Source organism: Pelodiscus sinensis, chromosome 14 (genome assembly GCF_049634645.1).
Source record: "Pelodiscus sinensis isolate JC-2024 chromosome 14, ASM4963464v1, whole genome shotgun sequence".
Lineage (NCBI taxonomy): Eukaryota > Metazoa > Chordata > Testudines > Trionychidae > Pelodiscus > Pelodiscus sinensis.
This window is the reverse complement of record NC_134724.1, coordinates 8,608,962-8,680,879: the sequence shown is the minus strand read 5'-3', so window position 1 is coordinate 8,680,879 and position 71,918 is coordinate 8,608,962. Positions and strand designations below refer to the sequence as shown.

The 71,918-nt window shown below is 44.8% G+C and overlaps 1 protein-coding gene and 1 non-coding gene across 2 annotated transcripts; both read left to right on the top strand.

The window, feature by feature from the left end:
* The first annotated feature begins 20,844 nt into the window (after positions 1–20,844).
* TRNAV-CAC (transfer RNA valine (anticodon CAC)) lies at positions 20,845–20,917 on the top strand. The gene has a single exon. It is a non-coding gene; the product is annotated as a tRNA-Val (tRNA).
* Positions 20,918–30,150: 9,233 nt separating this feature from the next.
* SYNM (synemin) lies at positions 30,151–71,156 on the top strand. Its single transcript, XM_075896970.1, has 4 exons — positions 30,151–31,253; positions 40,850–40,974; positions 52,040–52,113; positions 53,774–71,156. The coding sequence occupies exons 1-4, from the start codon at positions 30,471–30,473 to the stop codon at positions 57,892–57,894; spliced, it is 5,103 nt and encodes a 1,700-aa protein (XP_075753085.1). The 5' UTR covers positions 30,151–30,470; the 3' UTR covers positions 57,895–71,156.
* Positions 71,157–71,918: the final 762 nt, after the last annotated feature.

The window sequence follows — 71,918 nt, the reverse complement described above, 5'->3', positions numbered from 1 at the left end:
CATGCTGAACTTCAAAGACAGCTTGACCGTGTGAATGATGTGAATGGCAGGAAAGTGGAACTCAAAGGGGGAGAAGTAATGGAATGCATAACTATGTTACACTCTTCAGCCACTGGTACGTGTGGAACAGACCTTATGTACCTGGCTGTACATTCAAGAGTCTTAACATAAACACATCTCTGGTATATCACCCGGAGAAGGAAGTTCTGTAGCCAGGCCATACCCAGTACAGGGCCCTGACCTGTCAGTAGGAGCCCTGCAACCTACTGCATATAATGTGTACATGCCACTCCCCTTTCCTCTGCCTGGAGTTGAGCATGAGAGCCAGAGGGTGGCAATGAAATATTACCCCCCCCCCCATTGGGCAACTGCGGAATTGCACTGCCCTAGTGTGAAGAATTACACTGCGCCTCAAGGGAGCTTGCTCATGGGGGGACAATGCAGCAGCTGTCAGAAGGGGAGAGCATCCACTCCCCTCTGCTGCTGGTCTGTCCTACCATTGCGCCGATTCCCCGGCACTTCTTTTGCAGGGAGCAGTCCCGCTACTTAGGACAACACTAGGACTGCACTTATGCCCAGCTCTGTGCAAGATGTGCACAGAGTGGACCATGCCCTGCACACTCACTCCAGAGCCCGCCACAATCCAGCCATGAGAAAACAAGACCAAGTCCCGATTCTGATCTCACTTGTACCAGTTTTCACTCTACTGCCTCCAGTGCCTTTGCACCTGATTTACATGGAGCAGAATTTGACCCTCAGTGGGTGATTTTAATTTCAAGTCATTGGGACATTTCGGCCTAAATTCCATCTTGTGCACTGGTGTAAATTCAGGGAAATGTCACTAAAGCCCATGATTTACTCCAGATTTACACCATTGTAATGGAGAGCAGGATCTGACTCGCTCCAAACCGTGCCACTTGTACAGAGTTGCAGCTCACGGTAAAACTGCCCTTTTAAGTGCTGCTGTTTTGCTAGTAATCACATTGACTGTAGAACCATCACCAAGTGGTGGTGAGCTCCCATTTACAAAACATTTCATCACAACTGACCTGAATCCTGCCTCCAGAGTTTTTTTAAACATTCACAAGTGACCCTCCTTCTCAGAGAATTTGGTCTCCCACAGCATAATCCCCATCCGGCAGCCTGTTTTCCAGCTAATCCTTGTCATGCAGAAATTCTTGTTGGGAGTGGTCAACCTGCGTGGTTACAGGCTGCCTGCCAAGGAATGAGTCGTGTATAACTTAGGGCAAGGACCTACAAGCCCACGGGAGCCCAGAACAGGTGTTTGGAGTCTGTCATTGGTGGAGGCCTTGCAGAGCGTGGGACGGCGCAGGGGACACTGTAATTATCACTTGCAAATGTAAATCCCACAAATTGCAGGAGCGCTGGGACTTTTTCACACTAATTCTTGTTTTCACTGACACGGGGCTGGCAGGCCAGCTTGGGAGCTGTACTGGCAATGTGCAGAGCAGTAACACTTCGCCCTGCTGTACATTGCCACAGCAATGCACAGCCTTTAACGAACTAATCCTCTCAACACCTCTGCATGGCTATGATCCTCGTGTGACTGAAGGGAAAACTAAAAGAGGGAGGTGACTAAACTCGCTGGAGGCTACACACAGGGAATCAGCGGTAGAGCTGAGATTAGAATTCATTAGTTCTTGTAGCCCACGCTTGGGTTTATTCCTCTGGGACATGGGGCCTCTAAAAGACATGGAAGTAAATATGACAAAAACATTCAGATACTGTGGGTAGAGTTGCCAGATGGTTTAACCAAAAATACCAAACACCCACCCCCCCAAAAGAAAACCCACCAGGAAAAAAATTCTGTTGAGGGAAAAAAGGGGGGAACCCCTCCTCCCCCCAAAAAAGGCCCAAGAGTTATTAAGCAATAAATAAATAAATAAATAAATAAATAAATAAGTTAAAAAACAACAACAGCATGGTCCCTTTAAGAAATGCCTTTGGGGCTTTTTGGCCCTAACAGGCTGCTGGCAGCCATATGCCATCTTGTCTTCCTGCTCTGGGACAGACAGCTCCCCTGCAGAACCTGGTAAGCACCTGGGATTTTCACCGCCTGGCCGGGAAAAAAAAATCAGAAAATACCAGACATTTTAGGTGTCCGGTATCTTCTGAATTTTTTTACCAGACAGGAGGTGAAAATACTGGACTGTCCGGGTCAATACCGGGTCAATACCGGACACCTGGCAACCCTAGCTGGAGACTTGGGTCTCTGACTTTGCCATTGAGCTAACGTTTTCCAGCGTCTACTATGTCCAAGTGCTGAGATCAGGCATCCAAAGCCAGAGATCGCTTTTGAAAATGTGGACCTTAACTCGTCTGAGCCTATTTCCCAAGCAGTACAATGAGGGTAATAACAAGACTGTCTGATTTAACTTTTTTTATGTATATAAAGCATTTTGTGAGACTCAAATTAACAATGCATTGGAAGTATAAAGTATTGTAATAAATATATAGTCCCTTAGCATTCTAGTAACATACAGTATTCGTGTTGCTTCCCTGTATTTGTGTATATGTGCGTTTGCGCGAGGGAAGTGGGGTTGTGTGCAAATACATCTGTCTGCTAGGGTTGCCAGATGGCTAAAGCAAAAATACCGCCCCCCCTCCCCCAAAAAAAACCACCGGGAAAAAATTTTGTTGAAGGGAAAAAAAGGAGGCGGGGGGGTGAGTTGTTGAGAAAAAAAAAAAAAAAGACTCCAAGAACCTGCTAGGGGTTACCAGGTAGTTATTTTTTAAGAAAACCCAAGAAACTGGACACGCTTACATGCTTCATGGGGGCGGGGGGGAAGACTGGCCAGGAAGGGAGCGGTGCTGGCCAGGAAGGGGGGGGGGGGCTGGAAACAGCTAATGGGGGGGGGGCAATGGGGCTGGCCAGAGGAGATGGGGGGCCCAATGGGAAGTAGGGCTGGTCGTGGCGGGGGGATTGGACGGAATGGGGCTGGCTGTGGGATATCAGGGGAGGGGGAACAGGCCGGGGAGGGGGGCTGGCCAGGAGTAAGGGGGGGCAGGAAGCACAGCTGGGGGGGGTCAGGGGCCGCGAGGGTGGCTGGGAGGAAGGGGGGGCCAGGAAGCAGAGCTGACGGGGGGGGGGGGGGTGCAGCGGCGCTGGCCGGGGAAGATCAGGAGGTGAAGTGGGGCAGAACCGGCTGGCCAGGAAGAGGGGGGGTGAGCAAATTGGCTGGTGGGGAGCGGGACTGACCTAGGCACTTGCTGCCTGTCCTGTGCAGGGTCCTGGTGACGCACGAGCGAGGAGGAAACTTCCCCTCCTCCTCACACTCAACCGACTGAGGGGTCCCGGTGGCAATCGTGGCCCCGCCTCCCAGATGGGATTCCTAGCCGCTCCCCTCCGCCTATGCCAGGCTTCCATCCGGTGCGCAGCCAGAAAAATCAGAAAATACCGGACATTGCACATGTCCAGTATTTTCTGATTTTTTTACCAGACAGAGCGAGCAAATACCAGACTGTCTGGTACAACACCAGACACCTGGCAACCCTACTGTCTGCAAATACTGTGGGTGCCTATTTACAAAGTTTACAGTTAAGTCAGCCAGCTCCTCCGTTACCTGGGCGTACACTGAGCCACACTTGGCTCCTTGCTCTTCCTTGCCCCTCTCCCGACTTCCTTCCTCTGCCTTCTATAGCCCTCTCCCAGTGAGGCCCACAGCAGCTTGTAACAGCCCTTCAGGCCTGGGCTTGCTCAGCTGTTTCTCCTCAGCCTCTTTAGCCGGGTTATGGGCTTAGCCAGCAGTCTGTCACAGTGCCTTAGCTTTGTCCAGTTGACAACTGGGTCCAAGGGAATACTCCCGAAATCTGATAGCAAATCAGCAGCTGAGCTGCGAAGAGAACCCAGGAGACTTTTGAGGGAAAAGACCCTTCTCTAAACCCTAGATGAAGTCTTCTATTATCAAGAGCAATAAATGTTTCCAAATTGGTTTGGGATTTTTCTTGTTTAAAAGGGAGAACATGTAATACTTCCACTTGCTACAGCACATTCTTCAAACAGCATAAATGGGACAGCTACTTGTTATTTTCCTCCAAGGAAGCGTAGCCAAAGATCCGGAGCAAGTAGGTCACTGCAAAATGACTGCTGCAGTCCAGCTTGGTTCACAGAGGGTCTTCCTGCCATGAAGTGTGGGAACTTTGCAGGAGTTAATTCCCACAGACTGTGTGACAGCATTACTGAGCTGAATTATACCTTTGGCTATCTCCATTTTCCTCACTGGGACCTCTAATATGCTGAGGCTCAGACTGACCGGGATTGGAAAGTCTGGCATTCACCTTCTTATCATAACATGTGGAGCCTGTGGGCTGTTTCCTGTGGAATAGTTAATACACCTTCTTCAATGAAGGTTAAAGCCAGACCACCAGGATCTTTAGTACCTCTGGGAAAGGCCTCTCTTTAGTGACGTTCAAAATTGTTCTTCTCTGGAACATTGCATGCACTCCCCTCTAGTTGCCTGGCCCCACCTCGGGGTGCAGATATTAGATCTGCTCCTTGCTGGTTGGTGGGTAAATGGCATTAAATCTGTCAAACAATATGGCTGAGCCAGGCTGGCAGATTCAGCGGTCAGGTAGTGGATTCAGCTGTGGTTCTCAACCGTGGGACTGGTTCATGCTTTTCACAGCCTGCCTGGGCTTGGCCTGGCAAGGTTCTGAGTAGGCTCATGAGGGGTGTGGTACAAGGACAAGGAAGCACTGAAGTCAGTTGGAGGTTTGCCACCCCCTTCCATTAGAGTTGGGTGGAACAGTCCCAAAATGCAGAGTTCGAGTTTCAGTGCTCAGCTGAATGACTCCAGGATAGCTTCTATTTCTCTGTGGTGCCATGCCACTGCCAAAGGCTCAGGAGCTGTGTTCCCTGTAAGCTGGGTGTTTGTGCCACTGCTCAAAACAGATTCAATTGCTGCCCAGCTGATTAGCAGAGCGCCCACAGCGAGGTTGTTTCTACTGGTGGTGCACATGTCATAGTGCACATAAAATTATTCCACACATATACATTAAAAATCCACATGTGGATGGGAAAAGATCAGAGGGAATATTGTTCAGGGCAGTGCCAGCTTCTTTCTAGTGTGGGATAGCTGAGGTGGGCTTTAGCCCCCCATCTCTACTTCTCTTCCCCGGAGATCCTGAATGTGGGGAAAATCAGCCTGGGCCTAAGGAGGGTCCAGGGTTCCCCTGAGCAGTTGTGACCATGACCCAGCTCTGGCTTCTGGCCTGGCCACGGAGGTAGGGCCTCAGGGGAAGAGGAGAAGCAGGAGGTGGGTTGAACGAGGGGGCAGGACTCCAACATGTGTCCCATTTCTGCCTTTTGAAAAGCTGATTGCCCTAACTTCAGTAGTATCAGGATTGGTTTTAAGGCCCTCACAGTCAGCAGAGGCCCTATAAGGCCAAGATCCTGAAGATACCGCCTTAGATTGCAAATGCTCAGCCGAGGAAGTGGGTTTTTCCCAGGAAAGCTCCTGTGTGTTTGACAACCCATTCCTTAGCTGCGATTTGAGAGATATCACACTCCAAAGCAGGCCGTTCTGTGTCCATTAAGGACTGATAGGAAGAGATAAATGCCTGAGGCTAAGCTTTGGGCACCTTCAGCACCAGATCTCAGAAAAAGGAAGGGAAGAAGAAATTTGCAGCTGAGTAATTTTGTCATACAAAGCTTTGCCTCAGGCACTTTCCTGTCCTTCCTGGTCCTTTTCTGAGGTGATAGGAAAGACAAGGGGCCCACCCACTTTTCCCATTAGAACAATTTGCAAGAGAGTTTTCTTTAGGAAACACTCCAGGGTTTTTTTTTTAAGTTCCTAAATGTCATTAATCAAGGTCGCCCATGCACAAGGCACCTATGAAGCCCATATGAGATATTTTTTAAAAGAACCAAGCAGCAAGCAGCCAGGTAGGTTACAACACAGGCTGTCAGATGCGGAATGAGAGCTGAGCTATTCAAAGGGACCTGAAAGGAGCCAACTGTCTTTGAAACTCAGTGGGAGGCAGGAGGTCAGTTCTCTTGTGGGCCTCTGCAAATCCCTACTTAGGAGGGCAACACCACACACCTAAGTGGGATCACTGGGCTAAGTTGTAGTTTGCTGTGCTAATAAGTATCCAAGAAACTGACAAATATACCTACATGTGTGCCTCTGACCATCGCTAAACTCTCTAGAGGAGATAGAGTGTTAAGGTTCTGGCTTCAGACTTCCCCAGGATTCCAGAGCCAATGTTTTGGTTTGGCCTCATTACAGAGAGAAGAGCCAATTGGGAAGTTTGGATGTGTTTTGAATTTGTTCAAAGTCCAGGATGTGTGTATCCAGGTCCACTCACAGACAGATAGATAGATAGATAGGATCAACTGTACTTGGCTCTGGACTCTTCTGCATCTGTGAGATAAGCACACTGGATCTAAACTTCCTCCTCTGGTTGCAGTAACTCCCCTGACTTGAGGGGAGTTTCTCCCGAGTCGCAGTGGGGTGAGTGAAAGGAGACTCGGACCTTTGCTGGGAGGAGCCCCTGTTCCAGTAGGTTTATCCTCCCTGTCCTACAGGGCTTTGACAGAGAGGAGGGCTCTTCCTCCCTCACTACAAGAGTGTTTGCAGTTGTCCTTTATTTTTGTTTAGCTCCGGTGATTAAACACTTGAGGCCCCTTCCTACTTTGAGTTCCCGCTGCTTTGCAGTATCCCAGTGGTGCTAATGCAAAGATCATTGGACAACAAAAATCACATGTCAAGTGAGTTTAGTTGGTCTTGAACCTGGTAGCAGCTTTCATTGTGCAAGACTTAATTATTCACTGAATACCGGTGGGAGGGGGACAGAAGAGTTAAGAGCTAATGCTGGAGAGAGCAAAGATACATATCATTAAATAAAAATGTGACCACCCATGATTACAAGTGTTGTAGTCCTCCTTTTAACAAGCACACACCGTACTTTCATTAACCCGGGCTTGCTTGAATAGCAGACTGTCTCCCCCAGTTCACAGTGATTTTGTAAAAAGCCGTCCCTAATGAAAAAGGCATGGCCACCTACCATGAACTTTTCTCTGTGCCTTTATTCTTCGGCAGTGCTCAAGTGTAAATAAGCTTGTTTATCCCCATCAGAATGGTAACAATAATGAAGCCTTATTTGTTTCTCCACAATGACAAAGTAATTTGCGCATTGCTAAACTGGAGAAGGGGGAAGAGAGAGAGAATGCAGTTACGCTTTTTAGGTTTTGTATAGCCATGGTTGCCGCAAGTCAGTATTTTCCTTAGCTTTTTAACATGCACTATTGCTTAGTAGAGAATAATTTTGTATCTCTGATTGGTCTGGTGCCCTGAATAAGATTGTGGAGGATGAATTAGAAAAGTGAATTGCACTTAAAAAAAAAAAAGTGTAACAATGGTCATCAGAGACTTTAGCAACGAGTTAAACTAACCTATCAGGGTAGGGTGCCTGACCAAATGAGAAAATCATTCGGAGGGTTTCAAGAGTCAGTGAAGAAATTGTACAATACAGAACAACTATGTTTGTTTAGTATCTTCCATAGAAACGTGAATCCCTGTACTTGTTTTCTGGCTGGAGGGAGGCCAAACTGTCTCACTACCCTGTGGGTTGACCAGTTAAAGGGCCTAGAAAGCCCTGCGCCAGCACCTGTCCACCAGTGGGTTAGGCAGGGCGGCTGGTCTACAGCCCAGCTGAACAGTACTCCTAAAGTCTGGGCCCTAGCTCAGGGCGCAGCTATACACGGTTCAGAGCCTCGGGCCTGGCTGCAGGCTGAGGGACAGTTTATAAAGCCACGCTCTTGTCAGGGTGGGGCCACAAGCAAACAGTTTAACCGTTTAAAGCCCAGACCTGGCTACAGGTCTCCTCGCAGGCAGAGAGCCGTGAAGCACAGGAGTTTTCTCCCTACAGGGGGAACCTGCCACCCAAGTTACGGGATGGCAGGAGGGGCACAGGACCACCCGCTCCACTGCGTTCCATCCCAGGGCCCTAACAGTGGCAGCGTGGACTGCCACAGGGTCAGCAGGGATCCCAACCACAACACACCAGCAAGGTAAGCAGGGATCCTGGACATTAAGCACTGCCTAGTTATCCTCCATATCCTCCGCCGACCCTGTGTTGGCTATCCCTGGGCCGCTTCCCAGTTCCCCCTGGGGGGCCTACGTGGCTCAGCCTCTGCTCCTTTGGGAGTGTCCAATGGCTCTTGCAGTGTGTCTGTGGGCTCCGGGTCCAGATCAATCAGTGGTCCAAATGGCACAGACCAATTTCCTGGGCCTGGCAGGGGTCTTGGCCATCCAGGCCGGTCTTCTCGGCCTTGCAGCAATCATGGCAGCTGAGACCAGTCTTCTGGGCTGGGCAATGGCTCAATCCAGTCTTCCCTCCTAAGATGGAGCAATCACCTTCCTTCTTGGGAGCGCTAGGATAACATCTGGCTTGCTCAGCTGCTAAGCTCCAACTAAGCGCTCAGCCCCTGTATATATACTCCCGGCCCCACCTTTCTGCTTCCTGTGGGCGGGGCTGGGTTTCTCTGGCACCGCCCACCAAGGGTGCTTAGGGAGCCCTTCCCCCTCCCAGTCAGAGGGAGCCTATGTTGATTCATGACAATCCCGTAACATTTTGATTTCTGCAGAGAGAGAGAGAGTGAATTTGTGAAAATTGGGCCTGGAAGGAATTTGAAAAGGGAAAGAGAGGACAGAATGCAAAAGCAGTCAAGTCCCCATTATATCTCTCAAGGTGGGCAGCCTGGGACGTCGCACAGACATTGGTGTAGCTGGAGGAGAATGGGAGCATAGTTCATCTTTCCAGGAACACCTATTGAGCGCTACATCTAATATGAAATACTAATATCTAATAGAACCATAGGGATTCCTCAGACCTTAGTATGTTACTTGAGGGAACAAAACAATTCTATCATAGAAAGTGTATGTGTGTGTTTTATGCTGAAAAGATACCGTCCTGATTTATGGTCTTGGCTACACCAGTAGTCTGTGCAGCACATCTGGATTTATACCAATTAAACTGGGAGCAGAATTTGGCCACGCAGGGTCCAATTTTAATTTTAGCTGTTGTGTACAATGCATGCAGTAGGCCAGATTCTTAAATGATGCAAGTGGCGTTGAACTCACTAGAGTTGCACCTGTTGCTTCTAGTGCTGAATTTGTCCCAGCAAATCTGGACCTCCCCGTGGATGACTCTGGAAAACAGTAGCAGTTGCGGTTTGGAAGTACAGCATGTTCTTTCATTCCTGATCAAGCGGAGCTCGAGCATAGGCAAATAAAAGGGTTTTGGTTTTCAGCTCTAAGGTCCATGTGCAACTGTGTATTGATTTTGCATGGAGCATGTTTGCATTTGGGCACCAATTTTTGCATGCCCGTCCTCCCTCAGATGTACTCACGGCTAGATGCATGTCTGGGCTGGCGTATGTACGTGACAAGAAGAAATAAGTTGGAGGTTGTGGAATCTCCATCTCTGGAGATATTTAAGAGCACGTTAGATAGACATCTAATCAGGGATGATAGACCGAAGCCACTCAACACATGGCCTGTGGGCCGCATGTGGCCCGCGGCCTGTTTGTTTGCAGCCTGCGGTACGGTTTGGGTTTACACAGGGCTCAATATGCAACCTGTGGGTAGGATCCTTTGAACATGGCCTTCACTGGGAACACGCTCTACAACGGCGAGGCATCTCCCAGGCGGGGTGAGCACTGAAAGACACAAGTGGAGGGGCTGACTGGAACAGATGGGTACAAGGTGTCGGCGTTTCTAGTCTCCAGGGAGGAGGTGCCGGGAGCGCCTGGGCATTGTGGGAAGTGCTTTGTAGATGTGCCCGTCTGTGTGAAAGAAGCCATTGACATATAGATATAGTCGGGGCTGGACTAAGGGGTGGGCGAGCTGGGCAACTGCCCAGGGCGCCAACTGATGGGGGTGCCTGAGGCAGCTGTAAGGGGTGCGCGTCGTCCCTTATAGCTGCCATCAGGCGCCATGCGCCCGGCTCCCGCTGTGTCGGCCCCCCCCATTCCCACGGTGCCCTTCCCCCCGCAGCCGTGGGACCCTGCACGGCCAGGCGCGGCCTGTGCACCAGCAGCGGGGGCTGAGCCTGGCTGGGCAGCGCATGCGCCGTGCGCCCTGGGGGTGGGCCCTGGGCTGCACGCCAGCAGCCGTGGCTGGTCTGGTCTGAGCAGCGCATGCGCTGTGTGCCCTGGGAGCGGGCCCCAGGCCACGCGCCAGCAGCTGTAGCCAGGCCGGGCAGTGCATGTGCCATGCACTCCAGGGGCGGGCCCATGCACCCGGGGGGGGGGGGAGGCGGGTCCACCACGCGCCCAAACCCAGGGCGCCAAAATAGCTCGGGCCAGCCCTGTATATAGTTGCAGGTATATGCAACTACACTTAAGTTGCAGCTCTTGGCATGTGCTGTGAGTATCATTGTGGCCCCCAGGCCTTCCAAAGTGGAATAGCCCTGATCTAGACAGTACTGGGTCCTGCCATGAGGGCAGGGGACTGGACTTGAAGAACTCTTGAGGTTCCCTCCAGTTCTAGTGTTCTATGATTCTATGAAATCAAAGTATTCAAAAATGCAGATTCATTTGGACCTCAGGGTTAATAATACAGACCACGGCTTTATGGCTGACAATTGGTCCTCAATTCACCTTCTTGTGGCACGCCCTTAATGGCTCATGCTTCCTTGAGTCTTTGAATACCCTCTGTGTGGCTCTATGTACACACCAACATGGGTTAAGGGCGTACTGCCATCCTTCACTCTAAATTCTCTGGATTTTGTCAGACTAAATCAAACCCTTAAGCTTGCCTGAACATGCTTTGTCTGGCGCTTGTTTCTGAAGTTAGCATCAAACTTCTCTCCAGTGTCAAGCTGACTTTCTGGAGTCTCAAATGCATTTGCACAGTAACTCTGAAATCTCACTCCTTTCCACCAGGCCTCACAAGAAAAAGGAACTGTGAATACAGTGAGAAAAAGAAGCAGTTAATCAGAAGTCATAGCACTTCGCCCTTCTCAAGCATTTTTCTCCGGGACCTCAGTGTGCTTCTCCAACATTAGTGACTGAAGTCACACAACCACCTGGGATGGAGGGGGGGAGTGAAATACAAGGTGGAACACAGTAGCTGCCTTAAACATCATAGCAATGCTAAATAAGCCAGAAGCCTCTTCAAAATTGTTTCCATGGGGACTGGGCAGCAGCCCTTGCTAAACATGACAGATGTAGCATTCGCCTAGCCAAAGATATTGGGAAAGGGACGAAGATTGCAGAACCTGCCCACGTGCAGAAGACAGCAGGAAATGGGGGGAATGGGGATCTCGTGGGGAATGTGCTGAGTAATGCACGTGTACAACTGTCTGCTCTTGTTCTGAGACCAGCATGTTTCACCAGGTTCCCTGGAATTTTCCCAGTTCTTCTGACCCAGAAAACTCTAAGCAAAGGTTAGCTTCACAGCCTCTTTGTGACTCAGACCCCACAGTCCTGCTCTTGCAGGCAGGGACGTGGCAGCTGATATGACCTCACTTTCCCATCTCATCTGAGACAGCACATCGCTCCTAGGCACTGATTTAGTTGGGACTCAATGCTAACAGTGTCACCAGCCAAATCTGTGGCATCATTCCAAGCACTCCCTCTGGGACCCCCATCCCAGGACTGACCATTTCTAACCCTGCTCAGCAGAGAACTGGCTTGATTTACACCACAAGGAAGCATATGCAGCAGCCTTCTTTGTTACATGATGGAGGAGGACTGTGTTCTTCCCACATTAGAGCAGGTCCATTTATGTTGAAAAATCTTAATGCCTACATGGCAATGCACCCTCCAGTCCAGCCATCTGCCTGTCTGGGGATTTTCATGCATGCACATTATTTGAAAGTGCACATTATTTCTTTTGTTGATGTGGCACTCCATGAAGCTGAGCAGGAGAAGTAGGCTCAGACAGCATCAGAAGATGACATCCGAAAAACCATCTGTGGGTCACACTTTTGACTTCTAATGTGACCAACTCCGCTGCCTGCCCCCCCTACACATACCCATAACCATACCCATAACCATTCTAGAGACAATGATAAGGGAACACTGAGGCTAACTGGGGATTTTACACTTTTATGATGACTTGAACATGGGAGCCATGCGTTCCAGGTCATCAAATGGCAAACAGGATTAATTAATAGGTAGCAGGTTTAAAACAAACAGATGGAAGTACTGCTTCACGCAATGCACAGTCAACTTGTGGAACTCCTTGGCAAAGGATGTTGTCAAGGCTAGGACTTGAACAGGATTCAAAAAAGAACTAGATAAATTCATGAAGGATAGGCCCATGAATAGATATCAGCTAGGATGGGTAGGAATGGTGTGAGATCACTTGATGGTTATCTGTTCTGTTCATTCCTTCTGGGGCACCTGGCATTGGCTACTGTCAGAAGACAGGATACTGGTAGGGTTACTATATTTGAACTTTTGAAAATGAGGACACACCTGAGAGGGAGCATGTCTGTATCAGCAGGGCTCGAGAAACCGCTGTTTCTACTCGCCTGTGGCGAGTAGATTTCAGCCAGTCGCTCCGTGCACCCCATTCACGGGTGCTGTACGCATGCCGGTCTGGCGCATGCGCGGTGCGGGGCTGGCGAGTAGCTCTCGCCGCAATTTGTTGAGCCCTGTGTATCAGTATCGACTCACTCACATTATATATATGTCCTCTTTTTTGAAAGTTCAAATACGCCCTAGATACTGGGCTAGATGGACCTTTGGTCTGACCCCGTATGGCCATGCTTATGTTCTTAGGATTTGCATTGAAAACTGAGACATCAAAATCAGGGAAATTTTTTACTTTCCCTGAGAAGCAGAATCTTAGAGCCTATCACCGTGGGACAAACCTCAAGCTCTTTATTCAGGCTTTGGTTGACTCCAGCAGCATTAATGAAATCGTATTTAAAATTGACAAACTCACTTTTGCATCACAACAAGGCCCATCTTTCAATTACTGAAGCAGACCTAGACATAAAAAACAGGGCAGAGACATTCCTAGGAGTGAAGGTAAAACCCATCATGGGAACTGAATGAGATTGATAGAAGCAGCAGAACACAATTTAATTATTCTAGCCTATGAATTATTTGTAGTTTGGATTCTATTGCAATTAATAAAACACTGAGTAAGAAATAGCTATCTGGAAGATGTTCTCATTGCTAATTTTCCACTGAAGGCTTCTAGCAAGATAAATGTCTTAAACCCCTAATTCACATAAGAATCTTTATTCAGCTCTTCAACATTGCCATCAACTGAGTAATGCAGCATATAGCAGAAGACATGTCAAGGGGCCTTAAATGGACACTCTTCTCATCCCTTGAAGAACTTGACTTCACATACGATCTCACTTTTCGATCACATACTCAGCACCATATATTAGAAAAAACAGCTCAACTCAACATATCCAAGCCAGCAAACTGGACTGAAAATCAATCACAGTTAGATAGATATCATGACCTTTAATATTGCCTTTAATATTGACCTTTAATATCACCAGTATGGAAAGAGATTAGGTTCTTACCTATGTAGAAACATTCACACACGTAGGTGACGTCTACGCTGCAGGCTTCTTGAGCAAGCACTTTTTGTAGAAGAGATCTGCCACAAAAAATTCTTATGCAAGAGTGCGTCCACATTGCCATGTGCTTTTGCGCAAGAGATGTACTTTTGCACAAGAGAGCGTCCACACTGCCATGGACGCTCTTGTGCAAGAAAGCTCTGAATGGACATCAGAGCACCTGTGCTTCTTCTGATAGGGGTTTCTTGTGCAAGGGGTTTCTTGTACACATGGACTATGTTATTTCGAAATAATGCTAGTTATTTCGATATAATGTTCCTGAGTAGTCATAGCTTACCTGAAAAAACTCATAAAACAAGGAATGATCCTGCAGTAAGTACCTTATTATCACCCCTATGTCACTACCTCACAGTCACTAACCTTCCCCCCTCACCTCCACTCTGTTCTAAAATTTGATTTGTCAATTTCACATGCGTTCACTTTTTTTTTTGATTGTATCACTTTGGTATATATGGTTGTGCCGATTTTCTTCCACATATTGATCTGAGGAAGTGGGTCTGGCCCACGAAAGCTCATCACCTATTAAACCATCTTGTTAGTCTTTAAAGTGCTACATAGTCCGGTCTTTTGTTTCAGCTACACCAGATTAACACGGCTGCATCTCTATCACTATTTAGAACCATCTTACCCAGTTTCTTAGGCCATATGATTCAAGAATGTTTTTAAAGACTCAGTGTCACGGATGTGAAACCGTGGTTAGCAGCAATTTGGGGTGTGTTTTCAGTCACTGCCCATAACTCGGATCACTTGTTTACTCCCTCCCTGTACTAAACAGGTGTCGTTCTCCAGAGCTCTTAGCAGCCACTGCCACCTATTGGGTTAAACCTGAGCTGCTTGAGTGAGGAGGCTTTCTGCAGTAAACAATTTGGCTGTGCTTTCTCTGCTGGAGTGCCCTGGACAGCGGAGAGCAAAGGTTCTGCCTTGCTCCTGATTCCAGCCAGCAGACTCACACTCCTGGGATGAAAGCAGCCTATTGGGGAGTCTTGTCATGACTGCGGGGGATGAGGACTCATTTCACTTGGCAATATCAAGATAGTATCAAGGAGCAACTATTCTTTGTATCAGCGGTATGACAGCAGCTTTCAAAGGACAGGTCACGTGGTGGTAGACTGTCAGGCACTGGGTCTCATTGCTGCAGGGGGATCAGGTGACCAGGGGGGATGCTAAGGCAGACTACCGGCCTGTTCGTGCCCAGAAGCGGCCAGCAGAAGGTCCAGCTCCTAGGTGGGAGAAGAGAGAGTGTTGCCCTTGCCCCAAGCATTAGCTCTGCACTCCCATTAGCTGGGTGCTTCTCTGGCACCACATGGCCTGCCATGCCAGGAAAGGCAGAAAGCTGCCTTAGCACCCCCTCTGCACCACTGACCAAGAGCTGTTCAAGGGAAGCCCCTTCTGCTCCAGCCTGCCCCCCTCCTAAAGCTGGAGCCCTCATCCTGAGTCTTCTCTCCCCGGAGCCCAGACTCTGTTGAGGCCCACGACCTACTCATTTGACCAATTTTCTTCAACTGGGTCATGAAAAAAAAAAAAGCTTGAAAACTGCTGCGCTATGATACTCTGGAATAGCAACACCCCTAAGGAGGCATATCAGATCTCACAGCCTTAACAAGGAGGATCCATTAGAACAGTGGTCACCAACCAGTCGATCGGGATCTACCAGTAGATCTTGGAGCCTCTGACAGGTGATCCCGACTGGTTTGGCTGGGAGACTATCAAGCGCTGGCACTTCAGTTGCCTCTCCTACTGCTGCCCAGCTGCTCCTGACCAGAGCCTCAGAGCTGCCCCGGGAGTTTCCTGCTTGTTGTGCAGGGTGGTGGAAACAGAGGCAGGGGAGCACTGATGTCTCTCTGTCCCCCTCTCCTGTACCCCATATTCATGGAGTGAGGAGGGCAGGGCCTCAGCAAACGGGTGGAGCAGGGGTATTTGGGTTTGAGGTAGATCCTGGACTGACAAATTCAGAAAGTGATCTTGTGCTTAAAAAGGTAGGAGACCACTGCATTAGATTTAGCAATGCGGGAGCAATTCATGCCAGACAATTCCCGGTCAGAGGAGAGCAGCTCGACACAGAGGCTGCTGCATTTTAGGGATTCCATTCCATCGCCAGCACTGCACAGGTTCCTGCGTTGTAGGGTGACACTATTTCCCGGAGGAAAAACAGGACACTCCCAGCCACTTCCCTGAGGCCCCCTGTTCCTCTGTGCAAGGGTGTCGCCATTCACTGAAACCCTGCCCCCCACACAAGATGGTTGCCCATCACTGGAACAGGGCCTCCTCAGGAAGCTGTCACCCCGTGCCGGAATCCTGCCCCCCATGCTGGAATGCTGCCTCTCCCTAGCAATGCTGCCCCCTTGTGGGGAGCTGGCATCTTCTGCACCACACCACGCTTTTTTGACAAAAGTGGGTATTGGTCTCCTTGGGTCTTGCCAGCAGATCAAGTCAGCAAGAGGATAAATGCATCCTCCTGAAAACAAGTTGGGACGGCTGGGACAGGGCTTCTAAAAGGGCCTGTCCGTGCCAAAACGGGATCTAGGGTCACCCTCCTAAGTTGGTCCAGACCCAGGATTCTGAACTCTATGAACCCCCCAGCTGCATAAAGAGCAGGCTTGAGCCAATCTCATTTTTAACACACAGGTCCAGTGTGGGCTGCTTGGATCAAGACAGAACATTGCAAGCTAGGACCGGTCTCATCCACCTAGCAGGCAGAGCCGGAACACTGGTCAGGGATTTCCATGAGAAGAAGTGAGGTTCATGTCTCTTCCCTGATTCACCAGAACTGTGTTCTCTCTGTGAACCTTCCTACTGGCTTCTCACCTTATGCTCTCCTGGTGCATGAAACATCCATTGGTACCGGACTGGAGTTACGTACTGACTTTTTCAAACATCTGACTTTATACCCTGTTTGGAAAGGGCAGTGGTTTGGATGGTTTCTTGGGCCAGTAGAGATACATCTTTAAACCACGCCATGGCACATGCAGATGAAGCAGTGATAGTGCATGTCTCTAGAGTAAAATCACAATCCCACTAATCCAGGAAAACCTCACAGTAAAAGAGAATTCTGCTAACAACTACTGTGCTTAAACGTGGTTACAAGTGTCAGGCTTCTTAACAAACAGAGAGAAGGCCTTAGCTTGAAAGATGCCTGTATTTCTGAAAGGCAGCCTTTAAAGGGCCCCTTGATCTAGCTCTTAGCAATCAAGAATTAGAAAAAAAATCTAATAGTAGACAGCTAAATAAAAACCTCCTAGCAACACTCTGAGAAACCCACATGAAAGACTTTGTTACAGCAGAAATGGATTTGTACTGAACCTGGGACAGCAGTGTGAAATTTTACATTCCATAGAGAAACATTCCACCTTTCCATCATTCTTCTTTGTTTTTAAAAGCTGCTGCCAGAGAAACCAAGATGTTTAAGTACATATATCAAGGCTTTTATACAATTGGGAATTGTGACTGCAGCCATAGTGAATGATAACTTCATAATAGCCATGGAGTGGAAATAACCCCTATTTGTGCACAAGTTTCACTGCTAGCATTTGAGTTAAGATGTAAAATAAAAGGGACAGACAATGTTTATAATACCCTAGACATGCTGCTTTCATATAAGATCATTTTTACTTTTTTAAAGCTGCAGTCTCAGGTTAAAAATCATTTGCCCTTCTGAAATCAATGCAAGTAATTTCCTTACCCATGTTGCTAACAATATCTTAGATTTTTCAAAGCCCACTAGTTTTTAATAATCTAATTTATATTTTACCATTTATTCTATTTGATTACATTTCCTAGTATGCTCAGCTTGAACAGAGGAAACAGAAGTAAAACTCACCATTCTGTTTCCAGTTAATTTAACTGTAAAGTCCTCATGCAGTAGAACAATGATGAATGCTGTTTTCTTTCTTTCAATTTCCAGAAAGGAAAAAACAAAACTATTAATATGAAGTATCACTTATCTTTTTATTTCCTTTTCAGGTAACCCCAATGTTTGGTTTTAAACTGATACTGTTTTTTAAATGCAAAAGAAATATTGATATTAAAAGGGAAGGTGGAGTGCATTGTAAATTAAGTAATTAGATTTGGGTTTCCTTAATGAATGTTTATCTTTTATTTGAACACAAAGTTTCCAGGAGATTAGAGACTCAAAAACAGTAATATAACAAGCTTCCAGCCAGTTTACACTACTCTTTCTTCAAGCCACACCTCTGCCTAGCTCTGCCTCTGGACTAACTTAAACAAGAGAGCTGCAGAATAAAATATTAGTTGCAACAATATTTTAACTCTTCCTGGGCATTTCTAGATAATCTGACCACATCAGCACAAGCAGATTGCAGTTTATCCCCACATGCATTAACTGCAAGCTAATTAAACGAATTAAAACATTCTGAATCCAATGGCACTTATTGTAAGAGTATGGGTTTCTGTTCTGGAGTCTAACTTCCAATGTGAGGGAATTACAATCTATGTGTCTAAATAATTCCTTCTGTTTGAATTAGATACTGTATTTTTCTGCACTTCCTCCCCTAACTGTTATGCAGTAAAGAAGCTGTCATGTTCCACCCTAGAGAACAGTGAATTTCATTGGGGCATAAAGTGCTTCTTATGTATCCCTCCTCACAAAGCTGTTCTGAATCTTAATAGATTAATATTTGGAAAGAGGATTTTTTTAGAATCTTGGGTGAAATGCCCTGTGGGAATAATCTAACCACAGTCAGCAAACACCAATTCATATCCAAGCAGACTGGGGAGTTCTTTCTTTCTGGTTCATTTAAAAATAATTGGTTAGTGAATATCTTGTTTTGAGGAAACACACACTTACACAGCTAAAAATCCTGTAACCATTTTTCCTACAAATCTCTATACAGCTACCTCGGTTGCTAGACAAAGAACATTAGTATATAAATAGAAAGAGGATAAATACCATGCTCTTGGTTAGTCACACATTTCAGGGCTATAATATTTACTCATCTTTCCCTCCTCCTTTCAAGTCTGCTTCAACTTAAATTCAAGTAGAGTAGCAGAGGGTAAGATTGTTACTTAAGAGAATAAATGGATTTTGTTTCAGTTTAATGTAAAGAAAAGTATAGGAAAGAACAGATACATGTGGTTGGAAATGGGATTGGTTTAGCATGCAAATGAAAGTAAAATGTAGCTTATAACATGCTTAGACTTGGCAGAATTCGATTTAAAAAAATAATTTAAATTAATATTATGGATTCTTTTTTAAAAAATGTTCCCCTCCAAGTTTTATCTAGTTACATTTTCATGGTTGCTCAAAATCATGGGTTTTAAAGTTTTTTACTAACATTTTATTGCTTTAATGTTTACAGCTGCAAGAAAATGTGGAGGGGGCCAGACAATGGAAGGGTGTCAGACACTAATTATTTAAAGACAGTAGCTGCTAAGATTTAAAACAGTCAAGCTTTGTAGCCATTAATACACAAATTGTCACCACCACATGTCAGAGTTTACAAAGGAAATAGCCTGATATCAAAATCGAAGTTCTGGCGCAACTTTTTGGTATTGTTTTGATTTGTTTTTTAGTCTGCCTATCTGTAAAATTTTACAGTCATCAATGGAAATATTTTTTCATCAGTTTGTGTGTGTATCGTGAAATTGACGTTTACCAACATTTACCAATAAAACAACGAATCTTTCCAAATATAAATAAACTGTTTGGGAGGTAAGAAATATTCATATTTCCGCAGTGTGTTAATCTCAGATATCTTTTATTACAATTAGCAGAAAACCAAAATTTGTCTTGTCCAGTTTTCGCGTTTCAAACCTGCCTGAGGCTTTCACTCCGAACTTGTTTATGTAAACCCCCAAAACTAATGCTCTCCCGAGTAAAATGCACCATCTAGAGGCGGATAGAGAAATTGCAAATGGCTCTTTAAAGGGAGGAAAAGTTTGTTAGGAGAAAAAGTTAAGTAGCTGGTGGAGAAAACTAAATGAAATCTCTAATGGGTAAAATACCCTTAGCCACAGCTTGGCTCTTTGGAACAACCATTTTAAGCTGCTTTGTTAAAAAAGGATAATTTATCTATCTCAAGACATATGATCCCCACTTATTTTATAGTCCTCTTTAAGAAAAAGCTGTGTTAATCATCTGCAAAAGTATGTTTAATCTCATGGTTTCAGTGCCGAGAAGGAATACACAAATATCCCCTGCAGGAATACAATTTTGTCTAGAGAGAAAAGAGCAGTTTGTGATGTAGGCAGAAGATGGAGTCACATTACCTGCTCTTCCACTATTCCAAAATCTGATGCAGATGTTTTTCATGCCTTCTGTCTGAGCCTCTTAGGCTAAAGTTTTCAAAAGTGGCCTCTGATTTTGAATGTGTCAAATGTTAGGTGCCAGGCCTGGTGTTCAGAAATGCTGACCCTCCCCCTCAAACTTCAGACGAAGTCAATGGAAGAGTGGCAGCTTAGCCTATGTGAAAATGGTTATCTACACCTAAGCACCTAAAATCGAGACACTTGTAATTAAGAAGTCACTTAATCTCCTTTTTCATTAATGGGAATGTCTGATGAGGCTAATTTCAGTGGTGACTGCAAAGCGCACAGAGCACTGATTATACTCCCTCCTTGGAAGAAGGGGATACCATGCATTTCTGCAAAGGAGTTTTGAAATCCTGAAGAGGAAGGCACTAAAGAAGCAGCTACACCCACCCTGTGATATCTGAAAAACATTATCTCCAGTGCTCCAAGCCACTTGTCCTACCTGACAGGTTTCCTACAGCCAACCGAACTGTACTTGCTCATGAAGCATAAAACACAGTCTGGGTGGGGTTTAAGCTTTTTTAAAACAGCTTTCACTGGTTGAAACAGGCAGGGCATTTCCAAGAGCATCTCCGGAAACCTCTCAGTTGGTATAAACAGTGCTGTGCTGATTGGGATCTGCCTTGCACTTTAAAACACAAGCCAGGGTGACACGGTTTGTGCTCGCTCTCCCCCTGCCAGCGAAAGGGAAGCAGCTCTGGCTTGCTGGCTGGTGTAGGGTTGCCAGGTCTCTCTCCCCGCAGAGCTGCCAGCGAGGGGTCATTAAAAAACCAACTAAAAACTAATTCCCCCGCCCTGCTGTCTTTCCCCCTTGCACCCTGTCCCTAGGCTCAGGCGGCCTCACAAGAGGGAGGCTGCGGAGCTTCCCCTGCGGGCCTCTCAGACTGGCCCCTTCCCCGGGCTGCGTTGATCCACGCCTGCTGCAGCCCCCATGACCACTGGGGGAATAATCAGGCTGCATCTCACTGCAAAGAGGCCAGGCTAAGGGAAACCTACGAGAGGGTTTCCGTAGTGTAGTGGTTATCACGTTCGCCTCACACGCGAAAGGTCCCCGGTTCGATCCCGGGCGGAAACAAGTTAAACTTTTGCTGCTTTGCTTTTCTAGTGTTTGTTTTTAGAAATTGAAAGGTTGTGAATGGAGGAGGCGGGAAAACAAGGAGAGGGTTTGCAATGGGAGAACTAGTGCCTGTACACTGCACAGCCCTCCAGCCACACTGGCTTCTTTTCGCTTGCTTTTATTTTCTTTCCTTTGCTCACTAATAACCCTACAGCAGAAGTGGGCTGGTATTTTCAGGATGGAAGACCCCCATGGTGACACTGTGGTGCAAAACTGCCTCCCTGATTTCAGTGGACCCAGGATTTTATCTCTAGGGTATATTTCCCCTTGGGAGGTGGGGGTGCAACATTAAAAGGGAAAGAATTAAAACAATCTCTAATAAAATTGTTAAAAATAAGAAAGAAATGCACCATTGGTCTGAGGTTGCAGAGTCTCCATTGTGTTTCTGGTCAATGACAAAAAATGAAAAGTTGATCGTATCATACAACGGGGCTGTGCTCTGATTGCACAGCCTGGACTGGATTAAGCAGCTCGTATTTATTAAAATACTTTAAAAATCACAAGAAGAACAAGATCTGAAGAAGTGGGTTTTATCCAAGAAAGTTCATTTTATATATATATATTAGTCTCTAAAAACAGTGAGTACAGTGAACCCTCGTTTATCGCGGTAGATAGGTTCCAAACCCGACCGCGATAGCTGAAAATCCGCGAAGTAGGGACACCATATTTACGTATTTGGGGTCTTCATATATCGTGGCTATTTTCGAAATTTCCGGAAAATCCGCGATATATTTCTTTTATAATATATACATACAAAAAGTCCGCGAAGTCGTGAATCCGCGATGGTCGAACCGCGAAGTAGCGAGGGCTCACTGTAGTCCTGTGGCACTTTAAAGTTACAGACTAACATAGCCCTGTGATAGAGATGTAGCCGTGTTAGTCTGGGGTAGTTGAAGCAAAAAACATAGCCCTCTGAGACTCATTAAAAGACTTGTAACTGATGTGTGCTTTATTTGAATTGTTATGCAAATAGTACAGGGCCATCACAGCCCTTGGATGAAGAGCCAAAAATGAATGTGCCAGTCCTGCAAACTGCTCATGGCAAATGGACTTTTATCTGGGCTGGGGTGTGATTCCATAGATCTCATTTTAGGACTGGGGCCTTTGAGAAGGAATTGCAGATAGACTTCACTTTTAATGGGGGGGGGGGGGGATTGTCCAACAGCTATAGTATTTCCACAAACAATGCTTTTTTTTTTTGTTCTATTTACGTTTAAAATGTCAGGCTCCGAACATTTCCCCAGGATTACAGGCATATCCATTTCATGGAAACTTAACAGAAGAAGTATTAAGCAGAATCTATGTTGAAACAGAACTAAGGCTTAGCAGGGATATAAGGTTACCCTTTGTGAAATCATTTCAAGGGAAAGAACTGAGACTCAAAAAGGATGTGGTCTTCCTTCTTGCAGTATGACAGGGACATACTTACTGAAGTGGCAGACCAAGGGGGAGGGGGCGGGTTGTGAGTTGCCCTCCCTGCAGATTGCTGCTGGAATCTGCTGTCACTGATTTCACTGAAATTTACAACTGAGTTCAACAGAGGCAGGTTTGGGCCCCAGGAGCAGACTGTGCCTGGGATTTCTAAGTGTCTCACACTGCCTTGGAAAGGGTGAGACTCCAAGCGGTCCCTTGTCTCACTTGTGCTTTTGGTCCACCTCCTCATCTTCTTTGCTGTCAGACTCTGCATGTGCCATTGCAGCCATGTTCAAGATCAGGAGCTAGCAGGAAGGCAGCTAGCAGCTGCACCAAAGAATCCACAGCACAAGCTTTATTCTTGTTCCATAAAAAGTTGCAAAAAACTTTATCCCTCCAAAAAAGAGAAATAGTTGGGACATCACTAAGACATAGGAATGAATGAGTTTGTCCAATCACTGCTAAAGGGAGATGAGGCTACTTTTTCTGCATTGAAATTATTTCACTGCAGTGGCCAGAGAGTATCATTCTGATTGTGTGTGGTGGTTTGTGCTATTGTGGTGTTGTTTTGCAATTCAGATTAAGTACCAGGATTGGCTGGGGGAGGGACACAGATCTTTTCAAGATCACTAGTTTTTCAGGGCAGATACTACTGCATTTCAGCTATTGCCTTTGAAATGAACCTCTGATAATTTGTGCTCTGCTCTTATTTTACCTCCTGGTAGTTATAGCCAGTGATTTATTTGCAAAATTCCTACAAGTCACCAGAAAAGTCTTGCAGCTACAGACCAAGAAACATGTCATAATCTATTTAGCAAATGACCCAACAAAGTATAGGAAAATGAAAAGAGGAGAGGTGGAAAAATACATTCACTATGTATGGAAAGTTGCTTAACATTCAGAGTCAGGGAACAAATAGTTCTGGGGCGTGGGGGCAAAAAAGTCAGGAAACTGCTGTATAATAATTTCCTGCAGTACACTAATATTAATTGTTAAGTATAAATATAGATAAAGCAAATCAGTAGAAATACTGTCAATAAGAAAATACACTGAGAAATTGCTGGCATTGCATCTCACATTATCATTAAAATAAAATCCAGAAAGCTCATCTCTCTAATCCCCCCTCCTTCTGGCTAGTGCAGGGTTGCTCTCAAACGTATATTTGCTATGTATTAAATGTTTCGGGTAATTGGCATAACAGAAATTAGATATGGGAAAATCCTAGTAAACCATCCTCTTATAAATGAAGGATGGTTTCCCGATAGGTTTACTTGGTTTTGTCACAACACAGAATGCTGGCCTTGATGACGTCTCGAGGTACCTGCCAGCCCTCCATTTCTATGATTAGTACAGTCCAACTTCATTTTTGCTTATGCCAAAGCAAATCTGCAGAGCATGAATTTGTTAGCCTGTTTTGGTCAGGGCCAAATCCTGATGTCCTTACTCTCTGATTTTATTTATTTACTCGCAGGCCCTCTCAGGGCACAGGCACACAGCAGGGCTTAACTCGAAATAAGCTACACAAATTGAGCTATGTCTATTGCATAACTAATGTAAAAATAGCTTATTTTGAGTTTTGGTGCTGTCTACACAGCACTTATTTCAAAACAGAGCACTCTTCCTCCGACTTCCCTTACTCCTCATAAAATGAGGGTTACAGGAGCCAGAGTAAGAAGTCCTCCAACTTGACAGTATTTCGACATCATGTGGAAATAACTGCCGGCTGTATAGACGTGGACTATTTTATTTCGAAATAATGTTGCTGGATAGACATAGCCTCAGAGAATGACAGAGGCCCAGGCCTCTTTGAGTTTAGAGGCCCCAGCCCAGCCCCAGGCCCACGACGTATCTAATGTCTCATCCACAGGGTCATACTACAACTAAAAGAATATATGAAAATGAACACTTGAGCCATGTATTTATTAACAATTAAGTCACTATACCAATAGCAGTTAAAAATGTAACTTCAATTGTGAGTTTCCACTGCAAGCAAAATTCTTCATTTTAGGAATGCTTTTCTGGCTTTGTTGTGTGCAAACTCGTTTATAATTGAAGAAAAAAAATCTCATTTAGGTGCACCATCACTGTTAATGTAAAGCATTACCAGCCCGTTCAAATGCTCTTATCCCATTGTAAAACAATGGTAGTTCTTTACTTGTTTTAACACACTGAATGTGCATTCACCTGAAGCCACTGAAGCAGGGAGACTGACAAAGGTACGTAGTGCAACTGCGATGTTAGGCAATACAGTCGACAGGCCTTGATTGAATATTTCTTAAAGCAGTTCTTTTGGCTTGCAGTCCGATTTAAAATTGGTGGAATGTATACGTTTCAGGAAGGTGATCTTGTCACAGAAATCTCTTGAAATTTCGTTGTTGTACCTTTGTTGAAACTGTTCAGGGGCTGAATATAGATCTTCATCACTTAGTTCTCTGAACTCTCAAAGGAATCCAGAAAGGATACAAATTTGTCAGAGTGACTCAAATCAACATGTAAGACCAGATTTTATAGAGTCAATAATAACAAAAAACAAACAAACAAAAAAATTGACTTGATAGTGCCTTTCTGCATCAGATTGAGATGTTAGGTTGCGATTGGTGCAAAACTCAGATGAAATGTCAAAACCCAGTGCTACTGATTAGGACTCAGAAAGGATTGTCCCCCATTGGTCACAAATCTTTTGAATATCTTTAAGAAGTCATTCAATGTTATCCCTCTCAATATTTAATGTAGCATTGCGCGCTTCAATTACAAGATTCGTTTTGTGGATCATTTTTAGCAGCTTCAGTCACATGGATGCATTCAAAATTGGATGTATACTTATGATTTGTCTTAAGCTCAGGGCAAGCCTGTTCTTTATGAGAACAGTCTGGAGTTGTATCAATAATAATTGAAAAATACTTCATGTCATATCTCTGCAAGAATTATTGTTTGCACAAATGTCAAATGTCACACACAGCTCAATAAACTCTTTTTTATTCTGGTAGACAGGTAATGGGCTTGCATGCATTTTCTATTCTCTTGTGATTCGCGAACACGCTTAATATAGCCTGATAAAAGTAGGCTATACTTGCTAAGAAGATCAAGTATACTAAGAAAATTTCTGTGTACAGTTACTGATATGTTGGCTGGAACCAAACAAAGCTAATCCCTGTTCAGAAAGAAAAAGAATGACATTTTTGGGGAGTTTTTTCCAGTTATCAGTTTCTGTGTTTATTTCACTCAGGAATAAGTTTTCAGTTGAACTGTCAGCTAGTGCTGCTCTACTAGCTGATTTTCATGAACATAGCATCTTTATGAGATACTGAAGGTTCATTTGCAAGTATTTGGTCTTTCAACTTCCTCCAACATCTACTGATGCTCCAGCTGGATGGATCAGACAGTACTGATGCATTTGAAGTATTACTGTTCTCATTTGCTGCCTGCACAGTCTCTAAATTCAGCATAGATTCTGCATCTATCACTATGGTTGGCATTTCTGTGTCTTGATTAATAACCTCCTCATTTTGAGGCAGTGGCATTGAAATGTCATTTGTGGGTTCAAAATTTTCATAATCAGAACTGGAAGTGTCACTGTCAGTATGGTCACCGTTTAATACAGGGATTCTCAAACTTTGTGATACTGCGACTCCCCTCTAAGTTGCTGCAACCCTCCCTCTAAGTTGCTTGTGACCCCCTGGGGGGGGTCGGGACCCAGAGTTTGAGAAATGCAGGTCTAATGGTTGAGGCATCTTTTCTACGAGAAATGATGTTATTGACTTTAAACTCTTAACTGCTGCTTCACTGTTGCTTTTGCCATCTCTTACTTGCACCACTTTCAAATCTTCACTTCATTTTTATAAAGGGGTTCTTTTAAAACACAGTAACACACAATAAATTAATTTTCTAAGACTATTGATTTTACAAAATTTTAATTGTATGTACTTCGCAATGAATATTATATAACGGTTGGGGGGAGGGGGTTATTTACTACAGCCCTTATTGCCTTATTTCAAAGTTTTGAAATTTTGTCTGCTAATATGTTCCGGTTATTAAATTCCTCCAATAACTGGTGTGTTATTATGAATATGAACACTGGGTGATTGCCAGATTAGATATAAAGTTTATTAAACAACTAGAATTAAAAGTTTATGATCACAAAAAAGCCTTTAAAGGTGAACTGGATGAAGAGGTAGCTTACAGCTGAGCCCGATGTGGTTATTGTATACGAAGACACACAAGAAAAAACAGGAATATAAAAATCTTCTATGCAGAGATAAACATCTAATTTAAACTCACCCTCAGACCAAGCAAAATCACTTTACAGTAACAGAATTAATTACGACTTTCAAAACCTCTAAATTATGCAATGACTGTAAATAGCATAGAATCACTAATCACAGAAGCTACTCCAGTCATGAAGATGAAAACTTGGATGTGACCGAAAAGTTGGTGATTCAAATTATGATTTAAATCATTTTAAATTATTTAACATTTAAATCAATTTTTGCAGGTATATATAGCTGCTTTTGTTGTCTCTGTTATAAGATGTATAATAAATGGAAATGACTTGGTAGAAAAATGTCATAGTTTGAGCCCCTTTGTCTCCTGAGGCCTGTGCCAAATGGCCCTCCTGCGCACCCTCCATCACCAATAGGACCTGTTTATTCAGGGAAAAATACCGACGGAGAACTAAGCAAAAGGGCACGATTTGGCTCTGCTCGGTGGGACATGTGGAGGAGATGTATTGCTTACTAAACTCTTAGGAGGTGGGCAACAGAGAAGCATCTCTGCCATCCTAAAGACGGTATAGGGGTGTGTGCTTCCCGCCCCATGCTTCTGAAAAATTGTCCAAAAAGCAGTTAGTTCTTGCTAGCTTATCTTTTTCTGGGGCTGTGTGGGGTCTGTCATAGTTCAGGGCAACTGCACCATATTTCCCCTTTCTGTAAGGACACCTATTCTAGGCTCACAGTTCCTCAGCCATCACGTCTACCTTCTGACCAGTGATCTTCCAGGCTGCAGTTTCCTGCCCACTCTTGGATATTCCCAGCAAGCTAGGCTTCCTGAACAGATCCATCTCTGTGCTATGCTTTCCTCTCCAGAGTTTCTGAACAGCAGAATTGCCTGCCACTATAAGATAGTACAAAGCTCTCCAGAACCAACCACATTTATTCATAAGGTAAAAACATTACAGAGAAAAACATTAAAAATAATTAAAGAATTTACATGCATGCTAAAAAGCTTACCAGACATCAGAGCCTATTTGGGGCAGCTGCCATAAACCCCACGCATTGGGGGACCCAGGAAGGTTTAGGGGACAAGTGGAGGGCCTGGCACTGGCAGCAGGGGTTGGGCCTGCCTGTGCACTCACCAGCAGTGGCAGGAAGTGGAGCGACCCAGTCCCAGTAAACCTGTGGAACTCCTTGCCAGAGGATGTAGTGAGGACTAGGACTTTAATAGGGTTCAAAAAAGAGCTAGACAGATTCATGGAGGTTAGGTCCATCAATGACTATTAGCCAGGATGGATAGGAATGGTGTCCCTAGCCTCTGTTTGTCTGGAAATGGGTAACAGGAGAGGGATCACGTGAGGATTACCTGTTGTGTTCCCTCCCTCTGGGGCATCTGGTATTAGCCACTGTTACAAAACAGGATTCTAGGCTAGATGGACCTTTGGCCTGACCCAGTATGGCCGTTCTGCCTACTCCACTCCCAGCTGCATTGCTTTTCTTCACTGTGCTGCCGGGAAGTGGAATCACCTGGCTCCAGCCTTCTCTGCTCCCCAGAGCAATGCAACTGAGAACCAGGGAGTGAAGTAGGCTGGGGCCAGATCGCTCTGTTTCCTACTGCCTCAGTGAGTATGGCAGGCCCAACACCTGATGCTGTCTCCAGGCCCCTACCTGTTTTCCGGGCCGCGTCACTCAACGGAAGGGGGCTTAGAGGAAAGGGTACAATGCAGTCAAGGAGGGGGCAGAACAAAGATGGGAAGAGGTGGGATGGGGTGGAGCACAGGCCTAGGGACAGTCCTGCCAGAGGTAACCTCATCTCGAACTTCCGACACTGGAATGTATCAGTCCTCCAACCACCTCCCAATTGTATCAATAGTCCCAGATTCAGAACCTGAATTCAGTTCAGGCTTTCCTTTACACATTACAGGTCTTAGAGCATGGTCTCATGTACCAGGTGATCCACTGACAATGGCAGGGCATAGTTTCAAAAACTGGAGGTCTGTTTGGCTTGCATACTGTGACGGCGCGTTGGGGTTCCCCCGTCTCCTGCACCCCAAAATGGCACAAACAGACTGCACCAGCCGGTGGAATAGAGGAAGTTTATTGCCTCTCCAGGATACAGCACAGCACAGATGTAATCTGGTCACAGAGCTGGGCTAGGATGCCTCAGGCCCCCTTGAGATGGGTGAGACTGGGCCCCTAAACTCCAGCCCCTTTCCCTAGACTGTCTCCTCCATGCTCCCAGCCAGCAACTAACCAACACTCTTCCAGCCCTGCCCCCCAGCCAGGGCAGCATTCCACCTTTCTTTGTTCCTCTCGATGGGGGGTGTCTGGCCATACTGGTTTGCATAGTGACTCATCCTGTTTTGCTGGGTCATGGTACCTACGGCAGCCAGTAGGGGTTACCCCAGAGCCAGCAGCATAGAAACCAGCCAGGTACCCCCACTACGTCACACATACATCCCCCCTAGGTATTCTTCAGGAAAACCATTGAACAATTTTTGCTTCAAAAGTCCATTTTTGTCTGGAGCGTTGTTGAATATAGTCCTTTCAACCCCGGGTCTCACATCTGTCACTTCTCCCTACTCCAGAAGATAAATACGATCCCAGCTAACAGTAATTGTATGAATGTATAAATCATTGATTTAATACAATGGATCCCCCCTCCCCAATACTTACAATTAATTCAGTATCTTGCAAAGATATGGCAAGATATGTGTCCCATGGGCCAAAAAGATGCCTAATCAGGGGTGGGGAACCTATTCAGCCCCCAGCTTGCCTGGATCTGGCCTGCGAGGCCTGGGGCTCCCTCCCAACATTGGTGACCCCATGCTGGTGCACCAGCCCCCCGTTGTCCCCTCACGAGGCCAGAGCATACAAAATATTCTCAGTCAGGGGCCATGACAGAGGTTTGTTTTGTTTTTCACTTCTGTGTGGCCCCCGACTGATTTTTCTGTGGGTCAGCAGCCTCCAACCCAAAAAAGATCCCCCACCCCTGGCCTAAGTAGTTGACTGTAGCAGTGCAAGGTTAGATGGACTGTGAGGTATATGTGTGTACTATAGCGCAGCTACTGCCTGTAAAGAAAATTACAGTTCAGGCTCAAGCTTCCCTTTCTTGAGCCTCCACTGCCTGATCCAATCCTCCTGTTGATTTCAGCACACTCTGGACCAAGTCTCCCCACCTGTACAAAGTGCTGCAGCAGGTAAAGGAGAGCCAGACTCAGCAGAAACAATGGTGCCAGGTTAATTAAGGATACAAGCCAAGTCATTTGTTGCCCTGGCCCAGAGCTGTGCCTTTCCAGCTATTATTTCAAGAACCGGTTTTAAATTATTACTTATGTTTATTATTTACTTAAAACAAACCGACTACAGATGCAGGCACGGTAGCTGATCATAAACTAGGCAACTATCCAGCAGAAAGAGGGAATGAGAAGCCTATGGAAAAGCAAAAGAAAGAGGAGCCCCAGATGGGGAGGACTTTTGATGTCCTACCCAGAGCCTGACCCTTGGATTGCAGCTGATGAATTCCTCAGCTGCTTCCCTGTATGCTGGGACCTCTCCCACAGAGATCGCAGTTTTACCAGCTCGGCTCTTAACTCCACTTTCCTCAGCTTGAAAAACCAACTAGAATGGGGACAAACCACCTCTCTCCAAGGGCAGCCTGCTCCGGCAGGGGGTGCTGTTTTGCTGCCGCTCAGAGGACTCGGCTATTGGCTCCCTAGCCCCGGAGTCCACGCCAGCCCCAGCCCAGCCCGGGAGGAGCCGCCGCCGCCCAGCCATGAGTCCAGCACAGCCCCAAGCAGGGGGAAGAGCCGCGGGTGGGAGCTGCCGCCCGGAACCCGCAGTCCAGTGACACCGTCGCCAGGGCGAGCGCAGCCCCGACGCCCGGCACGATGCTGCGCTCCTGGGAGGAGTGGGACGAGAAGACCCAGCTGCGGGAACTCAATTCCCGGCTGCGGCTCTACATGTCCCGGGTGCGGGAGCTGGAGCAGGAGAACCGGCTGCTGGCCCAGGAGCTGGCCGAGCTGCAGCAGCAGGAGGTGGCCGGGCTGCGGGGCCCCCAGCAGGAGGTGGCCGAGCTGCGGCTGCACCTGGCCGAGCTGCGCCGGGCCAAGCAGGGAGCGGAGCAGGAGCGGGACGGGCTGCGGCGGGAGCTGGGGCAGCTGCAGCTGCTGGGCGCCGAGGTGCTGGAGCTGCGGCGCCGCCTGGCGCCCGAGCTGGCCGGGCAGCAGGCGCTGCTGGAGCGGCTGTGGGGCGAGTGCGCCGCCCTGGAGGAGCTGCTGCAGGGGCTGCGGGCCGAGCACGCCCGGCTGCTGGAGCGGCAGCGGCGGGAGGCGGGCGAGGTGCGGGCGCTGCGCCTGGACCTGGCCGCGCTGCCGCCGCCGCTGAGCGGGCTGAGCGTGGAGCAGCTGGAGGAGACCTACGAGCTGGTGCTGGGCCAGGCCTGCCGCGAGAGCCTGCTCCGCTACCAGAGCCAGCTGGGCGCGCTGCAGGAGCGGCAGGCGCGCCTCGGCCGGGAGGACCTGGAGCAGCTGCGGGCCGAGGGCGCGCGGTGCCGCCTGCAGCTGGAGGAGCTGCACCGCCAGGGCCAGCAGCTGGGCGGCCTGGGCCAGCGGCTGGAGCGGGAGCTGCTGGCCCTGCAGGAGGAGCACGGGGCCGAGGTGGCGGAGTTCCAGGTGGGTGGTGGCCGGGCGCACGGCTGGCGGGCACCGCCCACGCCCCCCAGGCCCAGCAGCTAGCGGGGGAGCCCCTGGCTCGCGTTCCCCTCTCCGGGCTGAGCTCCGGCCCGGCCCCGCGCACGTGGGGGGACGCGGCTCGGCAAACTCAAACTTTCTCTGCGGAGCGCGGCAGGGGCTGGGCGGGGCTGGGTTTCTTCCTCTCCTCGCTGCAGCCGGGAGAACGGTCCTGTCTCAGGGATCTGGGCGTGTGCCGCTTCTCTTCTACCCGCTGCAAGACCCCCCCCCCCCCCACCATTGCCCTCCACCCCCTTCCACCTCTCCCAGCTATTCCTTTTCCGAGGGTCCCTTTCCCCAGCCCCCTTTTCCCTCCTTCCTGGAGTCCCTCTCCACCCCTCTTCTGGGGACCATCCTCTTTCCCCTTCCTCCAACTCTTCCCTTTCCCCACTGCCTCAGGGGCCACTGTCTCCTTTTCTAGATCCTCCCGTCCTCACAGGGGTCTCAATGTTTGTGCCTTTCGCGCGGATTCCTGCTGGTGGAGTTTCTTCTCCCTGCATCCATCCTAATCCTTCACCTTCTTGCACCACTCTCTAGGGTCCTTCTCCCACCAGTTTTCCCTCTTGAGCCTGTCACTTCTCTCTAGGTCTGTCCCTCCCCACCCATATCCTGCCCACAGGATTTCTTCACCCAGCCTACCTCTGCTGGCGCACCCTGTAACCCCACTCCAGCTGCCACCCTCCCTGCCTCTGCCCAAATAACCTTGGCTGCCTCTGATCTTCCAGCCCCCACGTGCACTTGATCCTAAGACCCTTCCCCCCCGCCTTAGCTTGCCCTTGCTCTGCTCCCTCCCATTGGGTACCTGGCCTTTCCCCAGCACCACCTCTCTTGGGCCCCTTGTACTGGTTGGGTGAGGAGGCTAGGCAAGGAGCTTGCTGCATTAAAGGGCCAGAGGCAGAGTGGCTATTTCTGGCAGGAGGCCCCAAACTCAAGGATTCCCTTCAAAAACTTGGGTTGGTGCTGGGCGCTCTGGCTGGGGAGCCTGTGAGGTGTAAGCAGGGAGATGGTGATCCCTAGAGAGGGCAGGGGGCCCTGAAGGGGCACCCAGGGCTGCAGTCAGCCCCGGGAGGGAGACAAACCCTGCCAGCTAACCTGGCCCCATGGCCAACTTGCCATAGTTCCTGTGGACACGGAGCAAGCCCTGGGAATAGCAGAACTGAGCAGCAGCCTTGTCGGATGCGGTGTGAGTTCTGGGGACCTACACTCTGAGCTCATTCCAGTTCATGGCAGGCAGTGCTTAAAATGGTCTAAAAATATGAATGTGTGATTGGGGGTCGGAGTTGCCTGCCTCCCGTGAGCATGGTCGGGGACCCTGTTGGGAGGGGACAGACTGCTGCCTATGGCCTGGCATGGAAAGAAGCCAGGTGCAGGTGCTTTTCCCTAGGCAGAGCTGAAATCGCACCCCTCACAAACCAAAGGCTCCAGTTGTAGAAGTTTTATTTCGTGGGTCTGCCACCCAGAGTGGTTTAAGCACTGACACCAAGTAGCTTGTGATGAGAGCTGGCCCCTTGGGACAATGAAGCGTGTCTTACTCCATGCACCCGTTTTCTGACTAGCAAAGTAAGTGCTGATCTGTGCTCCCCTCTGGCTAGAACAGTTCTCTACTCGTGATCTTGAGCCTTGAGGGGTCAGACCCCAGCATGGTTAACTGAGCCCTTCATTTTTCTAAGGCAGATGAGAGACTGATGATCATGGTGCTGACTGGGCAGGAGGAATGAAAATGCCATGGTATTTTACAACAGCCGATTGCCCCAGTCTTTGTGGGCAAGAGTTCTGACAGCCACAGTAAGGCAGTATGTCAGTTACAAAGCACCCCATGTGCATGGATAGATCAGCATATGCTAGGAGAGCAAAATATCAAAGGTTACGGATGGAAAAGACACATTAGATCATCCAGTCCATCAATCCGCTATGCAGATCAGAAAATAGTTCTGCCCTGCGTTTCCTTAGGGCAGCATTTCTTTTGTACTTCATCAGACCTTTTATTAACACTCTGCTAGCTCTCTTTGTCTGTCTGCAGCCCTCGTGTTAATGATCCTATTGTGTGTAAGAGCATGTCTGACATGGGAGATTATGGAGATATTGCGCATTGTGCGGGAACTAGAGTGTGATTGCTCTGTCTGGATTTTAAATTGCTAGCTTGTTTGCAAGTTGCTGTGAACAGAGCCTGACCAGTTCAAAACAACAAAACACAGCAAACAGTGGAGCTTTTACACTTAACTTGAAATATTCTGGTCTTTGAGGGTTGAGTCGTTCTCTTTTTAAATATCATTTAAGTATTTTTCAAAGCAGCGGATGAAGATTTTATCTGTGAATCTCCCATTGATTTTAATAAATAATAGTCCTGCAACTAAAGCCAGGTGAAAGTGTAGAAAGTGACAAAAGTTTCCTGTAGGTTTATGTTTTTTATTTTGATGAGAGGAAAATTATATAAACTTATTTCCTCCACCAGATTGTAAAAATGATTTTATTCCTAAGATGCATTACCTTTACAGACCTGGTATAAAATGCTATTAGACATTCATAAAGGAAAACCGATTGATCGTGAACAATAATGGCTCAAATTGTTTCACTAAAGCAGCACAATATCTCAAGTGTCATCCACCCCCTTCCATACTTTTTATCATTTACTGTTCAATACCAAAAAATTTCCCCCTATGGCTGCAAGAATGGCTACTTCTTTCCCCTATCTCAGCCAGAAGAGATGTTTTTGTACCAGTGTCATCTCCATATGTGTTTTTATTTCATGGAGGATTTATGGGGAAAAATGCTGCAGGTATTTTGCAGAGTGAGTCAACTTTTAAAATATTACTGGACTGGCAGCAAGCATGAGAAACAGCAGGTAAAAAATGCCAGTTAGAAAAATCAAAATTACCATGTGGCTGCTAGTTGTTCTGTCCTTACACACAAATTTAATTCTGACTCTGTGTGTGTGTGTGTGTGTGTGTGTGTGTGTGTGTGTGTGTGTGTGTGTGTGTGTGTGTGTGTGTGTGTGTGTGTGTTTTTAATTATCATCCCAATTTGAGGTATTTTAAGCACAGTATTTACTGATATTTTAAAATGAGTTACGATAAGCATCTCGAACTGCTTCAAATGAAAACACATCAGCTGCCATTTTTGCATGTACCTTGATTATTATATTGAAGCTTCTGTAATATTGTTATCATGAGGGTTCGTGTTTATTGCTTCTCAGTGTGGGAGGGTGGACTCACCGCTGGCATGCCACCTTATGGCTGGGCATGGTAGCGGGCTTTCCTGCTGAAATGGCTCTAGCCCTGGAGTGGACTGCCTCTTCTCATACCTACGGTCCTCCATCAGTGTTGCCTGTAAGCTAAGCACTTGAACAGCCACCCAGGACACATTGAAATGCTGCCTCGCTGACATGTGTTTCCATTTATGGTGCACATCAACACATTGCTCGGTGCGTATAACAACATTTATTCCACACATGGATGGAATATTGTCCTCCATCCAAGCCATTTACTGCCCACCACCTTTTGTTGGTACCAACGGGTTCAACAAATAAAGGTCTAGTATCTTTATATCAGATATTGAATCCTCAGCTTGGAGCCCACGGTGCTTATCCTCTCATGACTTCAAAGAGTCCTTATCCCCTTATGTCAGGTTTCATGCCACCTTACTCAATGGCTGGTAGGGGAACTCAGACTCTTCCTCTCCTGTGGGTTCTACTTCAGGGACTCAGTAGTGAGCAGGCAAGCACCGTCTATTCAGACTTGCTCCTTTGTAACCTCGCTGGGTTTTTCCCTACCTCAGCCCCATCATCAGCAGGCATGTCCCATAGCTCCTTCGTGGGCCTACTGGGTACCTGTCTTGTCCTAGTCTTCACAGCCTCTGTCTTCACAAGCTGCACAAACTATTTTTGCCCCTCTCACAACTGAACTTTCATTCTTCTCAGCTTTCCTGTGCTCTGCTTTTCAGTTGAACAGCTCCTAGAACTTTCTCCCTGAGAGTCCAAATCATGTCAATTTATCACGGAGCACCACTCGCGTCCACCTCCCTGACGTCTCCTGGCCAGCTGCTAGAGTTCTTTGCTCAGAAGGATTCTGGGGCCAACTCTTCCCTTTAATCTCCTGGAGTCCTTACCTAGCTCTACTTTCAATATAGCACTATACTGCTGGATGAGAGGGGAAGAGGCTTTGTAGAGCTCTGTCTCTCCCTTGGCTTATCTGGGCATCTTCCCCATTAAGCATCTTTAATGGGACTGCCATGCCCTGTAGTTGCCACTAGATGCTATTACTAAATGCTCTAGCTTCCCATAACCCTTTCAGTGCCAGTGTGGGATCCACACTCGATCTGAATGATGTTAAAACTGCTCCGTTTACAACGAGAGAAGGTTTCTCTAGTGACCACCTAGGCAAACCCAAACTGGCTTTCCAGGCAGTCTGTGGGAAAGAGGTGATCTCTCCTTCCTATCTGTCGTGGGAAAATACAAGATGGGGGAAAGCAAGTGTTTTAGGTTTTCTGCTCTTGCTCAGTTTTTCCTGACCATTTCTTTTACAGAAGTGAAGATGTTTACGAAGGCTTTGGATGTCATGGCCCGAAAACGAGTTGCTAGATGTTTGTTTATTTAAAAGTGATGTCACTTAGATGCATATTTTTGACCAAAAATATGTGATGATGATGGTAGGAATTTCCTTGACAGCTGCTGTAGCAAGGGGACTGATTAATATTCTCCACTTTCCATATGGCCATCTCATTTCCAGTGCTCCCTATCCTCATAGCTTTCAGTGCTAATACAATTTTTATGCAGTAGAGTCTAATTTAGAGGTTCTTGACCTTTTTCTCTTTAGCCACTCCCTCCCCGAACATGCTATTAAAAACTCCCTGGCCAACTTCTACTACAGCACCCGTTTTTCTCCATACAAAAGCCAGGGTCACCTTAAGGAGTTGGAACCAGGGCCGTTCCCCAGAGCCCCGCACTATAAGGGGCACCATGAAGCTAAATTGCTCAGCCTTTGACTTCAGCCCTAGGTGCTGGAGCTCAGGGTCTTGGGCTGCTGTCCTGCATGGAGTGAGCTTCAGGTTTCTGCCCTGAGCCTTAGTGAGTCTGACGCCAGCTGTGCTTGTTGGACTCCCTGAAACCTGCTCATGCCCCCCCCTCCCAAGGGAACCTGGACCCCTGGGTGAGAATCACTGGTTTAACTGGACTGGACAGTCACGAGCACAGAGCCTGTAGGAAGAAATCCTGCATTTGTGCGAGTGGGCTAATGGATAGCTAGTAGGAGTCTCCTGTCTCGGGTATCTAGGCCCTGATAGCATGCTGTGACAGTATTTATGCTGAAACTCCTACTGACTTCCATGGCAGATTCACATACAGCAGGATAAACAGGAGAGGGCCTAATATTTTTAGAACACAGAAAAGACCCTGGCTTTCATCTTGCTCCACTGAAGCCAACTGGACATTTGCCACTGACTTCAATAGACTCAGGATTGGCTCCCGTATCTGTTCCATGATGCTGAGAGCTCCAAAGGAGAGGAAAACGGCCTCTTGTTGAATTAACATTTAACACAAATCTGTCACACTGAATTCCTGTGGCCATTTCCAGCCTGCCAAGTGCTGGGTTGCTTCTTTTTCTTTTTCTTCTATTAAGCTGCTAAGTGGCTTGGGAGTTGGTAAAAGATGCCAGATCAGGAGTGCCGGAGAGTCTGAAGTCCTTTATTCACAAAACCAGGACAGTTTGGGCATCCCGGGAGCAGTCTTTCTCCTACTGCTCTGCTCACGTTTCACATTCCTGACTAGAAGGGACCACTGTAAGAGTGTGAGATTGATAGGAGACCCTCGCGATTTGTAAAATTGCTCTTTGCAGTTCTGTGTATTGGTGGGTCTCTTGTGGGCTGGGTGGGACCTGGGAGCTGCGGGGAACTCACTGTGGCTCCTTGCCTCCGTGGTGAGTCCTCGCAGCTCCCAGCCTGCACAGCGAGGCCGGGAGCCACAGCAGCCTCACCCTAGTGGTGAATGGCAAGGGTTTCCTGTAGTCCCTTTCAGTGCTTTAGGGCAGCGGTTTTCAAACTTTTTTTTCTCATGACCCAGTTTAGTCAAATTTTGTGGGGTTGCGGCGTCAACAATTTTCTTTGAGTGTGGGCTCCAGGGTGGGGCTGAGGATAAGAGTGTTGAGCTGTAGGGGGGGAGGGAGGGACCAGGGCTGGGGCAGGAGTGGCCTTACTTGAGCAGCTCCCGGCCAGCGTTGCGACGTGGGTGCTAAGGCAGCTTCCCCCACTGGTCCCCTGATCACCTTGCACCAGTGCCTGACATTCCGTGACCTAGTACTGGGTTATGACCCATAGTTTGAAAACCACTGCTTTAGTGGACTCCTGTGATTTCCCCCCCCCCCTCCATTTCTTTACATGACTGAGTGGTGAACCTTGCCGAGTTAATCCCCTTGCTCAGACCTCTGAAAGGAGTCGGTATAGTGCCAGAACTTAGATTATCCACCTTCCAAGATATGGGTGCTGCTTCTTTAAAGGGATGTAAGCGACTAGTCGACTATCCGATAAGCAAAAGAGCCCACTGGCTTTTAATATGCTTAAAAGGCTGAAGCACAGCAGCAGCATCTCCCCCGCTTATTGACTGATTGACTAGTCGATGGAAAATGAACCTATATTTAACATCCCTACTTCTGTACAATGGTACCAAGAAAGACTTTTGAGACCATTAGTGAACCCACTTAGCTCAGCACGTACAAAGGTCAAGAAAGCATAAGGCCCCAAAACAATCCTTACATTGCCTAATAACTACCCTTCCTTAAGGCTTGGTGTACACGGGAGCTTACTTCTGTAAACTGAGAGCTCCAGGGTGTGACTAATCCCCACATAGGTTACAGTGACCTTAGCACCAGTGTGGACAGAGCTGAGTCAGTTGGAGAGCTACTGCCCTTCATGGAAGTGGATTTATTATACCCATGGGAGAACTCTCTCCCGTCTTGACCAGATGTGCTGTAATGGTGCGGCTGCAGCACTGCCAGTGTGGATTAGCTCTCAGTTTAACGTGCACATGTTCTAGCTGTCCTATGCTTGGCAGTCTCGGGGAGCTATAAGCATAATCATCATCGCTGTTGGGGAAGGATGTAATTCCAACAAGGGATTCCAGTGACAGAAGGTTTGTTTTTCTCCTGAATGTGCGCTGGTGTCCTTGGCTTGTTGCTTTTGATACAGTTCATGGCTGGCAGTTTCTCTGACCCCACTCTGAGTTAGTCTCATGGCATCTTCTCTGCGGCTTTAGGCCTCTAGCCTGCCTCTCCTGGGGTGGTATCTTGCAGTTCTCCCTGACTTAGACCTTGGCATGAGCCTATAGTCTCTTACATATCAACTGTGATTCAGCAACCGACTTGCCATAGACAGAGGCTGTTTTGCCACCTCTGGGGGCTGGTGGTACCATGGAGCCAGTGCTGGGGGAAGCTGGCTTTTAAGTTGTCTCCTTCCAGCACTGCTTCTGCTTCACCCCCCTCCCTCCCCCAGCTCCCGCCGCTGCTTCCTCTGATAAAGAGGCAGCAAGAGGGGGATGCGTATAGTTGACAAGATTAGTCGACTACACCTCAACACCCCATTTATATAGCTGGGAGGGGGCAGTGTGCACCCTATAGGATTACAAAGGTTCAGGTTTCCAAAAAAAGGACAGTGCTGCAGTTCGGGGGCGGGGCTGAGGGAGAACCTGCTGGGGGGGAACTCAGTGGAGGTGGGGAGGAGAGTCTTTCCCAGTCACAGCGGCAGGGTGGCAGTCCCAAACCCAGGAGGCAGTGACAGCCACCTGTCAGCACCTGCTGGGGTGGGATCTGGTAGGTGGGATCCAGGGGAATGGGCCCGTCATCGGTGGTTGCAGGGGAGGGACCAGTCTGGAAGCGGACCAGTCAGGGCTCTTTCTGAAGTGTAACATCTGCTCTGCAAGAATCCTGGACACAGCCTGCTATTGGAAAAGTCTTCCTGGATGGACCCTCAAAAAAGAAGCAATGTTTCGGAGAACCCAGACGTGTGATAACCCTAGTAGGGATGTTCATGGGTAACTAGACCCATACTGGGTAACAGTTAACCCGTACCTGGAGAGCCCCCATGGAAGATTGCCGTAGCACCGTCCGGCTCCCACATGGGCCAGCAACCCTGAAAGGGGCTGGGAACCGGCAGCCCCGGAAAGGGCTGGAAGTAGCTGGGCAGGAGCAGCCCTTGCCAGTGGCAGGGGCTGGAGTGGCCCCCCACCCATCCCCATTGAATCAGTTAGCCAGTTACACTTAACATTTAACCGGTTAACTAATTAAATGGTATTTTACCCCCTTAAATCCTAGTTTTCTTGCCATCCCATCTGTACCATGGTTTTCAAGGTTTGCCTTTTTATCCTCAAAAGTCCCATGTGTGTTCCCGGCCTCCTGACTCTGGCCGAAAAGGTTTATGCACCCTGCTCTGGGGTGTCAGGGAAAGACTTCACAAAAGTTACTCTCTTAATTCTTTCAGTTCTTGGTAAATGGGGGGGGAACGACTATCAGAGATTTTTGTCTGCTTTCCTGTTTGCATGCTGACTGCTCCTGGTGGAATGAATGCTTTTGCAATTGCTACAGTCCACTTTTGTGCAAGGTTGCTCCAATGCTGTATTGGAATTGCACAAGCTTCAGAGCCCACAAAGTCTGGGCATGCACTATCTCAAGTACACTCCTAGGGTGCAGATCCTCTTTCTGGAGCCCCTCGATGGGGAGATGGAACTCCTTAGTCTAGCTGCCTCAACTCCACAACCAGTGCTCGTCCTCGGTGAGCATTCAGAATGCTGCTCACTTCAGCTCCTCAAGATGAAAACGAGTGGTGGTCACTGGCCTATTTCCTAATGAAGGCGTAGGAGGATAGAACCCTGCTTGAAACATCACCCATAGGTCCAAACATCCCCAGACTCTGGAATTTCAAATCTCATAACTTGGGTCCATATGTCTGTGGTCTCCAAAATGGTTTGCAGACAGTTGTGACCAAGTCAGATTCTATTCAGGTTATCGTGCTGCATTGTTCACCATCATATTTGTGCATTTCAAATGTGTTTAAATAGAAGTCTGTGTGTGTGTGTGTGTGTGTGTGTGTGTGTGTGTGTGTGTTTGTCTTTTCAATGTTGAATTTGGCTTTTAATGTTCTACATACGACAATTATAAGAGGGTGCTTTTTGCTTCCCTGCATAAAGGGTAACCTTTGTGTGTGTGTGTGTGTGTGTACATGTGCAGGGAGCAAAATGGGGCAATAGGATGGGATTTTGTTTGTTATTTAAAGACAATTTAATTTAGCCAGATGTAACACACGCATCCTAGCATGAATAATTTATCCTGGTAATAGTATCTCATGAATTATACGCCAGTGAAGTCCAAGTGTAGGTTATATATATATTTCTGTATTTCCTCTTTGTTCCCCTTAAAACTGAGATACTAGTGCATGTTGCTTTAATACTTGTAAAGGTTTTTATCTTGGTGTTTGCAGTAAAACTGGTAAGTTTCCATAAGTGCAAATGTGAAAAAGTAAAATCAAATTGTTCAAAACTAATTGGAAGTGTTTCTCTTCAGAGGATAATTGACGCCCTAGAAGAAGAAAAACAGTTCCTGACTATGTCAATCATGGATTACCTAAAGGACTACAATGAACTAATGCAGGTGAAAGCAGGACTCAGCCTTGAAGTTGCAACTTACAGGTAAGGATTATAACTGTAATGGGTAGTAGCCTCAGGAGATGTCTTAGGTAACTTATTATAAATCAGACATGTGAACTACATTTTCCATCTTTTAGGGTGTAATTTGGCATCTACTTTTTAAAAGGATGACACTTGTTGTTAAACTCCTCAGGTTTCCTTTCCTTAGCACATCTATAATTCCCATTAGAGTGGGGGGTCTGGATTTCTGGGTTCAGTTTTCAGCTTGCTATTAGCTAGCTGTGTGACCTGGGTCAGGTCACTTAACCTCTCTGTGCCTGGGTTCTCCCATCTGAAAAGGAGAAGTAATATCTATGTGGCGGAAGTATTAAAGCATAATATTGTAAAGTCTGTCAATATCTTCAGACAGAAGATCATGTAAAGTGAATTATAACTATTGTTCATTAACAGTGTGAATAGGTATTACCTACATAAAAAGGGAAATTAGAACCTTTAGACATAGCATTTCACCATAGCCATTTAACTAATAGTAATTATGTCTATAATCTATGGAACAGGATGTTACTGAAGCCAAATAATCCTTTGAATCCTGGAATTCAAAACATTTGCTGCTACTTTTGCAGTAAAGTTCTTGATGCAAAAGCAGCCTGCTTGATTACTATGATGCTAAAAGCCAAGCTAGCTGTTAATTGTTTTTAGTGTGTTTGAATAGATACAAGTACTAGATGAAGGCTCAACATCTCTCAGGTTGTAATTGATAAGTCATAAGACAGGGTGGATCTTCCAACAGTCAAGTAATAGTGCCAGCATTCAGTGTTCAGTTTGTTACTGGACTTGAGTGTGCTGCTTACTGTACCTTTTTTGTTTTTCTGCTACACTGAGTTAAGTAGTGATATTCTTGGCTCAAAGGCATTGTTTCAATTACAAGTTCTGTTTCTGCCAAAGAAGGAAAAGCAATAAAGAAATTAAAATAAAATTCCATTATTTTAAATCCATGATACTCTGACTGAGATGTGGGAGTTGCTAGTAGTTCTTTTAATGTGTTTCTTGCAGCTTTTTGTCGCACATGATATTAAAACACGGTGTGATTTAATTAACAACCAGTCAGGATACTTTTACTGTGTTGTTTTAATGAATTGTAGAACACTTGGTCAGTCCTTTTGTTCGAAGAACAATATATGTAGTAAATGAAACAATGAATTCATGCTGCTGTAGCTCTTTGAATGATGTTGATCACCAATAAGGTTCCTGAACTACCGAGGTCTGAGTTTCACTGTTCTAAACCTTACTTTTCAGATCCTGAGCTTTGCTAAGGAACCACATGCTCGGGCCAAGTATGAGATGTAAAGAACCATTCTGCTAATAAATCCTCTTTACTTGTGAATATTTCTAGTCTGTTGAGCACTTGAAAAGCCAGAATAGTTCTGACATTTTAAAGTCATAAATGAATTGATGCATGGCACATACTGGTTCAGAAGGGGGAAAAAAGTTGATGAATAGAAGACAAATGCAATTTTTATGGTGAAGGTTCCAAATTTTTCCACTATTAACACTTTATTTTCAATAAAGTTGGCAGATGAAACTAGTTGTTTACAATTTGTATTGATTTTTAAAGTCACGAGACAACAATTCTAATGCAGTGAACCAAATAACCTTGTTTAATACGTGTGTGGCTGCTATCTTATCCTTAAGAATCCATAGATTTGTTTATATTGTGTATTAACATTTGACACACACAGAGCATAGTAGGATACATGCTTACAAAGCTGCTTGATGGTAAGTACTGCTACTGATGTCCTTAAATATTTTGCAATGTTACTGTGAGCAAATAAGCAGCTGAGTTTGTCCAGAAAGTAGTGGGTGAAGTGATCCATCCATGTTTGTTAATTCAGAGACCGTTATTAAGTGGAAAGAGCACAGAAGTCACTATTACTAAAAACACATAGAATTGCTAAATTCTAATCCCAATTCTGACACCTGCTTCATTTTGTTGCCTTAGGCTCATGATCTAATCTTTTTGCCTCAGTTTATGCATCTAATAAATGGAGCAATAATGCCTTGATCTCGGTAAAAAGGGCTTTGGTGCTGTGACTATTGATGTTTACACAGTGCTGTACATGATGCTGCCCAGATGGCTTGGTGCTTTGACATATGCTTAGTAAATGAGCAGACAGTAAGTTGCAGCTCTGTAAAAGTCAGCTGTGAGCCTACTAAATCTGGGAGCCTCTCCAGCAGTCATATCCCGATTATCTCTAGAGCAGTCCGCCTTAACGAGCGGGAGACAACTTGGCATTGTCTTGAGTTGGGATGTAAAATCCTGTTTTAATTAGTTAACCGGTTAAATGTGATGTTTAATCAGTTACCCAACCCCCCTTTTAATCGGTTAAGAGGAAGGGGGCTGCTCTGGATGGCCAGAGCGCCCCAGTTCATGGCAAGCCCCATGGGGCTGGAGCAGGCCCCGCCTGCGGTGGGTGGGGAGCTCCAGCCCCCACTGGTTAACTGGAACTGGTAAGCATCACCCATTATGAGTGATGCTAACGAGTTCACCTTTCACATCCCTAGCCTGGAATGTATGTTTGTTGTCCACTGAAGTTACTGTCTTAAGCCTGTAGAGACTCATGAAATGTTCTTTATTAGCTTGTGATTCTCTGTGCCTCTGTCCGTTGTTATCTCTGTCTCGCCAGGACAGACTTCAGCAGATACATTCACAGCTTCCTGTTGAAAGAAACTTTGGTTGAGGTCAGAGATAGGGGTTGTCCAGCTGATCAAAAAGCAGTTCCGTCCTGCCCCTGTGAAGAAAATTCCTTTAATGTCTTAGGAGGGGAAAAATTACTATTTTGGCTACTCCATGTTTCATCCAAACAAAACTACCACCCTTTACTGGGGATTTAATCCCCTGCCCTAGTAGATGATATTGCTTCACTTCATTGAGGAAGGAAGACATCATTTTGGTTCCATTGAACCAGCTGTTGAATTAAAGCTGCTCTGGATTCCTGGTCTTCTGTGTCTATTAAACCAGTTCCTGTAGTACCCTTTGTACCAGGATGCCTAGTATCCGCTTCTTATTCTCACAGAGGAAATCTACTCCTGTCCTTTATTAGGCACATCAAGGTCCAAAGGCTATAAGGAGCTATGCTCGTAATTCTGAGGCTTCTATTGTGAAGTTTCAGTGATTGCTGTGAAACAGTGTCCTCTTAATATGATGGACAAAGTACATAGTGTTTGTTTTATTTCCCTCTTCTTTGTCCCACACTAGAATGTCTCTATCTCCCACCCTGTGTGTTGTTTGCTTTGTTTGACAACTCCTCAAGCTAGCGTCACTAAGTAAGGGTGAAGGAGTGTTTCCACTGGAGCTAGTCATTGCCACTCCTGAATTGGCTGGTGAAAATGATAGTGCAGCAAGGAACTCCCTTCCCCCAGGACCAAGCATGCTTCCTTCCCAGTGCTGCCAACCCTTCCTGCTCTGATGAATGGGATCGGTGCTGGAAATGGAACTTCTCTTGCATAGCAATATAAAGTTCTATGCTTGGCCGTTTCCATTCTTGTGCTTTATTTGTAAAGGTTGAAATAAATATTTTCCTGTTGTTCCACAATGTGGTTTGGTGGCGCCGAGATGCTAAAAAAAACCCACACTAGTTTAGATTGTGTAATAGTCTCCAAGAAGAAATTGTGGAAGACCCATCACTTAAGACATTTAAAACTAGATTGAACAAAATACGGGAAGATTCGCCGTAGGGAACAATCTTGAATTGGCCTGTAAGGCATTGTAGCCTCATCTTGCCTGGATCCTCAGTTGGTGCACCATGTCTGTTTCACTTCATAGTCTCCTTCTAGTTGGCGACTATGTGCTCTGGACCTTCAGCCAAAGGAGAAATTCTCCACTTGCAGGGAGTTTCTGGGGGTACTGTTGAGAGGGTTAAATCGGGACAAATTGCTTAAGGACAGGGTTACTTACAGCCCAAGGCTGGGGGTTCTTTATTACAAGGTACAGCACAGCAGTGTCAAAGAGCACTTCTGTTTACCACACTGTTTAGCAAGAAGTCATACTGTCCCCTTAGACATTCCACCCTTCCTCTTCCACTACCACTAGCACTCCTTACACAGATGAGCGGTTATGAAAAGGAATCTCACCAAATCCAAACAGGTTTCTTGATCCCAAAGGACCAGACACATTCCCAAGTCAATTTATTCTTCAGATCTTACCCAAAAGAACATGCTGTGCCAATCCTTTAGAATCTAAAGGATTATTAATAAAAAGAAAGAAAAATAGGTTGAGAGTAATATTGTTAAAGGAATTAAATTACATATACCCGTTATGAAGTTCTTGTGGCAGGGATGGATTAATCTGCTGCTTTATAAGTCTCTGGAATACATCCTTTTTTAGGATGGGTCCTCAATCCTTTCGCGCTCAGTTCATAGCCAAGATGTTTCAGAAGTCATGAGCTGGGATGAAGACCAAATAGAGGAGTTCCCAGGGCCTTCTTTATACCCTTTCCCATGTGGCGGGAATTCCATTGTTCTTGCTGTGTGAAAGTATGCCCAAGACGGAGTTTGTCACATGAGCAATCATCTGTCCATGAATGGCTCGGTCCTTCTTTAGGTAACAGCCATGGCTTACATGCTGGTTTGACCCTTCACAGCAAAGCTCCTCAGATGTGGATTGGCATCACTTAAGGTGTAGTGTTAGTGAAGTACTGCTGTTCTCTGGGCTGGCAAACTTTTCACAATAGGTTGGCCAAACCCGTTGATACTTCCCAGAAGCAAACATTTGAAATACAAGTACATAGCCAACACTCATAGCTTCAAATACAAAAATGATACATGCATATGCATAGAATCAGCAAAGCATAAGCTTTCTGTTGACAACTCACTTGGCCCACTTTGTATAAGATTTGGTGCAAACATGTAACAGTGGTTGCAACAATGTTTTGTATGTTCATCCAAAAATCCAACAATGTCACACAGGGCAAATGGAAGGACAACTAAATAATATACAAGCCTTTTGCTGGCAGTTATTTTTGGGTTTCTTCTGCTAGCTGCCATCTTTCCTCAGCGCTGAAGAAAAAGTCCCTGGCATGTCTAGTGTTTTCTGTTACCACCAAACGTGTTGCTCCTGCCAGCTCCCTTATTCACTCAGGCTATGTCTACACTCGCGGCTTCTTGCGCGAGTAATATGCAAATGATGCTAAGCGTGGAATATTGCCGAGCCTCATTTGCATAGCTAATGAGCCTCCATTTTTTTCAGACGAGGCTCTTGCGCAAGAAGGAGCGTCTACACTGCCCCTTCTTGCGCAAGAAAAACCCTCTTGTGCAATGCTGTTACACCTAGTACTTGACAGGAAGAACAGCATTGCACAAGAGGGTTTTTCTTGCGCAAGAAGGGGCAGTATAGACGCTCCTTCTTGCGCAAGAGCCTCTTCTGAAAAAAATGGAGGCTCATTAGGTATGCAAATGAGGCTCGGCAATATTCCACGCTTAGCCTCATTTGCATATTACTCGCGCAAGAAGCCGTGAGTGTAGACATAGCCTCAGTGTTCTGCCTCATATACTGTATAGCCAGCCAAGCAGGCCTGGTGAGCGGTCAGTCACCTGCTCTTCTTCACATGATCCCTGTCCTCCAATCCCATTGATTTAGAAGGAAAACTTGGCTCAGTGGAATTGGGCCTGAATTCTCTTTAAAGGGCCTGCTCAACCTGTGACAGGCCTGGGTACGTCAGTGGTCCTCAGCCATTTCCAGATCGTCACCCGTGTTCCAATAGAAAAATATCCCTCTGTCCCCCCCGAAGCGCGGCAGTTTCAGGCCCCTCTCCCATCTAGCACTGAAGAAAGGGAGAGTGGCCAGGACCTCCTGGATCTGACTGTAACCCTCCCCTCCATGGGGTTCCTGATCCCAGGTTGAGACCACATGGAAGAAATAACCTAAGAGGGCGTCTTTTTTTTTTTTTTTTTTTTTTTAAGTGATGGATTTTTGTGGCAAGGCTTGTGCTGTGGATCGTAACAGATTGCACACGCATTATTATTTTTGGTACCTAGGGATGTTACATTTAGTTTAATCAACTAATCGATTAGTCGATAAGCAGGGAAGCTACAGCAGGGTTAGCTCCTGGCCCTGGGAGCTCCTGGGTCTGCTGCGGCTCTGCCTTTTAAATGTATTAAGAGCCTGCCCGCTCTTAATACATTTAAAAGGCTGGTGCGCAGCGGTGGGGGGACCCGTTGCAAGCCAGGCCAGCTGATTCTTGACTTGTGCTGAGTCCCCTAGCTGTGCACCAGCCTTAAATGTAAAAAGGCTGGAGTGCAGCGGGGGGACCTGGCATGAGCCAAGAATCTGCTGTCCCAGCTCACACCAGGTCCCCCCTGCTGCAGTTGTGATTTTTTAAAATGTTTTAAGAGCCAGCAGGTTCCCAGCTCACGCTTGGTCCTCGCTGCCCTCCCTGCCTCTCCCCTGTGAATACGGTGATGGGGGAACCAGCTGTTAAGCCAGCTCCCACCGGCGCCTGCTCCCTCTCCTCGTTGGCTCTGATAGAGGTGGCGGGGGCGGAGTGACTAGTCGAGGGATTAGTCGATTATCTGATAAGTTTTTGCTTGTCTGATAGTTGACTAGTCACTTACATCCCTATCGGTACCTTCTCACTTCTGTCCCACCCCACTTGTGTCCCTCACCCACCCGTCTCTCTTGTCCTTTACTGTAAGTTCTTTGGAGGCAGAGCCTATCATGTTCTTTTATACCAGTAGGCCAGTGATGGGCAATCTGCGGCCCACTCGGGTCCTATGTATGGCCCATGAGATGTTTTGTTTACCATTGCACAGATTCCGCTGGTTCTTGTCTGTGTAGTTTTTTTCCTACCGGTATTACTAAAGTGACATGCACTTAAGGCAAGGGCATGTGAAGTGATTGCACACAACCTTGTGAGAGCCATGCACTCCCTCGGCATCCAGTCAAAGCTACTGTGCAGTCGGCACCCCCCCCAATTCTAAGTACGGAAGTGTAGTTAGCAAAACTACCCTATCCCGGGAGACCATCTTGGTTACAACAACCTTGCGGCCCAGTGGAATGAAGGAGGTCCTCTCATGCAGCCCACTCACTAGCGTAGGTTGCTTCTCAGTGCGCTAGATGTCAAGGCACGTGTTAAACAATGATAGTAATAATCGGGGGGTTGAGTTAAAGAGTCAGTATTAATTTCCTGACTCTCTTGGGAATTTCATGTTCAGACAGTTATGGCAGTGGAGTGGGTCTCTGCATTCAGGGTGTGAGTTTAAGTATGTATCTGCACAATTACTTTATAAGGAAGGATTTCTTGAAGGAGCATTTTTCATTGTTGTTTGTATTGCAGTGGTGCAGAGAGGCCGCAGCTGAAATTGGGATTCGAGTCTAGGAACTATATAAACATGCAGTAAGAGAAGGTCCCTCTCCCAAAGAGCTTACTGTCTAAATCGATAAGACAGACAAAGGGTAAGGAGAGGAAACTGACTCATTGAGAGAAGTTACTTGTTCAAGATTAAAAAGCAAATCTCTGGGAAAGCAAGGAATAGAAACCAGAGTTGCTAATTTTCAGGCTCTTGCTGTATCCACTAGGCTATGCTATTCCTTATTAATTTACCCTCTTAAAAATGTGAAAGTGATTTTAATATCTACATTGCATTGAAGTCAGTGGAAATGTATCCTGAGCCAGAGCCCGTAGAAACACTGAGTCACAGTCCAGTTTTGCTGGGGTTTTCTCTTTATTTTCATGTATCGCTTGTTTTCAGAGCCAGCCTGTCTCGGTGCTATTGCCATTTGCTATATAGCGTGTACTTCTTGGAACTTATTTTTAGTGACTTCATACGTTGCTCCAGCAACTGAACAACTGTTGTTTTAACAGCAGCCAAAAATCCCTAGTCATACTATCCACGTTCCTACTTTCCGTCGTCACAGTTAATATTTTCAGTGCCTGCACTGTCAGATTGTTCAGACTTTTCTGTAGCATTGGCAGCACTAGCCAGAATGCCAGATGAGAGCAGCAATTTTCTTTGGAGTTACAAGCTAGAAGAGATCAGATGTTTGGTCTTTGGAGGTTTCTCTAATTAGGAAACATAGTCATGACTTTCGCCTGCTATAGATGCAGGGTAACACCTTTATTCTTCATTTACTGAACTGGTTGAGCTTGCCCTGGGGCTTATCCCCAGGGTTAAATATAGATTGAACCTCACTCATCTAGGACACACTGGTCTGGCAACATCCATGGTTCAGCAGGACCACAGATGTTGCTGGACCAGAGCACCCCAACGGGCCAGCAGCAGGGAGCCTGGTAGTTGGAAGTGGCCAAGGAGGACAGGGCTGGCTCTGAAGCCCAGCGGTGGTGCCCCATGGCGGGCAGCCATGTCTGCACTGGTGCCCTGGGGCAGAGGAGCCGGAAAAGAGACTGGGTGGATTTGCTGGCTGATGCGGAGGGAGCCCGGAGTTCGTTGTCAGAGAGGCTGCAATTGACCTCCCTTAATCTGGCAAGCTGCCTCCTTGGGGACCGGTTAGGTCCTGAGGGGGGCCAGACCAGGGAGGTCCAACATGTATAATAACCTGTGTTAACAGAGAAAAGTTTGGGGTTAGCAAACACTTGTTAACCAACCCTGACCCTTTGTTTAACCGGTACTAACACATGCTTGCAAAGAAAACGTTACCAAAGTGAACTATGGAAGGATTCAGGGTTGTCCTCCTGCAAGTGTGGAAGGCAAAGGTGTAAAGCGTTGGTTAAGTCAGAAACCTAAAGATGACGGTTTAAATGTAAACACTGTCTATCCCACCACTGATCATGTTAGCAGAAACAGCCAGTTAACGTGTTTGTTAAACTTTCTTCTATTCCCTCCAGGAGCTCAAAGCCTCAACTATCAAGAACCTCCAGCTTCACCCTGATAACTTCTATCATGCAGTTACTGCTTATCAGTGCAAAACATTTGGCATTTCCAAAATGCAATAAGATGGCTGCACTATAGGATGAATAAAAGAGAATATAAGAAAGGGTTACTGTACTGTGATTACATTATTCAATTTGATAAGTAACTAAAGCTGCCATAGCATTTTTCACAGTCTGATGCGCCAGAGTGCTGTCTAACTTTAGATCTAACTTTTTTTTTGGGGGGGGGGCATATAATTGGGGGAAAAGGCATCAGTTAATAGAAAAAGGATCTTACTTCATAGCAGGGAGTGTAGGTTAGGAACGTGAATGGGTAACCGGTTACCCAGTAAGCCAGGCTGGAGCGGTTCCCCCCACCAGGATCCTGCTTAATTGGTTAACCAGTTAAACCTAACATTTAACTGGATTACTGATGAACTAGTATTTTTTATCCCTAGTATAGGTGTGTCGGCAGGGCAGAGGAAGAAATAGCAGACTTGGAATGTCATAGGAAATAATTGCATATTAGATGTTTGTAGGAATTACCAGAAATTCTCCTGTCCGTATCTGTTTGGCCACCATTTCTAAACATTCTATCAGCATGCAGCATACAGCCCTACTGCATGTGTTTTGTAGATCATCTAGAGAAGGCAACAGTCTTGCATGGGCAGATAGAGAAGTTCTTTTTCTCCACATCTATAAGTTCTCTGAGGCATGAGTTTAGAGAGCCCTTTTAGTGCATTGTGAGCATCCTTCCTTAGGAAAACACATTGATGGTGTGAGTCATTTGTAACCTAAGGGAAGATGATAGCATTTCTTTAAAAAATTCACTGAATTGTAGCTCTGTTAATTTCAGTGGGACTTGCTCTCCACAGGTGCATAAGGGGAAAAAACTCAGGGTAGCACAACACGCAGGGGCAGGTGGTTTGTGCCAGATTGTCAGAATGCCAGTCAGAATGAGCAAAATCATAGGGTGAGCAGTGGTCTTGGGTCTCTCCATGGTGCATAGGAGGTGCACTCTACAGCAGGGCTACTCAACACACAGCCCATTTGTTTGTGGCCTGCAGTGCTTTTTTGGTTTACGTGGAGCTCAACATGCAGCCTGCAGGCGGAAGCCAAAACAAAAAAGTAGTCAATATAATGGTCTTCTGTTGATATGTGTGTTAGTAGTTATATTCCTGGACTGTCACTGCTCATTAAGTGCTGTCCTATTGGTGGAAACCGGATAAATATTGCATTTTATTAATATCAGCAGAACTGACTTAAATGGTGCCTGTGTGTTGTGTGGTCTTGCCTTAATCTTTGTATTCATTCCTGTGAGTGTGAGAGAATATTTTTGCATATATTTGCATATATATTTGCATGTATATGCAACCACACTTAAGTTGCGGCCATCGGCATGTGCTGAAAGTATCTTTGTGGCCCCCAGGGCTTCCAAAGTTGAGAAGCCCTGCTCTACATTATGTACCCACACCTAGGGTCCAGGTAAAAAAAAAATGCCATGCTGTTATTCTGTAAGACAGTGTTTGTCTTTAGTATTTTCCATGAAGCCAGCTGAAGGCCTGGTCCCTAAGGACAGCTGTGTTTGTCACTAATATGGGGGGATGCACTTTAGCAGACTCTGCAGAGTACTAGTGTCCTTAACACAGGTAGCAAGTGACGGTGATAGATGCAGATGTTAAAAATTGGGTAGGTGTGACTTTTTTTTTATGCTTCCCGTATCCCTTTCTTGAGAAGCCAAACAAAATTTGTATTCCAATTGTTTGTGGTAAACTGCTGTTGAGCTTACAGTTGTAGCTGGACAGCGGAGCTTTAAGAGGGAAATATTTACAGCAGCCCTGATTTCTTAAAAACATGGAAGTTATTTTAGCTAGGGGGAAGGACTACCAAAAATTGTGACAACAGAATGCTGAGAAATGAAGGGGAAAGATGAATTGGCCTAAAAATCTAGCAAGATAATTATCACCATAAAGTACTTACCAAAATGTTTTTACAAAATATATTGTGCTGATGTCAATTTGGATGACTTCACTTGATTATCTGTGTGTTACTAAGAATATTTACCTTCTTTAATCTGTTTAGAACTGTTTTCCCCTAGTATCAGTAAGTATGTTTGAAAGTGCAAGTGATACTCTTCTCTCCTGTTCATATGTCTGTGCTCCACTCCCGAACTTGTAAAGTGTATTATAACTCTTCTTCCTCTTTCTTTTGATCAAATGTTTCTGTATGTGTGTTTGTTACAGAGCTTTATTAGAAGGGGAGAACAGCCAATGGATTATTACATGGATTGATCAGCAGGGGAGAGAAATACCACAAGGTAAAGAAGTGAACATTAAAGTTAAACCTCTAAATAGAGATTTTAGTCAGTTTAAAAACAATTGTTTCCATTGAATCAGTGTAAGTGTGTTGCAATATATTTTAGCTGTTAAGCACATAACAAACAGCCCCCCACACCAAAAACCCACTTCTGTGAGCTGTGTCTGAGAATCAGTATTTTTAAATGAATTAATCTGTGTGTTGATAGTAGGGCCCAATGCCCTTCACAGCTTAGACAGCAGCAAGCTAAGCTTGTCTGTGTTGCTCACTAATATACTTCAACTTGGTTTATCTTCAGTGGGTTCCTTTTCCACGTTCATTTCTGCGTGCGCTGTGTCTGTTGAGATGTGAGTTGTACCAGTGTCTTTTGCTTACACCTGTGTGGAAAGCATCAGACTCCTTTCATATGAAGTACTAAAGAGTGATCTGATGGTAACAGCTTTGGGTCATGAATGGACAGTTTAAAAAGTTAATCCCTGATGACACACCTGTTTTTAACACAGTGCTGATAGAGTGGGATTGTGTTTATATTTTCATATTGTGGCACTTGCTGGCAAGTTAAATTCTCATCCTGAAGGAGCAGACAATTCTGATTCAATAACACGCTGGTTACTTCTAGACTGCAGGCTTCTTTCAGAAGAATCTTTTCCAGAAGAGATCGTCCGGAAAAACTTTTCGAAAGAGAGCGTCCACACAGCAAGAGCACATTGAAAAAAGCGATCTGCTTTTTCGAAAGATAGCGTCCACATTATCTGTCATTTAAGTTATGATTACTATGGACAAAGTGGCCACTAGGGCACCTGTGTTTTTTCCTGGAGGCCTCTTCTTTCAGAAAAAACCCTCTTCCCTGTGCGCACACACCTTTTTCCAAAACAGCTCTTTTGGAAAAAGACTTCTTCCTCGGAGAAAGAGGTTTACCGCTGTCGGAAAACCCCCTGCATTCTTTTGATTTTCTGTCGAAAGAACGCAATTGCAGTGTGGACATAAGTGTAGTTTTTTTGGAAAAACACCTGTTTTTCTGGAAAAACTCTGCAGTGTAGACATATTCTCTCTAGGCACAATGGTTGAAGAAGCAGTAAATTAAATCTGAGATTACTAGCATTGTAGCTAGAGATGTAAAGAATTTAACTGGTTAACCGATAAGCATTAGCTTATCAGTTAACCTTACTGGTTAAACTTCCAGCTCCTGCACTGTTAACCATGTGACTAACTGAATTTCAATTGGCTACAATGTTACTGTTTTAATTATAGCATATAAAGGCAATGAATGTCAGAGTATACAAACATTAATAAATACTAAATTGCATAATTACTCAGAAAAGACACATCATATGTGTGCTAATGTCCAGTAGGATTAGCTCATCATGGTTAAGGTAATAAATATGGGGAATTAACAGCAGCTTGCACTCACTGAAAACACGTTACCCTTAATTTTAATTAATTTGACATCTAAGTTGTGCTATCTTTCAAATCCCATAAGAATACTTCTGTGTACAGATGTCCAATAGTGTGCTTTAATGTGAATTAACATTATTTCTTCAGAAATATTTTAGCGTTACATTAAGAACATGTCTAGATTATTGTATGTCCCTGTTGTTGTATATAGATCTTTACATACAAGACAGTATTTTAATTTTTGTGTATCTAAACTTTTCTTGCAGGTATAAGAAACGTACCTTATGATTACACAAATAGTTACTCAGCATACCGAGAAGAAAATAAAAAGAAAAGCTTTCCGATTATCAAGCGTGTTGACACTAGACATAAAACACCAGTAACAAATATTCGCAGTTCTGCATTTGATTCAACTCAGACAATGCGTGGTGGACCATGGACAACAGATAATGGAAAAGTTTTAAGAAAAGAGATTCTTATTTCAGAATATCGTCCTTCAGCCACTATTGAAAAGGATGCCAATTATGAAAGAACTATGAAGGGTCACAGAGAGTTCAAAACCTTTACCCCAACATACGGTGTTTGGGGAGACACTGAAATTCATCGAAACACATTTCCTGAAAGAAAGAGGACAGAAGTTACAACTACTTCAGCAGTTTCTTTTTCAAAAGATTTGACAAGTGTTCAAAATTCAAACAAGGACCAGAAAGTAGACACAAGATCAGGTGTTTCTGAAGGTACAAGAATAAAACCAGATAATTTTGCTAAATTTCCATCTTACGGGTTGAATTCCAATTTTAAACAAACCAAATATGAACAGATCTTAGATGACACTCATGGTTTGTTGAAAGAAAAAACAAAAGGGGATGAACAAGTTAAAGAGGGGAAATGTGGCTTGTTAGAAGAAAAAGATAAGGAATCAGTCAGTGAGGAAAGAAAAAGGGGAATGGATGAAAAACCCACAGCAGCAGAAAGAAGTGCAATTTTTGGAAGGAAGATTGAGGTTACACCAGAGCAGAAAACGCACATAATGGAGGATGTGATTATTAATGATAACAAAAAGATTTTTTCAGGAGTCAGGAATAAGGAAGATAACATTGCCAAAGAAGAAACAAATGTTACATGGGAAGAACAAACCAGAGTACATGAATCAACCACAGACGGAGAATTTTTTCTCCCTGATGCTAAGATTAAAGAAGATGAAGTAACCAAAAGGAGTACAAATGTGTTCGTGGAATCAAGAAGCAAAGAACCTGTTGAGATACCCATCAGGGTTGAAATGTATACTCCAGACAAAATATTGCAGAACAGTAACACAGAAATAAAATTTCAAGGCTTTAAAACGTCTGTAGGAAAAGAGACAATTAAACCCAGTGAGATTCTCAATGTGAATGTTTCAGAAAAAGAACCCAATCTGGAAGATGAACATGGAATTAGTGACAAAAGTAGCCCTAAAATGAGTTCTTTGTCAACTGAAAACATAGCAGAAACTATTGTCGCAGATATTCTTAAAAGTTTTGTTCAGTCTTCTGGTTCAGAAACAACGCCGCATGCAAAAATAAGCTACCTTGAAAGGAAAAAATATGATGATGAGAGAGAGGGGACTGAGATCACAGTACAATCTCAAGTTCATGAAGACATAGACATTTCAGATGAAGTTGATCTAGGAAATCTGTTAAACAAGGATGGCAAAGGGGTGCTGGAAGGTGCGGAGGGAATTCCATCCAAAGATGTTATAGAAGACATAATAAATGAGGGCCTGAAGGGAAGAGACCGTATAGGCAAAGTGTCTGTCAAGGTTGAGATTGTTGAGGAACCACTAGAATCTGCAGCTGATGAAAGGAGTGAGTTTTCAACACCATTTGAAGTAGAGGAAGTAGAAGAGACATCACCTGGTATGAAGGGGCATTATGGTGATGAGCAAGAGCAGAACACTACAACTTCAGCTGAAGATTTTAAAAAGAAAAAACAACCCAGCGAGAGCCTTACCCACGTGGAAGAAGTAACGGAGGCAGATGACTCAGTTGATGAACAAAGATATTTTGTATCTACTCCAGATGATTACCCTTTTGCTCATGGAAAAGAGAATGACTCAGTGTATGGGCAAATTTACATAGAAGAAGAATCAACTATTAAATATTCTTGGCAAGATGAATTTTTGCAGGGCACGCAAAGAAGAAAAGATGATGGCATTATCTCACCAGAACAAACATATCAAGTGGTGGGAGAGGAAGCAAGCACCTGTGTTGTAAATGAGGAACATCCAAAAGGTGAAGCATCACATGCAGAATCCATTGTTATTGAAAAAGAGATTAAAATACCACATGAATTTCAAACCTCTATAAAGGGGCTTTTATTGAAGGAAACCAAGGACCCAAAACAACAGTTGAAAGATGCATTGGGACAACTAGAGGGGAGTCTTCCAGAAAGTGTGAAAGAAGAACTAGCTGCGCTAACGAAAGAAGATCATGCTGACTCCAGTAGCGTGGCAGTTGACATAAAAAAAGTTGACCAAGTGAGTGAAGATGGTTTGGTGACAATTGTGGCTGAGGTCAATCTGACCCAAACCCTTGATGCGGATCAGTTTGATATTGCACAGCTTGGTGGAGTCATCAGAAGTGAGACTGAGAGAGTGTCCCTGAAGTCCCCAAAACAAGAGGGCTTTGAACGTAATGAACCTGAGTTGGAAAGTCAGACTGATGGTAAAAGCCGCATAGAAATAGACATTTCTTCATCCAGTAATAAATCCGCGCCTTGGGCTAGCAGAGGGGTTTACAGCTCATCCAGGGTGAGAAGTAATGATGGCATGGAATATCATTCCACTGAAGAAGTTATTTGTGAAGGGCCGGTTTCAGAAGCTGTGGAGTTTGGTAAAGGAGAAGAAGTCTCTCAGACACAGGAATCAACTGATATTAATCAATCTATAAGACATATTAAAATAGGTCCAACAGAAATTCGGAGAACTGAGCACATCATATATGAAGGGCCCATTTCTGAACCTCTGGAACTTGATGGTAGGGGAGATCTTGTTCAGACAGAAAGGTCATCAGATATTGAGAGGTCTGTGAAGCATTTTAAACTGGGTCCTCAGGAAATTCAGATGACTGAAGAAATCATTTATAAAGGGCCTGTTACTAAAACTATAAAGGTAGATGAACCGGAAATCCTTACTAAGCCACCATTAGAAACTGATAATAATCGGTCCATGAGGCATATCACATTAGGTTCACAGCAGATTACTGAAGATCTCATTTTCCAAAGGCCCATTTCAGACTCCTTAGAGCTGAGTAGCTCAGGAGATTTCTCTCACATAGAAGAGTCAATGGATACTAACAGATCAGTAAGGCACATTAGAGTGAGTCCAAAAGAAATTCACACAGAACAAGTAATATTTGAAGGGCCCATTTCTGGAAATGTGGAGCTCAGTGGCACAGGAGAACTCTCTCAGACAGGAAGTTCAATAAGGCACATTAAATTAGGACAAAAAGAGATGCATTCAGCTGATAAAATCGCACATGAAGGGCCTCTTTCTGAAACAGCAGAGTTTGGGAGTGTGGGAGACCGCTCTCACCTGGAGCATAGGTCAGATACAAATGCATCTATCATGCATATTAAATTAGGTCCCAAGGAATTTATGACAACTGAGCAAATTATCTACCAGGGGCCAATTTCTGAACATCTGGAATTCAGTGAATCGGGAGACAGCTTTCATTCAGAAGGGTCAATAAAACACATTACGTTAGGTCAGAAGGAAATTAAAACTACTGAACAAGTCATATATCAAGGCTCCATTTCTGAATTTCCAGAGATCAGTAGTGCAGGAGTAAGCCTTTCTGAGACTGAAGGAAACTCAGATCCTAATAGATCCATCAGGCTCATAAAAGTGAGTCCCACAGAAACTCATACAGAACAAATCATCTTCAAAGGGCCCATTTCTGAAACCAGCGACGATCGCTTTCAGACAGAAGAGTCATCGGAGAGTGGTCGATCTATAGGGCATATTAAATTAGGACCCAAGGAGACATCTTTTACTTTTCAAATGGATGTAACTAATGTGGCAGGAGTACCTGTTGTGGAAGGGAGAACACAGGAAGCTAGAATCACAGTATCAAACTGGAAGGAGCCTGATGTCAGACACTCTCAGGTTGTAGTTGAAAGTGACCAGAAGGACACTGATAGCGAAAGTACCAAAGAAGTCCGTGTTTTTCCTGATTCTTCTCAGGCTTATGGTGAACCAGTAACAGAGAAGTCAGTATTTGAAAAAAGTGTACAGCTGCAAAGAATGGTAGACCAAAGGTCAATGATTTCTGATGAAAAGAAAATAGCCCTTGTGTATTTAGACAAAGAAGAAGAGAGGGAAGAAGATAATGATGGACACTGGTTCTGAAAGGACAGTTTAATATAACTTGTTCATCATAGAAATTTTTGATTTTTTTTTAAAGGAACTGTCCCACTACTACATCAACATTGGATTGACACACATTAAATTTCTAAGCCTCAATATATCCAACATCCTTTTGCAAATTAGGGAGGGCTCCCTCTATTGCCAGTTCTTTTCTCACTGATGTCTTTCCAGTGGCTTCAAATTTCTTCAATTTCCAGGATAGGAGCTTTCTACTGAGGATTTTTCCAGATCTTAGATATATCTGGAAAAATATATTAAGCTAATCCACAAGTGAGCTGGATTTTATCAACTTTAGAACACTGTGTTGTACTGGGATACTTTAAAAACTAAAAAGAAATGCTGAATTCTTTAAGTGTTAACCACAGGCAGTTGGAAGAATATTAGAGTAAGGCATGCAGGCAGTTGATGTTAAGTTCCATTTCCATGTGCAATAAATAATAGTAAAATGTGAGGAAAAATGAAATAATTGCATCTACAAAGTAAAACCATGCAAAGCAAACCATGCATGCCAAAAATTATGGTAAAAACTTTGACACCTTTCTAGTTAGAACCAAATACAGAGAAGGCAAGAAGTAAAACTATATCTCAGTCATGTTGTTTTCAGGAACATATTTAGTTTGCCTTTATAAAGTGCAATGTGTTTAATATTTTTAAAGAGAATCAGTAAGACAATGGATAAAAACCATAGGCTGAATCTTAGTTACGTTAAAGTCGGTGATAAAATCCCTCTAACTTCTTTGATTCTACATAATCACATATGAAATGACTGCTCTCAATATATAGTACTGTTCTGATATTGGGTATTGCAAGTGCCTAAGGAGAGTGGGATGGCACATATCATACAGTTTAATGCCTTGGAACAACAGGATTAGCTCAAGTGTGGTGCTTTGACTAGTGACTGAAAAAATGGCATTGATGTCATGTTCATTGGGTCTTCATTTCCACATCAACATTCTCTATTTAAAAACAAAAAGATTCCTCCTCCTTCTCCTCCCCCAACTGAATATTCAACCTAGGATCTGAAAGTCACCCATCTGGGTTCTTTCTGGCTTCTTGCCATCACCAGTAATGGATTTTCTCCAGCCACTCTCTACCTTCAGATACAGTACTTGAAATGCCATTGTTTTTATTGGGTTTACTCACTTGTGTCACTGAGGAGCATAATTCAGTCCTGTAATTAGAACTGAGTTAATTCTTTTGGTGCCCACTCAATAATAGAATCCATCTAATTTTTCAGTGGCTGTACTAGTTCTGCGGTGCTAATGGGTGCAGAAAGAGTAACAAAGAAACTGAACTGTTGACACTAAAATAAGAAGCTATACCTTGGGGTATACCTACTCAGCAAAAGCTGTGCAAGAGGTAGTCTGTTTGAGCTAGCTTGAATCCTGTTAGCATATTCACACAACCATAGCACCGAAGACTCAATGTGGACGCGCAAACTGAATACCTACCCTCTGCTGGGTTTGAACGCTCTGTGCTGAAGCCTGTGCTTCGCTCTCTTCTCTGCTATTGCTATTTGTACTAGCTGGATTCAAGCTAGCTTGGTTGGCTAGCCCATGCGCAGCTTTTGTTGTAGACACATCTCTGAATATACACAGTGAATTAGATATACAGAGTAAGAAGCTAACGTGTTAATATGCTCTGAAAGTAGAATGGCAAGTTAAACCCGACAGCCATATTGTTCCAGACTATTAGCCTTTAACTTTGAATTCCTTGCTTGTGGTTTGGTTTTGGTCACAAGCATTATGTTACTTTAAACATAGGTTGTGTGCGTTTAACTCAAATTACAGTCCAACTATATTCTTATTGTGGCGTGGCTCTCATTAACTTCTCACTTTCTTTAGTATCATTAGAAGCTAGATTTGATAAAACTGACTACTACAGATTGAAGCTCTCCAGTCTGGCACCCTTGGGACCTGACAAGGGTCAAACCAGAGAATTTGCCAGACTATGGGAGATCACTATTGTTTAGTACCATGACCAACACTTTCACTGCTTACTGGGCTCTTAGAAGACATTTAAGATTAAATTAGAGCTAAATAACATCACTGAACACTGAGTGCCAGGATTGAGGGATGTAAACAAACATTATGGGACTCTGGAAAATTTGGCCACACCCATGATAAGTGGACAAGCTGGCTAACTAAAATCAGGCTGGACTACGGATGTTGCTGGATCAGAGAGTGCCAGTCTAAAGAGGTTCAACCTGTACTCTGTATTGCTGACTTAAACATGAAGTGGAGATAGATTGTAGTTCAACATCTTAGTTTACTTTTGATATAAGACAAACCAGTATATTAGTCTGCCTTTATTGACGAGATTGAGACTATACCAGTATCTTTAAGTCATTATCAGCATTTCAAGGTTTATGTATAGGACCTTGTCTGCACTGCCAAATTTTATATCCGTTTCCAACACTGGTGCAGTTAGAATGGTGAAAATGGAGCATCTTCAGCACTGTATCCTGAAATTGTTCTCTTAGCTGGAAAGAGAGGGAGCAGTGGCCCTTGTGCTGGAAACAAATCCGAAGTTTAGTGCAGATGCATCTGAAGTGTGCATGCTACATTTATTTCATATTCTTAATCACAACAGATATTTGTCAGAATTATTCTCATATGCTCCTGTAGCACATACTTTTGCTATCATTTATAGAGAAGCGGCTCATGAATTATTATAACTCCAAGAACAGCTAAAAATTCGATTTAGTCCATTCCTTCTGGAACTGGCTTAAAAAAAATCTAACAATACTGTATTTTTAGATTTTAAATAATTCCTATATGGGAATTAGGCAAAAATATTCAAATGTGATTGCTTTAGACATACATGTAATTTCATATTTGGGTAGAATTTTATTAAAATATTAACTTAAATACAAATTAGGAATCTAATTTTAGGCGCACAGGTTTGAAAAGTATTGGCTTTAGTTTTCTGTAAATTTGGTTTGAAGTTGAAACTTTGAAAAGCTTTCTTAAAATAGACATAAGGATAGCTGCAGAATATGTGTTCTCCTGCCACAAATAGAAGGGCCAATAATATCAACTCCATTTATTGATGCCTCATGGAAAATTTTGAGATCTGTTCTCTTCAGAAACAATTCTACTGACTTTAGATTGTATTTAGCTTCTGATTTTCAGAAAACTAGGATATCATGTAAGGAAAAAAATAGCAAGAAGTAAATGAATCATGAATTACTGTTTTAACAGCTGTTCATAACATTGAAGGAGAAGAAAAGAGAGACCATATTGGTATTGTTTCTAAATAAGATGTTTCCATGGAGGCACCAACTGTTTAATGTTGTTTAATAGCATTAAGTTACTAAGTGTAGTAGGTTATATTGAAACTTATGTTGTTATGGAGTTCCATTTGTTGCTTGGAGAAAACAAGTTTCTTCCATGAATTTAAGTGCTTTAATTCTAGATTGAATCAGAATTTTAATCTTCTGCTTGAAGAGTTTGGGTTTGTCACAACACATTGGAAAAGAGCAGTAATTTGATGTAAAAAAATCTATTCCAATGGATGAGTTCCCTGAAGCTATGAAAACTAGAAGGTTTAATGAAGAAAGGAGGATGTAAGCCTTGAAGAAGACTTTGTTGTAAGCAGCATTTTTCAATTTGAATTAACACAAGCCTTATGCCATTACCTTCAGTGTTATTGAAAACTGGGAAAGAACCACAGACTTTTTTTTTTTTTTTTTGGCATGACAGCCGTCATTGGGAAATGACTCTTCCAGGCAATGAAGAAGTAGTGACTTGGGCCCTGATATTCCAATTTGAGCTGCGCAGATGCCACTCCCATCTTGATGTGTTAGCACAGTGGTTTTCAATCTGTGGTCTATGGACCCTTGTAGGGCCACAGGCTATGTCTCCGGGTCCATGAAAGAGTGTCGTTATCATAGAAAAGTGGTTTTTAACATGAGTTCTGCACATTAGGCCAAAGATTTTTCAAAGGGGGTCTGCACTTGCATTCAAAAATGTTCAGTTATGAATCCCTTAAAAAAAAAAAAAAGTTGAAAACCACTGTGGTAGCAAAACTCCGGCCTTAATTAACATTCCTGTCCAGAGCAAATGAAGCCTACTACGCTGAGAGCTGTCTTTTTAAAAAAAAAATAGGGATATATATGCCCTACTTAATAGCTGTGTGTTTAATTACTTTAGTCATAGCGTGGCGCTGGAAGGATTGATAACGTGGCCTCAATCAGCACACATTGTTGGAGCTTACTCATAGAAATTCTGCTGTTCTTGTTTTCATTAAATACAAATAGGTAATTGCTGAGTTTGAATTCAATAAATAGAATTTTGTTAAAATGTAACTACTAGTTTTATTCACTAGAACTTTGTATTATATGCTTGAGGTAGTTTACCTCAGAAGTGGAGGACTGTAATATTCTTTAAACATGTACACTTTTGGATTAGAAAGCAAATAAAATGGAGTATATAAGTGTAAGAAGAGAGATATGAGAGTTACGGCTCTGTACAGATTGATGTTTGCTATAGTAGGTGTTTAAAAGACTGAAGACATGTTGAAACAGGATTTGTTGAGGTCAGCTGCGAGACTTTGCAAGTAGCTTGTGGTGTGGTCATTTTTGATGCAGTCTAAATTTCTGTTGTGGTTTCATGAACATTTGCACTTTTCCACGTTCAGTATTAAACAATGAAAAATAATGTGTATATGCTTCTTCTTCCTCCTTCTCCCTCTTCCCCATTGGTACTGATAAGGTTCCATTAGCAAAGAAAAAATTAAAGCTTTTGTCTCATATGCATTGAATCCTCTCGGTGTGTTCAGATCCATGAGTCCCTTTCAGTTGGAAGTATGAAATGCCTGTAACACTGTGGTGGCAGCGATGGAAGAAAAAACACAGCAACCAGTTCTTCCTTCACTCATCTAACCAGCCTGTTTGGACTGCCTGAGGTGCCTTTTTAAAGCAAGGGTGAAGAAGGGGCAGAGCATTTATAAACCTGAAAGTGTTGGAGTGGACAGGAAAACTATAGTTTTCCTACTGCTCTAAGATTGGGCTGAATTCTGTCATGGGTTTTTTTTTTTCAACTGCTAGTGCACCTCCTCCTCATCACTTTTGGGGACTAGCTGATTCCAGATCTGATTCCACCGTACTGCTTCTCACTGCATGTCAGGACTTTCTTCCTGAATCTCCACAAGGTAAGACGCTCTGTGCTTGTGGTTTAGCCCTCTGACCTAGTTGTACGTTCTCCCTTCTGGGGTATCAAAGTTGCTGTTTATGAATAGACTCAGTGTTCCCATTTGCTGCGCAGCTACTGTCATTCCCCCAGTAGCTGGTTGGGGAACCTGGGCCTTCCCTTGATCCTGGGTTCCAGCTCTGGTACCTCCCAGTCAACAGCCAAAAGCCTGTTCCATCCTGGATCTTGCTGCCTTCTGCATGAGCCTTTCCTAACCTGGGTTTTCCATTCCCCAAACTTTCTTCTCCTAGGGAATAACCCTAGGCTCTTTTGGCTCCATAGCTCCCAAACATGTTTTCCTTTCCCTAGGGAGTGACTGCAGACTGTTCCCTGCTGCCAACTCCCCATCTTCATAAATCCAGCCCAGCTGTTTCCTCCCTCACTCTTTAGAGAAGGCATTGCTTAGGCTACTGGATTCCTGTCAGCTACAGCCGCTCAGGTTAACTGGCCCTTCCTCGTTCACCTTAACTTCTTCAGGGCAAGTGTGAAGTGAACACCCCATCACACCTTCCTTACCTTTGGCTGTGCCAAAGAAAGACCCGTGACAATTGCTTGGACCTTACAAGGTCAGACATTCACTGTGCCTCAGTCCCATAGTCAAGCTTTTTTTATTTCTCAGCAACCACAAACCTGGTGCTCACATAAAATGTCAGAACCTTACCCCATGTATAGATGTTGATATTTTCTACTCGCTATAGAACGTGTAGTGGTCCCACATTACATGTAGGAAAACTTTTTCTAGAAACACCAGCCAGCTTCACTGAGTCATAAGAGGGGCCCTACTGGGTCAGACAACAGGTGCATCTAGTCGAGTATCCTGTCTCCTGAAAGTGGCCAGTGCCCCACAGGGAATGAACAGAACAGGAAATCATCAAATGATCCACCCCCTGTTGCCCAGAGTCTGGCAAATAATAGGCAAAGGACAGCTTTCTGCCCATCCTAGCGAATAGCCTTTGGTGCACCTGAAGTAAGAACATCAGGCTCTTCAGTTCTTGCAAAAGCATAGGATTGGTGGTTTCTGGTTAGTGGCAATATGTGGAAGTAGCTGAACGGTCTCATTGAAACCGAAGATTCAGACCAGAAGTGTGTGTTTGACCTCTGCAATTAAGGGTCATTCTGTTAAATGAGGTTTTAGTTTCCTGTTCTAAGTGAATCTGCCTAAAGGCACCATGAATCACAGAACTGATACCCCAGGCACCTCTGAATAGAGAGGAGATGGCCATCGTTTTGGGTTGTCTCTTCAGAACGTTGTTTAAGACCTTCGTTCCTAAATTTAACATGGTTGTCAGTCACACTGACCTCAATGTTTTCTATGGAAACTCCTCTTTACGCTAAGTACTGAACTCTTGAAAGTAACATCTCACCAGAAATGCATCTTTATATCCAAAATTCTTTTAAAATAGTACTAAAGTTAGCAGGGTTGAACGTGTACCCTTCCTGAAGCATAGAAACCCCTATAGTCAAATATGAGAGCAAATAAGCTCTGAACCCCAGAAACCATTAGATGAAAAAGTGAAATAGCTTTCTCTTTAAATGATGTGAGCTGTATTTATTCATAGATGTTTTTTGTGTAGCTGACCCCATTGATCCTATTTTTCTCTTCCCTGTTGTGCCAAGGGTACAGTCGCAAGTACTTTGCCAACCGGAGAAGAAGAGTCCTGAAATCAAATAATTCCTGAATGTTATGCACATGCAGAACCTGCTTAATGTTATACATATCTGATACAAAAGAAAGATTTTAAACTAAAAATAGCCCCCACTGCTGTGAACTCCTGTGTTTTTTTTTTTTTTTTAAATGAGAATATTTTACTAACTCATACCCCTTTCTCATACCCTATTCAGCAGTTTTTGTACAATGTAATTAATGGTGCTCGGCTATCAAGGTAATGTAATGCCTTTATGAAGGTGTTTAAATAGACATATAAAAATCCAGATTGGTTCAAAAAGCTAGTGCAGTGTTAAAAATAACAATGCCTATCTAAATCTTATTTATTTACATTTCTTTTGTTAGGCAGTTTTGCATTTCCAAACAGAAATAAAATTTTCCTTTCACAAACGAGAATACTGAAGAGGCTGTCCTTACATGGTTTTAAAGGACAATGATCTGAAAGTATAAAAAATAAAAACAGCATTCACCTGTATGAATCTTTTTCTGTAGCCATTAAGGTAAGTAATCTATTCTCATGAAAGATTATGTATTCAATATTTAATCCAATGACAGTTCTGCATGATGGATACTTGCAAATACTGGTTTAGTCTTCATAAATAAACATGAGAAACCTGTCATATACATTTGCTTTGAACCTTCCCATGATAGAGTACTGTTGCATAATAGCACAAAATGGTGGTCTTTAAATGATCATCTGTTTTGCTACTACATCTGAGGCCATGAAAAAAGGAAGGGTATTGTAAAACCTGAGTCAGTGTCAAGTTCCACTATTCACTTAATGTACAAAATGAATAATTAACAACCCCTGTAAGGACTGAGCATCTTGAAACACTCAGCTCATCCGTAAAGCTCTTTCAGTATGTCTAACGCTTATCACAATTGAGAACTGCTGCTTTCAATGGATTGTTCTAATCCCAGCCTTTTCTTGACTTCTCCTGTAATGACTCAGTTTGTTACCCTCTGAAGAGAGGGGATGCTGCCTGATTTCTTATCAACATGTTAGTGTCAGAGGAAGATGCTGAGCAACAGTTTCAGGATGATGATGTAAATGATATCTATTAGAGGTAGAGACCTAATAGATGAACTACTGGGCCAGTGTTGCTAATTTGTTGGAGTGGTGTGGGAATGAAGGTGAAAGGGAATCTACTGTCATCTGAATTTCATTTGCTGCTCTGATAAATCTAAGTAGTGGTGGCACATCTCCAAATCTCTGTAAGCTGTGCTTCGATCACTGATGCTGAAGTCCTAAAAAGTATGATATTCAACAAACTATTGCCCTGCAAACAGTCCACCAGTGTGGGTTACTTTTCCATCAGGCATTTCTGTGAGTTATGGCCCAAATATTTCTGAAGTGCAGGGGAACACAGAATGTAACAGCCTGTAAAAGGAAGATTGGTCAAGAAGACTGAAAACTCACTCTGACAAGTCAATCGTCTCCTGAGTTACAACAGTCCTTTTGTTGAGGGTAACATATAAGAGGCACTGCAGTACATCTTGCTATATATTTTAGAAATGTTCGTTGGTCTGAGTCAGTTCAAGAACTACCCCTAAACAATAAGAGCTAGGACCACCAAATTTGATGTGCAGCTGCCTCATCATAAGAAAAAGCAAGATAAGGGTTTGGTTGTGCCAGGACAATAGGATGTGCCTGGAATTTGATTATTTCTCATAAAATGGAAAGGGAGGGATCTGGTAGGCAGAGACAGTTGAACGGTAGAATGATCACGGGGGGTAGCAAGGGGCCAGAGATGGGTACCAGGACAGCTGTAACTCCATTTGGCCAGCAGGCCTCAGGCATTGAGAAAGGAAGAGCAATCTACTATATATTTCAGAGGACATGTCTATGCTTATTGGAAGATGGACACGCTTGAGGTCAATTTTCTGGTGTTTGATTTAGCAGGTCTAGTATAGACCCTTAAATTGAATTCTGAGGGCAGCTCCTGCTGGTGTCTGAGACTCCTCCTTTTGCATGGAGTAAAGGAAGCGGATGAGAGCATTTGCTCCTGTCAGCCTCTGCGGTGTGGAGGCCACCAAGGCTCAGTTTAAGGTAAGCTGACTCAAGCTATGCATTTTGCATAGCTGGAGTTGCGTACCTTAAGCCAACTTTCCTGGTCTAGTGTAGATCAAGCCAGAGAGTTTGTGTGTCCCCAGCTGGGGATATGCACCCCTCCCCTGGCTGTGCCCACAGGAGCTACAGGGACCATGGAGAGGTGCTTCTCACATGGCCCACGCTGCTGTGGTGAGAGAGGGCTGGGGTTGTCTCAGTCCCTATACTGAACCCCTCATCCCCAGCCCAAATCCAGAAGAACGATTTAAATGAAGAAAAACAAAACTTATTTAAGGGCCCGAGCAACACTGGGTAAATATTGTAGCGATATAAGAAGATACATAATATCACTAGCATTGGAATATACAAAGTGTGATACAAAATATTTGGTAAAAAAAAGCCACGCTATAATAAAACAAATCTCTTTATTTGTATACAGAGATCTTAAAGAAAACTTTAATCATATTGAAATCATTAGCCATCAAATTACACAACAAACTGTCATATCCCTAGATTTCAAAAAGCCATTCCCATTGAAGTTGTGAATTGAGGACGGAATGTGGTAAAGAAAACTTTATATATAGTAAAGATAACTATTTATATTTGGATTATTAGGCATTAAATTATTTTTATGACGGGTAGCTGTGATTGTGTTGTGGTATGTGTGTGTTAGAGTTATTTATTTAGTTAACAGTGAAACTTCACTTTAAAACAACTTGCGTATGGTTGAGTGGAAAATTTAGCTTAGGGTTTGTGTTGCATTCTGTTCCTGGGAAAGTGAATTGCTCTTATGACAGAGTCTCACACAAGTTAATGAGTGAAACTAATAGAGATCTACATAAATTAAAACCCTAACGGGTTTCCAGCCAAAACCAGCCAAATCTTCCTTTGATATCATTTCTATCATGAGTTCACTGAGAGAGCAATGCCACTTCTATGGAAAGGCTCTAGCAAAAAACCTCTACTTACAAAGTGTGTCAGTGGATAAAGACAGACGGATCTTCCAGAATCCCTTACCTCCTGCTGGCCAGTGATTATACGAAATGGACAAAAATCATTCACAGCTCTCAGGCATTTAGCACTCTCCATCCCTTCAGGTTCTTTAAAAGCATTTATGGTCTCTTGAAAATACCTCTCAGGCAGATCTAAATCATTTTAAAATATACTTGAAATTAGAGGTTATTAACCTATGCTACTTGCTCAGGGCCAGACTTCAGAGCCTTCAAACCATGCTGAGAAATTTACACATGCAAATGGTTCAAGTGAAATGCTGCCTTCAGTGGGACCTCTCAAATGAATAAATGCATTTCATGATGTGCAAGGATTCAAAAATCTGGCGCTCAGCACCAATTTAGACTCAGGAGCTCGTCAAAATTTTCACAAAATTTTGATCAGAATTTCACACTATTTACTCCATTTTTTCAACCTTTATTAGAAATCTAACTGAAATATGATGCAGATGTTTATAAGAGTAAAATAAAGCAACTTCCTTGATTTAAAGCTAACTGGTTGTTCTATATTAGTGTTATATTTTCAGTTTTAACAATAAGTGTGCATTTGTGACTGAGGGAAGGCAGGGAGCTAGATGAGGTCACTTGATTAGGGTGAACTGCAGAGAATGAGGCACTCACACTCAAAACTGGTGGTTATTCTGATACTTAGATTTACCAAGTCAGCACAAAATAACCTCAGCGCAACCCAGCCTTAGACTTCCACTCAAATACCCAAGTCAAATAATGTTCTACCAGTCCTGAAGGACTGGACACAGTACCTCCCAGGTCAATGAATATTTCAGATCTTATCCCAAATACACATTTATAGCCAATTCTGATTAAATGTTATTAAAAAGTAAAACAGAGTATTGGTTACAGACATGAGTATAGTTCTAAGATCAAATTCAAAATAGAGATGGTGAGCTTTGTAGTCTCAGAGTTCTTTAGAATTTAGTCCACAGGTTAGGGGTGGGCAATAATTTTGATGGGGGGGGCACTCCAAGAATTTGGTAAGTGGTCGAGGGTTGCAATAGATCAGGAGCATGTTGTGACCTGTGCTTGATAGGCGTTGTCAGTAGGTCCCATTCTTTGTTGGCTCTGATTGGCCTCTGCAGCTGGCAGAGGGGGCGGCTGCCTCTTGAGTCTGGCTGGAGATGCTTCAGCCTTCTCCAGCCCAGATGGAATTGGCCCGATGGGGGCTGTGGTAGGGTGTGCTTGCACCCTTTTCACCCACCCTGCGTACGGGCCTGAGCTTAACTGGGAATTCACTCATTATGGCTTAGGTTTCCCCTGAAGGAAACTGTAAGCAGATCTGAAATGATGGGATGAGGATCCAATGATCTTACAGTTTCCTGGCAGGACACGTAACCTTAAGTTTCCCAGATGTTATGGTAATTAACACAAGGTAATTTATCCACGAAACTGTGTATCGCAAACTTTAGAGACATGTAGACAAGGAAATTATTTCACCCAACATCCATGTCAATGTTAATATTCCCTTTGATCGCCTAATCAACAGCTAAAGTAATAGACAGGAACTGTTTGTTTACATCACTAATGTCTAGCAAGATATACAAGTAAACATGCACATTTAGGTTTGCATTTCAAAGTTCTAGCCTATCTTGCATTGAATGGCACTAAGTACCATTTACCTAGTGTTTTAATATATCTTTCTATGCTGACTCTGGGTTAGTTAGCTTGCAGCATGCTTAATCTTTCTGACCATGTGTCATACTTGGCATATTATGTGTTGCAATTATGTAACAATAGTAGCAACTTTGTTTTTTATGGTCACATGATAATCAGATACCATCACTGCTAAACTGAAGCAGGAAGAGGTGTCCCAGACAGCAGGGACTGAAACCTAAAAGCTCCTCATTCTTGATAATACATCTGCCACTATATTTTCCTTCCCCTTTATGTGAATTATTTCCACTTCATATTCTTGTAGGGCTAGATTCCGATGCAGCAAACCTTGAGTTGGGTCTCTTGGCTTTGTGCCCACCTCCATGAGCCACACTCCCTGACCCCTGCATTAGCCATGCCCCCTGCCACAAGAAGTCCCACCCTTGGAGGTAGTACTCCCAGGATCAAGATGGACACATGACCAGAAGTAAAGGGTGTCACGTGACCCTACGAAGAACTCTTCCTACTGTCCTCCTGCCAATAGGAATGGTTTGGCTCCCACAGGACCCCCCCATGCAACTATCCTGCAATTGCATTGACCCAATTTGCATTGCATTAACTTGGGGGGAGAGGCTGGGGATAGTGTTCCCTCTAAGATTTTCCTCCTATCAGCAGAATGGATTTTGTCTTGTGCACTAGTATGGAATTCATATGCGCTTGTTCGGATGTGCCACTGTGGCACCCAAGTTATTAATAAATATCTTATAAACCTCTCCCTGGTCCCTCTGTTGCCATGTCTCCTACCCTCCCCTTGCCCCATCTGCTCCCCTGATGCCTTCTGCCCCCTACCCTCCTCTGCTGTCCTGGCTCCTGCCATTCTCACTTCCCTCAGCCCTTTGGGGACCTGCCCCCCATCCCATCCTCCTTGATCCTTGCACCAGCACTTCTCTTCCCCTGTGCCCACTCCTCTTCTACTCCCATTCTGATCATCTGTAGCTACCCTTCCCCAGCCCCTCTCCTAACACCTCCCTCTACCCACCTGCCCTGTCTCTCTCCTCTGTCCTCTGCCCATCCCGCACCTCCATGTGTCTGCCCTTCTGCTTCACCCCCCCAGTCCCTGGCACCTGCACTTTCCCTTACCCATGCTCCTTCCTGGTGCCTCCCCCTTCCTGCACTGCCCCTGCCCTCTTTCTGCTTGGTGCTCACCCCCTCAGCAACCTTTCCCCCAGGTCCCCTCACACCCTCTGTGCCCTCACACATGACTTGCTCCATCCCCCGCCTTCTTCATGCCCACCCCTCTTCTCCCGACACCCACTCCTCCCCTCTCCTCTTCTTCCCTCTTGCCCCCATTGTCCCTCCTCTCTCCTCTCCCACCATCATCCTGTCCCCTCCCTTCTCTCACTCCCACTGACACCCTCCCTCAACTCCCGCCTCCTGCCCTTTTTCTCATTGTCTCCTCTTGGCTCCCTGGCATTTGTCTCTCCTCCATGCCCTGTGGTGCCTTCTCCTTTCTTCTCCTGCCCTGCTCCCCTCCCCTGAGCACAAGCTCATCTCTCCTCACCCACCCCCTCCTTAGTTCTTCCCTTGCCCCTCCCTTACCTGCTTTCAACGTGGAAAGCAGTTTGCAGGGGCAGGAGCTGGGGCTGCAGTGCTATTTTCATTACTGCGGTCCCAGCTCCAGAACCTCCTGCAGCCCCAACTGCTCCCAGGGCGGAGCCGTGTGCCAGGACTGGAGCAGAGGCCACCTGCCGCACTATTTTTTACTACCGCAGTCCCAGTTCCTGTGGGCAGCCCAGCTCCAGCTGGAGTAAAGTGGCAGCACATGAGGTCCATTCGGGTGAGGCTGCCCCATCTGGAACACGTTTCATGCAGCTGCTGCTTGGCTCCAACTGAAGCCAGGGCTGCCCATGGGGACCAGGATCGCCGTACTAAAAATAGCACCATGGACTGCTTCTGCTGCAGTCTTGGCACCTGCTGTGCCCGAGTGTGCCCTGCCTCACAGCACCCCAGCTGGGCTCTGTGTGGCTCCTGCTGGGGCTCCAAAGTGTGGAGGTCTGGGAGCAGCTCTGCTGGGTTTTGACTTGGACCCGCCCAGCTGCCTGGTGGCAGCAGCTGCTGTACTAACACGCAGCCTGGAGGAGGAGGAGACGTGCCACCAGACTGATGGTAGAGATGGTGCCATAGTGGGAGGGAGGGACCGCATGCCACTGGAAGCCGGCCCAGTTGCCCCCCAGCAAAGCTCCAATGGAGCTGCCTATGTGCCCTGCTGTGGGGTAGGGGTGTGATGGACCAGGCTGGGTCTGGGCACAGCCGAGGGCATCCGCTCAGGATAAATTGCTCAAAACCAGGGCTGCTTACAGCCCCTGACTGGAGACCTTTCCCAAATAGGCCACAAACCAGTCACACCGAGCACTTCATCTGCCAATCTGGCCAGCAGGAAGACTCACGAGCAAAACCCCTCTGACACCCCAGCTCTTCCT

What these genes read in the sequence shown, in the direction of transcription:
- SYNM (XM_075896970.1), top strand. Translation starts at nt 30,471, where the DNA reads ATGCTGCGCTCCTGGGAGGAGTGGGACGAGAAGACCCAGCTGCGGGAA. An exon ending in CCGAGGTGGCGGAGTTCCAG is followed by an intron (nt 31,254 to 40,849) that starts GTGGGTGGTGGC and finishes GTTTCTCTTCAG; the next exon opens with AGGATAATTGACGCCCTAGA. An exon ending in CTTGAAGTTGCAACTTACAG is followed by an intron (nt 40,975 to 52,039) that starts GTAAGGATTATA and finishes TGTTTGTTACAG; the next exon opens with AGCTTTATTAGAAGGGGAGA.